Raw genomic sequence first — 69,227 nt, 5'->3', positions numbered from 1 at the left:
TGATTTGGAGAGAGCCAATAGATCATACCAGCAATTGTTACTTCTGCATGATGCCTCCAGTTGGGAAAGGTGTGTCAAAGAAGAAAAAGTGGACTGTGCATTATCCAAACATTCCATCAGCTATATGCCCAGTACCCCACGGAGAAGGCCTGCCGGTTCCTGATGCACCAGAATCATTCCCACTTGAGTCAGACGAGGAAGAGGATGAAACTTCTGGTCCTGAACCATCAATGTCACAGGACCCACATTTTCTCCCATCCTCCTCCTCTGAACCACACCTCATAACACAAGGTGAACTGAATGACCTTGTCAGGGATTTGGAACTACCCAAGAGTAAGGCAGAGCTGTTGGGCTCCAGACTACAGCAGTGGAATCTCCTGGCAGGCTATCAGGGCAAATGGAGCCCATCAATGCTTGCAGACTATTGCTGGACAGTGACAAGAGAGGCTCCATTTAATGAATACAAGAGACAAGCCAAGAAGCGCCGAGTAGACACTGAATAGGACTAAACTATGTACAGAATAGTTTTTTGCCTTTTGTTTCATAATAAATTTTATTTATATAACCCTTTTGCTGATTTTTAAAGTGTTACATAAACAGGACAGATGAAATATTATCATGTAAAGCAAACATAAACATGAAAAGACCTAAGTTTACAATTTATGATTAAAACTCTAGTATCTACACGATATACATAGACATAAAATGTAAAAACTTAAATATCTTCGAAACAGTAGCCAATCAGTTGTTTTAATTGTCATGTTTGAATTCAGCACATCAAAATACATAATAAATATCACATTTTATCTCTGAAGCAGACGACTTCTCAAAAATTGTAGACCAGTGTTATGAGTCATTTGGGAAACTCTGTCTCCACCCACAAAAACCTTTCCCTCCGTGGGTAGCCCTGAGAGACTCCTCCACCAATTCCCTGGTGAACACTGATCCAAACCCCTCGGATCTTAAAACAAGGAAGAATTACTCATTCCCCATCCCTTTCCCCCACCAATCCCTGGTGAGTCCAGATCCAATCCCCTTGGATCTAAAAACAAGGAAAAATCAATCAGGTTCTTTAAAAAAAGGCTTTTAATTAAAGAAAAGAAAAGAAAAACCTCTGGGAGCTAGCATACAAGCTGATCTCACAGACAACAGATCCCAAAACCACAAAGGATGTTCCCCTGGGCAAAACCTTAGTACACAAAAGAATCCCCAATTTGATTATCCCTCTAATGCAAAAAGACAAAGTCACAAAAGAAAATAAACATAACGCTATTTATTTCTTTTCTAATACTCTCTACTCCAATAGGAGGCTGGTTCCTTGATCTTTTCCACTCGGGCCAAAATTGAAACTGAACTAGACAAAGCGAACTTCTCTCCTTCCTTGTGAAACATCATGTTCCCCCATTGGTTTCTCTGGTGAGGTGTCAGCTGGGCAAGGTGAACTTCTTAACCCTTTACAGGTAAAAGAAGCATTAACCCGTAACCATCTGTTTATGACAGGTAGTAACTGAGAAAGCTTGGAAGTTCCTTGGTGACATATTTCTGGTCTTGGTTCTCACGATGGACTATAAATTGCCAGGTAAACATGAACATTCTTGTTCTTTTCTTTAAAGGATCCCGCGTGCCTTGTCTTTGAGCTCAATGTGCGTTATCCCTTTTGTTATTAAAGTTTCTTTGTCATTTTGGTTCATTATTTCTATGAATCCCGGAAGGTTTGGAAGAATTTACTCCATAGCTGAGGCAGTAGCTAGTCCAGGTGTTAACTAAAAAATCTGCTAAAGAACTTTGATCAGAAAGAGGGTAACCAAATACCCCCCAACACGGGCACCTTTTATGGAAATGCTGTTACTATAAGCTCTGAAGGAGGTACCCCTATACCTTGTGCCAATGTTATGTATGGGGATTGTAATAGAAAATTCCTTGAGTGTAAAAATCAGTGGTAAAAGGTGTTTAGGGCAAGTTACAGCTTCTAACCTCATTCTAGTTGAAGCAGATCTTGTCAGAGAGAAAGATTATTTACCAGATGATCGTGTGAACATTGTGATCCTCTATGAGTTTACTGTGAGCGTGCCTTTACCTAGAACCCACCTTGAATGGAATGGTGTGACCGAGTGGGGATTTTCCCTTGGTATGTATATGTGACTCTTACTGTTGAGCCTATGTGTGTTTTACTGTTTTGCATGAATACTGTGTGTGCCTCAGTTTCCCTGTGTGCTGCACCAATACCTCAGTGGTGGGAAGGGGTGTGTGTGAGACTGCCTGAGACCTCTGGGGCAGGTGAGGCTGCTCCAGCTGCCTACACATGCAGGTTGGTCGCATCTTAGGCGCATTTAACATGCACGATTTCAGCTTTACACAGTCGGCAAAAACAAGAAAAAAAACAACAAAAAAGAGAAAAATAGCAATTTAAACACCGTTTCTGTAGCGTGGGCGATTCCGCCTGCCGTTCCACTCAATGTAATTTTGACTACACGTGATTTTCGCTTTACGTGCTGACTGCGGAACGTAACCCCAGCGTAAGATGCGACAGACCTGTGTGGTATGGCCTGTGCCCTTCATAATCTGAGACCCGGGAGGGGGATGCAAGGAGGTGATGAATAGGCGACGCTTTGCCTGAGACAAAGCCAAGGAGGAGGAGCAATGGGGATGGGGAGTATCTGAGGTCGGGTCACTGGAAGCTGGGAGGAGGACTGAAAGAGGGGGAGTCCAGGGTTTCTGGCCCAGGACTCCCCAGGATGGACTTGGCTGAAAGTCACTGATTTCTGTTAACAAGTTCTGTTCTACGCTGTGTCCCTGTCAACTAATAAACCTTCTGTTTTACCGACTGGCTGAGAGTCACGTCTGACTGCAGAGTTGGGGTGCAGGACCCTCTGGCTTCCCCAGGAGCCTACACCCAGGGGGACATGCCGGGGGAAGCACAGGGTGGGGCAGGGGATGCTGAATGGATCCGAGGTCAGCCCCAGGAACGTGTGAGCTTCTTGCCCTGGAGACAGTCTGCTCCGAGAGAGGAGGCTCCCCCAGAGCCCTGCCTGGCTTCGTAGGGAGCAGTTCCAGAGCTCAGGGGTTCTCAAACTTTTGTGCTGGTGACTCCTTTCACACAGCAAGCCTCTGTGCGTGACCCCCACCCCATAAATTGAAAACACTTTTTGATATATTTAATGCCATTATAAATGCTGGCTGCAAAGCAGGGTTTGGGGTGGAGGCTGACAGCTCCTGACCCCCCATGTAATAACCTTGAGACCCGCTGAGGGGTCCCGACCCCCAGTTTGAGAACCCCTATTATAGCTGGTGTAAGAAAATTGTTGCCTACAGCTCTTCGTATTGGGAATGATATTAAAGCTTTGTTCGGTCAAGTTATGAATGGGCCCGTGCTGTGTCATCTGTAACTACCAGGGAGATTTGTGAGAGGGTTGGGGTGGGGGGGCGTACGGCCCTGAGTAGTTGTCTCTGTTTAACCAGGTTAAAGCCCTAACGGAGGAGGGAACCGGTGGATTTTTGGTGGGTGTGTGAAGTTTGTAAAGATGAGCCTATCAGCTTGACCAAAGTGGAAGGCCCCTGCTAGCCCAGCCCCGGGCTCCCCGTCCCCCAGTGCCCCTCTGTCCCACCCGCAGCCCCCCCCATCGCCGTTGAGGTCACTGCTATTTGCGTATCACTGAGCAACTGGAGGTTCCAGAACCTGGCTCGGAACCGCCACCCCAGGTCCTGGTCCCAGGTGTGGGCGGCTGAGCCATGGGCCAGGGGGAGCTCTGCCTGCTGCTGAGTGCGCACTGGTGGGGTCTATGGGGCGGGACCTATGGGCAGCGTCCCATGTGGTACCAAGTGGGGATGGAGCCAGCCCCAGGAGAGACCCCTGTGCAATCGCAGCCATCCCTGGGGATCGCAGCAGGGGCCCTGGGCTGGCCTGGGCTGGCCTATTGGTCCCTGGCCCTCACCCTGGTACTGGGTGCATTGACCATCACAATCCTGCTCCCCCGATGGGGCCACTCTCCAGAGAAAGTAAGTCAGGGACGGGGTTTAATTGGGTGAGCCCATGGGACTCCCCACCACTGGATTGTTAGTGGGGTGTACCCTGTGGAACTCCCTGCCACTGGATTATTAGTGGAGATGTTCTCTGTGGGACTCTGCACCACTGGATTGTTAGTGGGGTGTACCCTCTGGAACTCCCTGCCACTGGGTTAATAGTTTGAGATGTTCTCTCTGGGACTCCCTGCCACTGGATTATTAATAGGATTAGCCTACAAGACTCCCTGCCCGTGGTCTGATAGTACTAGGTTAAGCTGTGGGACTTCCTGTCACTGGCCTCCTGTAGGGGTTCTCCTGCTAGACTCCCTGCCACCTGGTGTTAGCATCCCGACAAGGGCAGCAGGCTCCAACTTGAGGCCGGGAGTAGCAGTGGAGTTGTAGGCAGGTTGCAAGCCAGGATCGATACCAAGCGTCAGAGTTCAAGTCAGGTTTTAGGGTCCGGGTCAGGAAATGTGGTCAAAGCCAGTTCAGGAGCCGGGACAGTGGTGGTGGCTACAACAGACCCACACTGTTCGCTTCACCCTTTCTGGGGTATTATAGGCCAGGGAGCCAATCAGGAACCACAAAGCTGCTGCCTCAGACCCCTTGAGGCAGGTGGGACTTCCCATGGTCTGTCTGTAATGGGTCATGGGGAGTTGAGCATGACCTGGTTACAGCTGCCATTGGGTGGCAGCATGGAGGTGCCTGGAGACCTGCCTTGGAGACCTGTTGGTGCCTTTGAGATCCCACCTCTTAAACTTGGTCATTAGTGGGGTTAACCTGTGGGACTCCCTGCCAATGGGTTATTGGGGGTTAACCTGTGGGACTCCCTGCCAATGGGCTATTAGGGGGTTAACCTGTGGGACTCCCTGCCATTAGAGAGTTTCTCCCACATGGCTGCCTACCACTTAGTAATTAGTGGGGTTAACCTGAGGGACTACCTGGCAGAGGGTTAGTGGGGTGGTTAACCTGCGAAACTCCCTGCCACTGGGCTATTAGTATGGCTAAATGGAAGTCCTGGCTGGGGGATATATTTGGGGACACCCTGCTAGTGGCTTATAAAAAGAATTAACACAGGGAATTCCTTGTTGCCAGCCTGGAGTACATGCCCGTGGGCTGTTGAGAAGTGGGGGAGTTTAGTGCCCAAGGGACGGGGAATGATGTGACGGGTGCCACACTGATAGTCCAAACTCCCTGCTGTTAGTTTATTATTGGGGTTAGCCTGTGGGACTACCCACCACATGATAGTACTGGGATCGGACAGGGCTCAGCCTCCTTGCTAGTGGGGTTAAGCTGTGCATCTGCCCTCCGCATAGAGGTTCAATCCCAGGGATCGGGAAGCTGCAGGGGCTGATCCACAGCCCCCTTCCTCCTGTTTTTGTCTCCTCCCCAGCCCCAGGTCACACCCAGGGCAGATGGACACGGCTCCACAGGCTCCGGCAATGCTGCGCTGGCTGATGTGTTGCACCTTCTGGACGCCGTGATGGAGAAGATGGGGAGGAGGCTACAGTGCCGGGAGAGGCGGCGATCTGCCCAGTGTTGACAAGGACCCCTGAGCCAGCCAGGACCCTGAGCTGGGAGCTGGCTGGCTGGGACCCCCCCTTTCTGGGCTGATTGCAATAAAGAGCTTTGGGAGGTGGAGTCCTGTCCCCGAGTCCTTGTAGCTGGGGATGGGGGATTCGCCCTCATGTTCCAGGACCCACCACAGAGGTCAGGAAGAAAATGTTCAATCCCCTCCAGCCCCAGCACTGAGGATTGTGACACTTCAGGGCAGCAGGGAGGGGAGGCTGCTAACTGGGCTAGATCCTCTGAGCCTCCTGAGCCAGCCAGGCCCCCACCGTTGGGCCAGAGGGGAGCCAATGCCCCTAGAGGGGAAAGGCTCCGTGTCCCGTTCCCTGCCTCCCTGAGCCAGCCAGTCTCCAGCCCTGGGGCCAGAGGGGAGCCGATGCCCCTAGAGGGGAAAGGCCCCGTGTCCCGTTCCCTGCCTCCCTGAGCCAGCTAGTCCCCCGCCCTGGGGCTGGCTCAGAACTGGATTTAAAGACATAGCACATTGTTTTCTAACCCACAAACCGCGTTTTCCATCCCTCTGGGACTCTCATTTATTAACATTAAAGAAACGGAACAGAAAAAGTTACAAATAACTCCACTGGTGACGACCCTGTTCCACAGCAAAGAGGCTCAAAATCGTCCCTTTGCATTGTCAAACCTGACTCTTCCCCATACGGCCAAATGACACACGGCGGGTGTGTTACTGGGGTCAACCTGTAGAACTACCTGCTGCAGGGTAACAGCAGCATGGGCCTGTTGAAAAAGCCCTTTGCCAGGCTGTCAGCTGGGTTTACCTGTGGAACTCCCTGCCACAGGTTTAACCCATGGTATGGTGAACCGGCAGGACTCCCTGCTTTAGGATGGTAGCAGAGTTGAACTGAGGTACCCAGGGATATTATGTCAGGGATTTAATTCCTGAAACAGGTAATCAAGGGGTAACCTGTGGGACTCCCTGCCAAAGGATGCGTGACTGGGATTAACCCACAGAAAACTCCCAAAGGCAGGCTGATGGTCTGAGAGACTTCCTGCCACGTGGTCTTGGGAAGTTCCTGCTACACGATATTTGACCGGGCTGTAAACCTTGGACAGACCATCGGGCAGGCAAATAGGCAGGATAACCTGCTGAATTCCCTGCCACAGGATATTAGGCTGCATTTTAGCCTGTGGAAAACTCGCTGAGAAGGCAACTGAAACTTAGCCAGTGGAACTCCCTGCTACATGATGCGGCTCGGGTTTAACTTCCGTAAAGAACCCTGAGGTAGGTGATTAGGGGAGGGCCGGCTTTCAGGACCCCCCACCGCGTTACGGGCAGCCCTGACCTTTGGAACTGCCCATCACTGGAGAAAGGGGGTGTGAGAATTAAACTGATGCTGCCCCTGAAGCCCCATGGGGGAAGAAGGTGCCTAGCATGACAGACCCAAGGCCATGGTGAAGTGCTGGGGGTTCAGTGCCCCCCAGGGGCTCCCCCAGTGTGTCTGGGGAGCTGTGCAGGCTGAGCAGGGCATTAACGGCCTCCTGGGTGACCACCCGGCTGTACTCCGGTTCCACAGCTGACAGGAGGAGCTGGGTCCTGGGCGAGCCCTCCCTGGGGCTGCAGGCCAGCTCCTCATATGGCAGCTCCAGCAGGGCACTGACTGCATTGTACTCTGCCTGCGAGAGCCATTTCATGCCACTGGGGGGCAGCGGGCAGGGAGGAGGAGAGGCCTCACGGACCGACATGATGGGGTCTGGGGTGTTGAGACGGAGACTCTGACAGACCTGGAGGGAACAGACAAGAGGGAGGTTGTTTACCTGGGTGAGGGGAAAAGTTACCTACAGAACTCCCTGCCACATGATACTGTGGGGAGGGTTAACTACCGACACCCCCGAGGCACTCTAGCAGAACCTAGTAGTAGGGTTAACCTGTGGAACTCCCTGCCACATTACTAATATGAAATTTAACCCATGGGAGCCAAGTGAACAGTCTACTATTGTGGTTGAGCTGCAGAAGTGCCTGCTGTGTGATACTAACCTGTGGGACTCATTGCAGCAGGGGAAGTCCCAGCCACCTGCTGTTATTAGATTTTAACCCTGTGTAATCCCTGGGGCAGGATAATATATAGGGTTAACCTGCGGAACTGCCTCCCACATGATATGATGGGGTCTTAAGACATCCAAGCCACCATTTTTGGCCAATGCTGGGGAGAGGGGACCCACCTGCTCTGCCCTGTGGGCACCGTACCTGCTGGGAGGGGTGGGAGAGGTAGTTGTAGACTCGGTGCCCTGGGGGCATCAGGGGATCCGTGTAGAAGAATTCACTGGAACTAATGGGAAGCAGGAGACCTGGAGCAGAGAGAGAGGGGGAAGGTGAGTTGTGGGCGGGGGGAAGGTGTCTCTCCCTCCCTCACAGACCCCTGCCCTTCCCCACAGGACCCAGGGCTGAACCAGCCACAGAGAGGGAGATTCCCTTCCCCTCGCATACTCCACTTGGCCTCCTACCTGATTCAATGGCTGGGCTCCCCTGCAGGCCAGAGCCCTGGGGCCGGTCCCCGTGGGGCACTGGATGGGTCCCTGGTGTGGGTCGAGACAAAGCCACGTAGTAGGGGTAGAAGGAGGGATGGGAGAGTGTCCGGGTGGAGAGCGAGTGACCCTGCAGAGGGGAGACCAGAGAGCTCAGACAAGCAGCACCCCCAACTCTGCCAGTGCCCCTCACTCCCGACCCACAGTCCCTGCTAGCCCAGGTCTGTCCCCCCCACTCCCACCCCCCAGCTCTGACAGTGCCCCTCACTCCCGACCCACAGTCCCTGCCAGCCCAGGCCTGTCCTTCCCACACCCAGCCCTGCTGGTGCCCCTCACTCCCGACCCACAGTCCCTGCTAGCCCAGGCCTGTCCTCCCCCCACCCAGCCCTGCTGGTGCCCCTCACTCCCAACCCACAGTCCCTGCTAGCCCAGGCCTGTCCGTCCCCCCCCGCTCCCCAGCTCTGCCAGTGCCCCTCACTCCTAACTCACAGCCCCCTGCCAGCTTTGACAGCGCCCCTCACTCCAACCCACAGCCCCCTCCTGTCCCAGTCCTGGGCTGCCCCCACCACTCTGCGGTGTCCCTCACTCCCGACCCGCAGGCCCCCGCTGGGCCCAGGAGGCTGCAGAGCCCTGTTTCTGACTCGCCCTTATTCACAGAGCCCCCGTTACCGTCCCAGGCTCCCAGGAGCTCCTGTAGGCAGCCGGGTTCGCAGATGCTGTCGGGTTTGGTGCCAGCCGTGACAGCGCAGCTGGGTGAGCCCCGAGATCGGTGCCTGTCAGCTCACGGTTCAGCCCAGCTCCCGAAAGGTGCCCTTGAAAGAGGGGAGATTCCCCATGAGCGCCGGTGGGTGCTCAGGAACCTGATAAATACCCGCCGGTGCAGATCACTTCCCTGGCCTGGCAGTTCTAGCCCCGCGCTGGGATGCGGCTGCCTCTGGGGTGGAGGCCGACAACCATTTATACAGGGGGTCTCTCTCACCTCGCCCCAGAGAACTGGAGTCAATGATGGGTCTGCAGGGAGAGCCCCCACCCCACTGCATAGCTTCCTCTAGTGCTGCACTGGGGTCAGCAATGACCGCGAGGGGAGAGCGCCCCCTACTGTACCCCCACTGCGCTCCCCGCAGCACCGTGACCCCTACTGTGCCCCCCACTCCACTCCCCACAGCACCATACCCCATACTGTGCCCCCCACCCTGCTCCCCGCAGCACCGTGACCCCTACTGTACCCCCCACTTCGCTCCCCGCAGCACCATACCCCATACTGTGCCCCCCACCCTGCTCCCCGCAGCACCGTGACCCCTACTGTACCCCCCACTCCACTCCCCACAGCACCATACCCCATACTGTGCCCCCCACCCTGCTCCCCGCAGCACCGTGACCCCTACTGTACCCCCCACTCCGCTCCCCGCAGCACCATACCCCATACTGTGCCCCCCACTCCACTCCCCACAGCACCATACCCCATACTGTGCCCCCCACCCTGCTCCCCGCAGCACCGTGACCCCTACTGTACCCCCCACTCCGCTCCCCGCAGCACCATACCGTGCCCCCCACCCTGCTCCCCGCAGCACCGTGACCCCTACTGTACCCCCCACTGTGCTCCCCGCAGCACCATACCCCATACTGTGGCCCCCACCCTGCTCCCCGCAGCACCGTGCCCCCTACTGTACCCCCCACTCCGCTCCCCGCAGCACCATGACCTCTACTGTGCCCCCCACCCTGCTCCCTGCAGCACCGTGACCCCTACCGAGCCCCCGACCCTGCTCCCCACAGCACCATACCCCATACTGTGCCCCCCACCCTGCTCCCCGCAGCACCGTGACCCCTACTGTACCCCCCACTCCACTCCCCACAGCACCATACCCCCTACTGTGCCCCCCACCCTGCTCCCCGCAGCACCGTGACCCCTACTGTGCCCCCCACTCCACTCCCCACAGCACCATACCCCATACTGTGCCCCCCACCCTGCTCCCCACAGCACCGTGACCCCTACTGTACCCCCCACTCCACTCCCCACAGCACCATACCCCATACTGTGCCCCCCACCGTGCTCCCCGCAGCACCGTGACCCCTACTGTGCCCCCCATCCTGCTCCCCGCAGCACCATGACCTCTACTGTGCCCCCCACCCCGCTTCCCCCAGCACAGACAGGGACTGGATGAGACGAGCCCCACATGCCTGGTATCTATGAACCCCGACGCCCCCGGCTGCCAGCCTACCTGCCCAGCGGGGGAGCGAGCCCTGGCCTGGGGCAGGGTCGTGGGGCCAGGGCCTGCACGGGGAGAAGAGCTGCCGGCGACATGGCCGAGGCCTCGTACACTTGTTACACGGATGGGGGAGGCCGTGACCCACCCTGGGCTCCTCCGGCAGCCTGTGGATGGGAGAAGAGACCTGCTCAGCTTGATGGACCATCTGTCCCACGCCTCGCAGCCCCCGCCCTATTGCCCCTAGCCGTCCTACTGCCCCCAGCCCCCCTGCAACCCGCATCCTACTGCCCCCCAGCCCCCATCCTACTGTCCCAGCCCCGCCCCCGCAGCCCCCAGCTTACTGCCCCAGCCCTCCCACAGCTCCCATCCTACTGCCCCCAGCCCCCCCGCAACCCCCATCCTACTGCCCCCCAGCCCCCATCCTACTGTCCCAGCCCTGCCCCCGCAGCCCCCATCCTACTGCCCCCAGCCCCCCCGCAACCCCCATCCTACTGCCCCCCAGCCCCCATCCTACTGTCTCAGCCCCGCCCCCGCAGCCCCCAGCTTACTGCCCCAGCCCCTCCACAGCTCCCATCCTACTGCCCCCAGCCCCCCAACCCTACTGCCCCCCAGCCCCCATCCTACTGTCCCAGCCCCGCCCCCGCAGCCCCCAGCTTACTGCCCCAGCCCCTCCACAGCTCCCATCCTACTGCCCCCAGCCCTCCCACAACCCCCATCCTACTGCCCCCCAGCCCCCATCCTACTGTCCCAGCCCCGCCCCCGCAGCCCCCAGCTTACTGCCCCAGCCCCTCCACAGCTCCCATCCTACTGCCCCCAGTCCCCCCGCAACACCCATCCTACTGCCTCCCAGCCCCCATCCTACTGTCCCAGCCCTGCCCCCGCAGCCCCCATCCTACTGCCCCCAGCCTCCCCGCAGCTCCCATCCTACTGCCCCCAGCCCCCCCAACACCCCCATCCTACTGCCCCCAGCCCCCCGCAACCCCCATCCTATTGCCCCTAGCCCCCATCCTACTGCCCCCAGCCCCCCCGCAACCTCCATCCTACTGCCCCCCAGCCCTCATCCTACTGTCCCAGCCCTGCCCCCGCGGCCCCCAGCTTACTGCCCCCAGCCCCCCCGCAGCTCCCATCCTACTGCCCCCAGGCCCCCTGCAACCCCCATCCTACTGTCCCAGCCCTGCAACCGCAGCCCCCATCCTACTGCCCCCAGCCCCCCCAACACCCCCATCCTACTGCCCGCCAGCCCCCATCCTACTGCCCCCAGCCCCCCCACAACTCCCATCCTATTGCCCCTAGCCCCCATCCTACTGCCCCAGTCCCCCCAGCAGCCCACATCCTACTGCCCCAGCCCCCCCACCCCCATCTCCTCCAGACCCAGCTCTCACCAGCCCCTGTCCTCTGCCCACTCCAACCCCAAGGCCTCTTCCTCCTCCGACTCGCTGCTTTCGCCGTCCTCATGCCACAGGCCATGCCGGGGGTCCAGCTCCTCAAACAGCATCCTGCCCCCGTGGGATGAGACCCCCACACTCCTGAGTCCTGGCAGCACCTCCAGAGGCCTCGCTCTGCCCAGCCCCCAGCCGGGCTCTGCAAGGGGGAAACTGCTGAACAAGCCCCTGTGGCGGGCGTGGCACGGGGCAAAGCCAGGGAACGCAGCCCTGGGCCTCCCCGCCTCACTCCTGACCCGCAGCCCCCTGCTTGTCCGGCCCTGGCCCCACCCCTCAGCTCTGCCAGTGCCCCTCACTCCCGACCCGCAGCCCCTGCTAGCCTAGCCCTGTCCCCCCCACCCCCACTCCCACCCCCCAGCTCTGCCAGTGCCCCTCACTCCCGACCCGCAGCCCCTGCTAGCCCAGCCCTGTCCCCCCACCCCCACCCCCCAGCTCTGCCAGTGCCCCTCACTCCTGACCCGCAGCCCCTGCTAGCCCAGCCCTGCCCCCCCACCCCCCAGCTCTGCCAGTGCCCCTCACTCCCGACCCGCAGCCCCTGCTAGCCCAGCCCAGCCCTGCCTCCCCCACCCCCACTCCCACCCCCCAGCTCTACCTGTGCCCCTCACTCCTGACCCGCAGCCCCTGCTAGCCCAGCCCTGCCTCCCCCACCCCCACCTCTCAGCTCTGCCAGTGCCCCTCACTCCCGACCCGCAGCCCCTGCTAGCCCAGCCCTGCCTCCCCCAGCCCCCAGCTCTGCCAGTGCCCCTCACTCCTGACCCGCAGCCCCTGCTAGCCCAGCCCTGCCTCCCCCACCCCCACCTCTCAGCTCTGCCAGTGCCCTTCACTCCCGACCCACAGGCCCTGCTAGCCCAGCCCTGTCCCCCCACCCCCACCCCCCAGCTCTGCCAGTGCCCCTCACTCCCGACCCGCAGGCCCTGCTAGCCCAGCCCTGCCCCCCTACCAAGTTCTGCCGGTTCTCCCCAATCCCGACCCACAGCCCCTGCAGCCCAGGCCAGGATTTGCCCAGTGTTTAAAGGCGCAGCTCAACTCTCAGCCGGCGGGGGCGGGGGGGCTGATCTCTTTCCCATCCAGCTCACACTCCCCAGCCCCCACTCTGGAGACCCCCGAGGCTCTGGGGCTGGATCTGCAGCAACCCTCAAACAGGCCAGGAAGCTTCCAGCCCCCACCCCCTTTGCAAAAAGCCAGCACCTGGCTGCAGCCCCTCACCTGTGGGTCCTGCTGGCCCCTGGGCTGGGACCTGGCCGAGCTGGGGCAGAGCCTGCGGCCCGCGGGAGCTGCTCTAGGGCTGGCTGCAGGCAGAGAGAGCCCAGGGCCCATGACTCTCTGGACAATGGCAGGCCCAGCCCCATGGGGTGTGGATCCCAGCCCAGTTAGCACCTGGTTAGCACCACTGGGCAGCTCCTTCCCCTGGGCTCAAAGGCCTTGGGTGGGGTCCTCAGCAGCAGGGCTGAAGGCCACTGGAAAGCTTCCCAGCCTGGGCCACCCCCGTCCGGCTCCCCCAGGCTAGAGACACCCCCAGCTCTGCCAGTGCCCCTCAGTCCCGACCCGCAGCCCCTGCTAGCCCAGCCCTGCCCTGTCCCCCCCATCCCCACCCCCCAGCTCTGCCAGTGCCCCTCACTCCTGACCCGCAGCCCCTGCTAGCCCAGCCCAGCCCTGTCCTCCCCACCCCTCAGCTCTGCCAGTGCCCCTCACTCCTGACCCGCAGCCCCTGCTAGCCCAGCCCAGCCCTGTCCCCCCCACCCCCACCCCCCAGCTCTGCCAGTGCCCCTCAATCCCGACCCGCAGCCCCTCTGCTCCACTCAGCAGCCCTGGCTTCTGGGCTTCTGAAATGGTGAGGCCCTCAGGATCGGGGCCACTTCATTCACCCGGCTGATCAATTCCCAACGTAGGCCACAAAGACTCAGCCCTGCCCATGTCCCCGGTGGGGCCAACACCCTACTCCCCACCCCTACCCCCGCAAACAGTCGTCCATGCCAACACACACCCAGCCAGGCCAACCCCCCCACAGATCCCCCCCCAGCCCATGTCAACCCCCGCAACAGACCCCGGCCCATGTCAACACCCTACCCCCCCACCTTCACAAACAGCCCCTCGTCCATGCCAAACCTCCCACACAGACCCCCCAGCCACGCCAGCCCCCTACCCACAGACCCCCCTGCCCATGTCAATCCCCCCAACAGACCCTGGCCCACACCAACACCCTACCCACCAACACACAGACCCCCCTGCCCATGTCAATCCCCCCCAACAGACCCCAGCCCACACCAACACCCTACCCACCAACACACAGATCCCATCATCCATATCAAACCCCCCCACAAACAGCCCCCTGTCCATGCCAACACCCTACTCCCCAACACACAGACCCCACCACCCATGTCAAACCCCCCACAAACAGCCCCCTGTCCATGCCAACCCCTCCCAGACCCCCAACCAGGCCAACCCCTCCCATATCCCCCCCTCGCCCATGTCAACACCCCCAACAGACCCCAGCCCACACCAAAACCTTACCCACCAATACACAGACCCCACCACTCATATCAAACCCCCCACTGCCCCAAACATCCCCCTGTCCATGCCAACCCCCCCCACAGACCCCCAGCCAGGCCAGCCCCTGACACACAGACCCCCTCCGCCCATGCTAACCCCCCCCCAGACCGCGGCCCATGCCAACACCCTACTCCCCCACACACAGACCCCACCACCCATGTCAAACCCCCCACAAACAGCCCCCTGTCCAGGCCAACCCCTCCCAGACCCCCAACCAGGCCAACCCCTCCCATATCCCCCCCTCGCCCATGCCAACCCCCCCCCACAGATCCCCAGCCAGGCCAACCCCTGACCCACAGAGCCCCCCACCCATGCTAATCCCCCCCCCCCAGACCGCGGCCCATGCCAACACCCTACCCCCAACACACAGACCCCACTGTGCATGTCAACCCCCCCCCCCCAAACCCCCAGCCAGGCCAACCCCCTACCCACAGACCGCCCCCACAGACCCCAGCCTATGCCAACACCTTACCCACCAACACACAGACCCCACCGCCCATGTCAACCCCTCCACCCCCCAACAAACAGCCCCCATCCATGTCACCCCCCCCACAGACCCCCAGCCAGGCCAACCCCCTACCCACAGACCTCTCCGCCCATGTCAACCCCCCCCAACCACACAGACCCCCAATCCATGCCAACCCCCCACACACAGACCCCCAGCCAGGCCAACACCTGACCCACAGACCCCCCCCCACCCATGTCAACCATCCCCAACCACACAGACCCTGGGCCATGCCAACACCTACCCACCAACACACAGACTTCCAGCTTGCGTCAACCCCCCCACTCCACAGTTGAGGGAGACGGGGGGGGGCAGGGGAGTTCTAGTCTCTGTCCCCTGGAGGGGGAGCACTGGGGAAGGGGAACCCCAGAGCCTCCTTGGGCCTGGAGGAGCAGCTGAGAGGATAGCAGGGAGGGGGGGACATGAAAGGGGTCACGGCCCAGACAGCGTCATTCACCTTCCCCCCCAGGAGTATCACTGTGGGGGAGGGGCCCAGCCCCCATGGGCTCTGCTCTGGGGTCTCCGTCAGCCAGGGGTCCAGGAAACGGCCAGTTTGGAGACCAGCCCTGGGCAGAGCTTCACCCACCGGGCCGGTCCGGGCCAGGCCCTGCAGAACATGGGGCCCCCACAGTGCTCCCCCCAAATCTCCTCCAGCCCCCCATTGCTCTGCCCCCCCACATCCCCTCCAGCCCCTCACTGCTCTGACCCCCGCACATCCCCTCCAGCCCCCCACTGCTCTGACCCCCCTCCAGCCCCTCACTGCTCTGACCCCCCACATCCCTTCCAGCCCCCCACTGCTCTGACCCCCAAATCCCCTCCAGCCCCCCACTGCTCTGCCCCCCCACATCCCCTCCAGCCCCTCACTGCTCTGCCCCCCCACATCCCCTCCAGCCCCCCATTGCTCTGACCCCCAAATCCCCTCCAGCCCCCCATTGCTCTGACCCCCCCACATCCCCTCCAGCCCCTCACTGCTCTGACCCCCCCACATCCCCTCCAGCCCCTCACTGCTCTGACCCCCCTCCTCTGACCCCACCCCTCCAGCCCCCCACTGCTCTCACGCCCCACGTCCCCTCCATGCCCCCACTCATCTGACCTCCCACACGTACCCACCTCTTGGCTGCTCCACCCCCAGGTGAGCTGGGAGGGTCCAGCGGTGGGGGCAGGGGGCTGGGCCTGGGGCAGGGCGTGTCCCCGCTGGAGGCAGGCAGGGAAAGGAGGCTGGAAGGGCGGAGGCCGGGCCCCAAATCGGGTCGGGGTCGGGGGAGGGGGAGACCCGCAGCACAAGGAATGGGCCAAGCTGAACGAGGAACCTCGGGGAGGAAACAGCCAGAAAAAAACTCCACTGAGGGTTTGGGCTGCCCCATAGATGTCAGGTGAGAGCTGAGCCCCGGCCGGCTCTGTCACAGCGCTGGTGTGTCTGTGCCATGACCTGAGTGTGTCCGGTCTCTGCGCGTGTGTCCGTGTCCTGCGCCGAGCGTGCCTGGTCTGTACACTGTGTGTCTGTGCCCTGCCCCGAGCGTGCCTGGTCTGTACACTGTGTGTCCGTGTCCTGCCCTGAGCGTGCCTGGTCTGTACACTGTGTGTCTGTGCCCTGCCCTGAGCGTGCCTGGTCTGTACACTGTGTGTCTGTGCCCTGCCCTGAGCGTGTCTGGTCTGTACACTGTGTGTCCGTGTCCTGCCCTGAGCGTGCCTGGTCTGTACACTGTGTGTCCGTGTCATGCCCTGAGCGTGTCTGGTCTCTGCACCGTGTGTCCGTGTCATGCCCTGAGCGTGTCCAGTCCCTGCACCATGTGTCTGTGCCCTGCCCCGAGCGTGCCTGGTCTGTACACTGTGTGTCTGTGCCCTGCCCCGAGCGCGTCTGGTCTCTGCGCCGTGTGTCTGTGCCCTGCCCCGAGCGTGCCTGGTCTCTGTGCCCTGCCCGAGCGCGTCTGGTCTCTGCGCCGCGTGTTCGTGCCTTGCCCCGAGCGTGTCTGGTCTCTGCACCGTGTGTCTGTGCCCTGCCCCGAGCGTGTCCAGTCCCTGCACCATGTGTCTGTGCCCTGCCCCGAGCGTGCCTGGTCTGTACACTGTGTGTCTGTGCCATGTCCTGAGCGTGTCTGGTCTGTACACTGTGTGTCTGTGCCCTGCCCTGAGCGTGCCTGGTCTGTACACTGTGTGTCTGTGCCCTGCCCCGAGCGTGCCTGGTCTGTACACTGTGTGTCTGTGCCATGTCCTGAGCGTGTCTTGTCTGTACACTGTGTGTCTGTGCCCTGCCCTGAGCGTGTCTGGTCTGTACACTGTGTGTCTGTGCCCTGCCCTGAGCGTGTCTGGTCTGTACACTGTGTGTCTGTGCCCTGCCCTGAGCGTGTCTGGTCTGTACACTGTGTGTCTGTGCCCTGCCCCGAGCGTGTCTGATCTGTACACTGTGTGTCTGTGCCCTGCCCTGAGCGTGTCTGGTCTGTACACTGTGTGTCTGTGCCCTGCCCTGAGCGTGTCTGGTCTGTACACTGTGTGTCTGTGCCCTGCCCTGAGCGTGTCTGGTCTGTACACTGTGTGTCTGTGCCTTGCCCCGAGCGTGTCTGGTCTCTGCACCGTGTGTCCGTGTCATGCCCTGAGCGTGTCCGGTCCCTGCACCATGTGTCTGTGCCCTGCCCCGAGCGTGTCCAGTCCCTGCACCATGTGTCCGTGTCATGCCCTGAGCGTGTCCAGTCCCTGCACCATGTGTCTGTGCCCTGCCCCGAGCGTGCCTGGTCTCCGTGCCGTGCCCCGAGCGTGTCCAGTCCCTGCACCATGTGTCCGTGTCATGCCCTGAGCGTGTCCAGTCCCTGCACCATGTGTCTGTGCCCTGCCCCGAGCGTGCCTGGTCTCTGTGCCGTGCCCCGAGCATGTCTGGTCTGTACACTGTGTGTCTGTGCCATGCCCTGAGCGTGTCTGGTCTGTACACTGTGTGTCTGTGCCCTGCCCTGAGCGTGTCTGGTCTGTACACTGTGTGTCTGTGCCATGTCCTGAGTGTGTCCGGTCTCTGCGCGTGTGTCCATGTCCTGCGCCGAGCGCGTCCGGTCCCTGCGCCGCGTGTTCGTGCCCTGCGCCGAGCGTGCCTGGTCTCTGCGCCGTGTGTCTGTGCCCTGCCCTGAGTGTGTCTGGTCTGTACACTGTGTGTCCGTGTCATGCCCTGAGCGTGTCCGGTCCCTGCACCATGTGTCTGTGTCCTGCCCCGAGCGTGCCTGGTCTCTGTGCCGTGCCCCGAGCGTGCCTGGTCTCTGCACCGTGTGTCTGTGCCCTGCCCCGAGCGTGCCTGGTCTCTGCGCCGTGTGTCTGTGCCCTGCCCCGAGCGTGCCTGGTCTCTGCGCCGTGTGTCTGTGCCCTGCCCTGAGTGTGTCTGGTCTGTACACTGTGTGTCCGTGTCATGCCCTGAGCGTGTGCAGTCCCTGCACCATGTGTCTGTGCCCTTCCCCGAGCGTGCCTGGTCTCTGCGCCGTGTGTCTGTGCCCTGCGCAAGCGTGCCTGGTCTCTGTGCCGTGCCCCGAGCGTGTCTGGTCTGTACACTGTGTGTGCCCTGCCCCGAGCGTGCCTGGTCCCTGCGCCGTGTGTCTGTGCCCTGCCCCGAGCGTGCCTGGTCTCTGCTCCATGTGTCTGTGCCCTGCCCCGAGCGTGCCTGGTCTGTACACTGTGTGTCTGTGCCCTGCCCCGAGCGTGCCTGGTGTGCCCTGCCCCGAGCGTGCCTGGTCTGTACACTGTGTGTCTGTGCCCTGCCCCGAGCGTGCCTGGTGTGCCCTGCCCCGAGCGTGTCTGGTCTGTACACTGTGTGTCTGTGCCCTGCCCCGAGCGTGCCTGGTCCCTGCGCCGTGTGTCTGTGCCCTGCCCCGAGCGTGCCTGGTCTCTGCTCCATGTGTCTGTGCCCTGCCCCGAGCGTGCCTGGTCTGTACACTGTGTGTCTGTGCCCTGCCCCGAGCGTGCCTGGTGTGCCCTGCCCCGAGCGTGCCTGGTCTGTACACTGTGTGTCTGTGCCCTGCCCCGAGCGTGCCTGGTCTCTGCGCCGTGTGTCTGTGCCCTGCCCCGAGCGTGCCTGGTCTCTGCGCCGTGTGTCTGTGCCCTGCCCCAAGTGTGTCTGGTCTGTACACTGTGTGTCTGTGCCCTGCCCCGAGTGTGTCTGGTCTGTACACTGTGTGTCTGTGCCCTGCCCCGAGCGTGCCTGGTCTGTACATTGTGTGTCTGTGCCCTGCCCGAGCGTGCCTGGTCTCTGCGCCGTGTGTCTGTGCCCTGCCCCGAGCGTGTCTGGTCTGTACACTGTGTGTCTGTGCCATTTACCAGCGTGTCTGGTCTCTGCACCGTGTGGCCATCCCGAGCATGTCAGGTCTGTGCATTGTGTGTCTGTGACATGCACCGAGTGCATCTGGTCTCTGCGCCATGTGTCCATGCCGTGCACTGAACGTGTCTGATCTCTGCGCCATGTGTCTGTGCCCTGCCCCGAGCGTGTCTGCTTTCTGCACTGTGTGTCTGCCCAGCTGTTCTCAGAAATCAAACCCAGGCTGGGGGGGGGGGGGGAGGAATTGGGAAGGGTTCCAGCTGGTGGATTTCTGTTTTTAAATCTACTTTTTTGGCTCTGTGCTGGCACAGAAACACAGTGCAGAGACCAGACACGCTCAGGGCATGGCACAGAGAACAAAATGTGTCTAGTCCACCTCGGGCAGCTCCCGGTCAGTGGCACAGAGGGGCTGAGGCAGCTCCCTCCCTGCCCTGGCTCCTTGTGACCCCCGGAAGCAGGCAGCATGTCCCTGTGGCCCCTGGGGGCCGGGGGGGGCCAGGTGTCTCCACACACTGCCCCTGTCCACAGGCGCCACTCCTGCAGCTCCCATTGGTGGCGGTTCCTAGCCAGTGGAAGCTGCGGAATCAGCAATGGAGTGGGGGCAGCGCGCAGAGACCCCCTGCTCCTCCGCGGGGCTGTGCCCGCTGCTTCCGGGAGCGGACTGGGGCCAGGGCAGACAGGGAACCTGCCTTAGCCCAGCTGTGCTGCCATACTTCTAGCAGTTTAAAATCTCCCAGTTTGGCTTCAGTAGCCTCCAGGGGATTAAGCCCGATTCCGGGAGACTCCTGGAGAAACTGGGAGGGTTGGCGACCCTGCTCAGGGGCCAGTCGGTTTTGTTTTCGGAGCTGAGGGTGAGATCCACAAAGGGGCCAGAGGCTCAGCATTGCAAGGCCTTGTTTTGGGTGCATCTGCCCTGCACTCTCCAACCTGGGTCTGTGGATCACGCCTTGTGCCCTGAGTATTTCCAAGTCCATGCTTGAGCGTCCGCACTGCATTGGAAACCTGGACTTACAATCGCTGGGCCCGGCTCTCACCACTGTGTTAACATGTCCACACTGAGTGGCACAGACCTTCTGTCTCGGGGCGGCAAAACAACGGGGCTTGGGCTCTGACCCACCCCTAGCCGGGCCCGGGCCCTGAGTGCTGGCTGGTCTGAGTCAAAGCAATTGGTGTGTGGGCGGAAGGGGGGCTGGGCCCAAACTGAGTCAGATCCCGGACTCTGCGGGTGGGGCAGACACGCCCTTTCGGGCACCCTGGTGCCCAGCGTATTCCACAGCCCTGCGCCTAGTTCCCAGGCTCCCCCCCCCCCGGCAATGCCTGGGCAGAGCCAGGTGCCTGGAAAGGGGCCAGCAGGCTGAGCAGGAGCCGTCTAAGCTGGCCAGTGGAAATGCTGAGGAGAAGGGAAGTCCTAAGCCCTGCCTCTCTAGGGGAGCTGGGGGCCGATCTCCAGGGGGGATTCCCAGCCATGACCCCTCCCCAGGAGGTCAGCAGCTAAACCTGAGCTGCGCAACAGGGGCCTTTCAAACTGAGCCCCCCCCCCCATTACCGCATGCACCGGGGCCTGGGAGACCCCATTTCACTTCCCCTCCTCCCCCGATGCAGCACCAGGCCCTGAGTAAACCCCTCTTGGGACACACACACACACACACACCCCGGGCTAGGGGGTCGCAGGCGAAGGGAGCTCTCCTGTGGCAGCTGTTCCACTTTGGCTAAGTTATTTCCCATTGTCAGATGCAGGGCAGGCCAGGTAAGGGGGTGACTGAAAACGTTTGGCCAGGGCCGGTGCAACCATTTAGGCGACCGCTAGGACTTGGGAGGGGGGGGCGGCATTTTCTTCGGCAGCGACTGTGGCGGACGGATCTTCGGCCGCCCCAGTCGCGCCGGCATTTAGGCGGAGGGAGCTGGGGCAGGGGGGGCCGGGGAGGGCCGCCTGCAGCAAGTACGTGGGGGGCGGCACGCAGGGGAACTCCCAGTCCCCGCCCCAGCACACCCCTGCCCCACCTCCTCCCCGAGCACGCCGTGGCTGCTTCACTTCTCCCACCTCCCAGGCTTGCGGTGCCTAAGCTGATTGGTGCCACAAGCCTGGGAGGTGGGAGAAGTGAAGCAGCGAAGGCGTGCTCGGGGTGCTCGTGGTTGTGCGCGGAGCAGGGGTGAGCTGGGGTGGAGCTGCTGCAAGGGGGAGCGCCTCAGGACGGAGGGGGGAGCTATCACCGGGGGGCCAACGGGGGGGAGGGCGCAAGTTGGAAGTTTCGTGTAGGACGGGAAACATCCTTGCACCAGCCCTGCATTTGGTGACCCCTGACCTAGGGTGACCATACATCTCATTTTGGCCCCAGAGCAAACAGGACAAATGCTCAGTTTTGCCAAAAAGGAGCTGGGTGGGAGGGTTGCAAACTGAGGTTTAATTGAAAACAGCCTGGTTCTGCACGGTCGTGTCCTTTGTGATGAAAGTGTCTGTATTTTTTAAAAACAATTTCTAAACTAAATATTTGCGGGGTGGGGATCTATTTTTTGTTTTGTATTTTCAAAATTGTTCACAATTTCAAAATGGGGAAATGCCACTTTCTGCCTGTTTTCTCTCCCTTTTTTCCCACTGGTAAAGGCTGCATGTGTGAAGGTGAAGTAGAGATATGTTTAAAAATTAGCAAAATTGACACTTTCTCTTTTCAGTGTTAGTGTCAGGTGTGGAGGGGGGGAAGTTTTGAAAATGTTACTTTCTGAAAATGACACTCTGACGTCTTAACGTTCTCTTGACGTGCAAGGAACTAGTGCCCCCTTCTGGCCTATGTATGAATCTATTTAGCTTAAGAAAAGGATGGTGAAGGGTAAGTACCTGCCTGGAGAGAAATATTTGATGATGGGCTCTGCAGTTGAGCAGTGAAAGGCTGGAAATTGAAGCTCGACACATTCAGACTGGAAATAAGATGGAAATTTTTAGCAGAGTGAGTAATGAACCATGGGGACAATTTACCCAGGGTCGTGGTGGATTCCCCATCACTGGCAATTCTTAAATCCAGCCTGGATGTTTTTCTACAAGATCTGCTCTAGTTCAAACAGGAGGAATTAACTCTGGGCAGGTCTCTGAGGTCATGCAGGGGGTCAGACTAGAGGATCACAGTTGTCCCTTCTGGCCTTGGAATCTAGGAAAGAAAAAACAAACGTGGACATTGTCCCAGGGAAAGAAAGAAAGAAAAAAAGAAGGAAAAGTGTGTGTGAGAATGCAGGCGCTGAGTTTTGGGGCCTAATGGGTTTGACAGGAGTTTGGGGATTTGCCGTGGAGCCTAACGCTGGGATTTAGGCACTTAAACCTTTGTGAGTCCAGCCCTTAGCCGCTATCATGTGGCCATAACATGTAGTGCAGGCACCTGGCTTCTTCAGCCAATGTCGGCATCGTCCTCCGAACCCTTCTCGGCGCTGTCAGCAAAGCCGCCGTCCCTCCCCGCAGCCAGGCACCTGCTCTTGCACTGATCAGCTGCAGGTGCCACAGAGCCGGTGTCAGGGCTGGGCTGACAGCTCGGTTCAGCAGGACTCAATTTTTATTTTTATTGATTTGTTGCTGTGTAACTGTTGTTCCAGGTGCTGGAACTGAAGGGGGCCGGGGGCAGCCTGGGGGCCAGGGCTGCACTGAGGGCACAGCTGCCGGGGGGCCCTGCATGGCTGCAAAGCCCAGGACACTGGGGCACAAGGTGCGGGGGAGGCTGTGATGCTGGCAGGGCGGCACAGAGACCCCCCAGGCAGGGCGGCGAGGAGCAGGAGGAAAATGAGTCCCCCGTTGCAGGGAGACCACCCCAAGCAGGAGCCATCAGTACCGGGCTGGCCTCCTGCCCACAGTGGGGCTGCAGACGGCCCTGCTCTGTGGTGATGCCCCGTCCCTGCTGGTGCGATGGAGGGAGACCCCACTCTGGTGACGGAAATTTTTTCAGTCAATTTCATTGTCAGCTGCAATTGACATTTACTGACATCTACTGATTTATACCCAATCCTGCTAACCCTACTGATAACACGACCCTTGAGTTCTGATTGGCTCTGCCCTCCGGTGAGATGACAGGGTGCGACCCGCCAGAGGGCCGCCTCCAATGAAAACACCCCACCCAGCTGCGGAAATCGATCCGGAGCAGATCGAGGAACAGCTGCGCCCTGTCTCTGGGCCAGGCGAGCAGCCTGCGCTCCGTGTCCACGCCGAGACACAACATCGCAGCGTGTTAAGCGAGCTGAAAATGAGTTTGTTGCAGCCCGTCAGGCGGGGTCCTCACACCCGTGTGGATATCTCACGCCTGGCCCCGTTACTTGCACCATCGTCATGTCAGGCTGGTGCAGGAGACACTGCTGTGTTCGGAAGTTCGCTTTCCCTAGGCGCCCATAGTAAGAGAGAAGGTTTATGTCATGGTTAGTGAAGAGGTAGCAGCTGAGCTCAGAGAGGAATCTTCACAGTTAAAAAGCCCAAAATTTGGCTCAATTGATTAATTCTAATAGGACAAGCATCCCACCAGATTATATACATGGCTTACAGAAGGGATCCCTGTTCAACTACACCAATCCCCTAGTGCACAGCAGGATCTCCCGTGCCACTCAGGCCTCCATTCTCCAGCTCAGGAAAGATGTCCTGACCCGCCCGGGGCAGAGAGAAGGAGCAAGAGCACCTTACATTTGTAACTGTAACCGTTTATTGAGAGGTTGTCAGGCCAAAATTGATACCCGTGAGCTATTGCCCAGGCTTTTCTACAGAGGGCAGTTCCGAGGAGGGCCCTGCTGCTTCGCTCCTTCTCTTTGGACTTCAAACGTCACATGTGGGTCACACCTGGACTGCGCGAAACCCTACAGATGTTCCAGGCAGGTCGAAGGCCTGAGGACTAACAGCGTTTTGGGGAGGGACGCCTGTGGCTTTTGATGCCAGAACGAAGGGCATTGTACTTCTGAATGAGCACGTCCACACAGGGGCTTTGGGGGCTGTGATGACTTTCCCCAGCTCCTCCCCTCCCTTTGTCCAGTTTCTGGGGAAAGGTGTCACCTGGCACCACCCCCCTCCTGGCTCAGGTTACAAGCTCAGGTAACTCTCAATTAAAATCACCCCCTGCTATCCCATCCTCCATGCAGACAGTCCCAGTAAAACTAGATGACATTCCCAGGTCAATCCGCCCCGCTCCCTACTGGGTCACAGGGGCACAGCAGTCCCACAGTCCCACACTGCATTCTGCCACTTGGTTATCAGTAGGGTTAACCAGTGGGACTCTCTGCCACTTGGTTATCAGTGGGGTTAACCAGTGGGACTCCCTGCCACTTGGCTATCAGTGGGGCTAACCAGTGGGACGCCCCTCTAAATCCATGACTCAGACACACCATTTATGGTTCTTTAGTCTGGCTTTTCCCCACATGCCGAGGGCTGCACAGACCCAGCCTTGGCCCTGAGGATCCATGAGAGGCCGAGGGGAGGATCTGGTAACCATGGTGAGACCCTGAGATGGGGGCCCAGCCCTTCCGCTGTGATGCTCAGCCCAGCGCAGAGCAAGTCCCAGGAGGAGCTGCATTCCTTGTGCCCATCACGAGCGGGTCCTGCTTTCCCTGCAAAGCTTCTGCCTTGGGCTGACAGGGCAGCGGTGGGATCCGTATTCGCTGTGCTGCAGACAATGTGCCACGGCCGCCTTCAGCCAGCAGTAGCAGAATGTCATGCTGTACTCCAGGTGTGCCACCGGGGGCAGCCTAGCCTGGTGTGGCACTCGGGACAGGCTGGCAGCGGGGGGCAGCCATGGACAGACAATCCCGGGGCCTGGATCTTGGGGGTGTCATACAGCACAGGGGCCTGTAGGGGGCACTGGAGGTCGGAGCAGGATTTGCTCTGGGGTGGGGTGGCGTCTAGTCAGTCTGGCAGCCCCAGCAGCAGTACAGCCCCCAGGCCCATTGGGAACAGGGCAGGCAGGAGGCGCGCAGGGGCCTGGAGTCCAGGACCTGGACAAGGTACTGGCAGCACAGGCACTGGGGGCGGGGGAGATGTGGGAGGCACCGACCACTGGGTACGATAACCTATTGCCCCGAGCTCTCAGCTCTCAGTATCTCATTGCTGTGGCTCCCAGCCCAGCCAGTCAGAGACACCCCAAAAACTATAATCAGGGACTTAACAATTGCAGCCAGTGTCAGACAGGTATTGGCTGGGAATGTTCTTAGGTTCTGGTTTAATTTAGTATCTGTCCATCCTAATACACAATCATCTATCCCTCCATCCATCCCCATGCACATCCATCCTTCCATCCCCCCATCCCCATGCACACCCATCCATCCTTCCATCCCCCCATCCCCATGCCCACCCATCCATCCTTCAATCCCCCCATCCCCATGCACACCCATCCATCCTTCCATCCCCCCATCCCCATGCACACCCATCCATCCATCCTTCCATCCCCATGCATACCCAGCCATCCATCCTTCCATCCCCCTATGCACACCAGCCATCCATCCTTCGATCCCCATGCACACCCATCCATCCTTCCATCCCTCCATCCCCATGCACACCCATCCCTCCATCCTTCCATCCCCATGCATACCCAGCCATCCATCCTTCCATCCCCCCATCCCTATGCACACCAGCCATCCATCCTTCGATCCCCATGCACACCCATCCATCCTTCCATCCCTCCATCCCCAGGCACACCCATCCCTCCATCCCCATGCACACCCATCCATCCTTCCATCCTCCCATCCCCATGCACATTCATCCATCCATCCTTCCATCCCTCCATCCCCATGCACACCCATCCATCCTTCCATCCCTCCATCCCCATGCACACCCATCCTTCCATCCCCATGCACACTCATCCATCCTTCCATCCTCCCATCCCCATGCACATTCATCCATCCATCCTTCATCCCTCCATCCCCATGCACACCCATCCATCCTTCCATCCCCCTATCCCCATGCACACCCATCCATCCATCCCTCCCCATACACACCCAGCCATCCATAGATCCCTGTACACACACATCCGTCCATCCATCCATCCCCATACACACCCAGCCATTCATCCCAATACATACCCATCCACCTCTATGCACACCCATCCATTCCTCCATACTCAGGCACACCCATCCATCCATCCCCCTATCCCCATACTCACCCATCCATCCATCCCCCCATCCCTATACATACCCATCCATCTATCTCCCCCATCCCCATGCATACCCATCCATCCATCCCCCTATCCCCATACTCACCCATCCATCCATTCTTCCATCCCCCCATTCCCATACATACCCATCCATCTATCCCCCCCATCCCCATGCACACCCATCCATCCATCCCTCCCCATACACACCCAGCCATCCATACATCCCCATACACACACATCCATTAGTCCATCCATCCCTCCCCATACACACCCAGCCATCCATACATCCCCGTACACACCTGTCCACCCGTCCATCCATCCCTCCCCATACAGACCCAGCCATCCATACATCCCCGTACACACACATCCATCCATCCATCCCAATATACACCCATCCATCAGTCCATCCATCCCTCCCCATACACACCCATCCATCCATCCATCCCCGTACACACACATCCATCCAACCATCCCAATATACACTCGTCCATCAGTCCATCCATCCCTCCCCATACACACTCATCCATCCATCCATCCCCGTACACACACATCCATCCATCCATCCCAATATACACCCGTCCATCAGTCCATCCATCCCTCCCCATACACACCCAGCCATCCATCCATCCCCGTACACAGACATCCGTCCATCCATCCATCCCAATACACACCTGTCCATCCATCCCCCTATCCCCATGCACACCCATCCATCCATCCATCCCCATACACACCCATCCTCATATACCCATATCTCTCTCTGTGTCATACATTTCAATGACTGCTACTTTAACTATTATATGATCACACCAAAGATTTTATCTTTAGAAATTCCTTCCTTTAATAGTAATATTAGAAAAGATTTAAGGCCCCTCGTTCTCCCCCGCACCCATTCACTGCTGATTTGAGTCACTCATTCAGACACACAATTACGTTACACAATTCCATTACATTGTTGTGGCACCTAAATGCCCCAGCCATGCAGGGACCTCACTGTGCCAGGTGCTGCACTGACAAAGGGAAAGGAAGCCCCCGACCCCGATGCCTGGAGTCCTGACAACCCTGGGAGGGGAGTCAAAGAAGCCCCCCCTTGTCTCAGATCCCCCCTCTCCAAAGCACCAAGATCCAACCCATGACACTGGGCACTACAGGGCTGCCCCTGGACATTGGGGTTACCGCATCCCCACCGCCGCAGACCAGCTGCGGGTCAGCGATGGGGCAGGAAGGCCTGTGTCCCCCGGACAGACCCAGGCAGCGGTAGCAGAACCAAGACCTGCATTCAGGGCAGGCCACCATGGGGCAGCCTTGCGTGGTGTGGCTCAGGAGGGCGTGGCAACGGGGACAGGCCCGCAGCGAGGGGCAGCCGTGGATGGCCGATCTCGGGGCCTGGATCTTGGGGGCGTCATGCAGCGCGGCCTGTAGGGAGCATCGCGAGTCAGCATGGGACGCAGGGTCCCTCCATTCTTTGAGGCAGCCCCAGCAGAAGCAGTACAGCCCCCCAGCCCGCTGGGAGCAGGGCAGGCAGGGGGTGCGCAGGGCGCCGGGGTCCAGGCGCTGGACGAGGTGCTGGCAGCGCGGGCACTGCAGGGCAGAATGAAGGCGTGTTAGCTACTGAGACCCCCTGCCCAGATCCCAGCCTGAGCCAGATCCTGCAAGGGGGATCGGGTCCCCCTCACCTCCCCAGGACTCACCGGGCGGTAGCTGCCCCTGGCCCCTTCCTGCGCCAGGATTTGGGCCTCCAGCGTTGCCCGGTCCTCAACCGAGAAGAGCCCGAGTTTGCACAGCTCCTGCCAGAGCCAAGGGGTGTCCGAGCAGCAGGGGCAGTGGAATGAGGTGACACCCTGGATGGGAATGGGGGGACCCAGATCAGCCACCAGCTCTCCCCTGAAGCCCCTGGCCACCCACCTCCCCCACCCCCATCCCTCCCCAACTGCCCTCCCCCTTCAGCGCCCTGAACTCCCCTCCCCTTCCCCTGTCACTCTGCATCCAACCCACCTTAAATCCCCTGAAACCCTCCCCTTGCCCAGCACCCCAACTGACCCTTGCCCCTAAACCCCTCCCCTTCCCCAGCACCCCAACTCACCCCTCCCCCAACCTCCCACCCCTTCCCGTCACTCCTCATCCAATCTCCCAGCACCCTCAACCCCTCCTCTTCCCATCACCCCAACTGACCCCTCCCCAACCCCCACCCCTTCTCCTATCACTCCTCATCCAATCCCCCAGCACCACAACCCCTCCCCTTCCCATCACCCCAACTGACCCCTCCCCAACCCCCATCCCTTCTCCTATCACTCCTCATCCAATCCCCCAGCACCACAACCCCTCCCCTTCCCATCACCCCAACTGACCCCTCCCCAACCCCCCACCCCTTCTCCTATCACTCCTCATCCAATCCCCCAGCACCACAACCCCTCCCCTTCCCATCACCCCAACTGACCCCTCCCCCAACCCCTCACCCCTTCCCCTGTCACTCCTCATCCAATCCCCCAGCACCACAACCCCTCCCCTTCCCATCACCCCAACTGACCCCTCCCCAACCCCCACCCCTTCTCCTATCACTCCTCATCCAGTCCCCCAGCACCCCAACCCCTCCCCTTCCCCATCCCCCCAACTGACCCCTCCCCAACCCCCACCCCTTCTCCTATCACTCCTCATCCAGTCCCCCAGCACCCCAACCCCTCCCCTTCCCATCACCCCAACTGACCCCTCCCCAACCCCCACCCCTTCTCCTATCACTCCTCATCCAGTCCCCCAGCACCCCAACCCCTCCCCATCACCCCAACTGACCCCTCCCCAACCCCCACCCCTTCTCCTATCACTCTTCATCCAATCCCCCAGCACCCCAACCCCTCCCCTTCCCATCACCCCAACTGACCCCTCCCTCAACCCTCCACCCCTTCTCCTGTCACTCTTCGTCCAATCCCCCAGCACCCCAACCCCTCCGCTATCAACCCAACTGACCCCTCCCCCAACCCCCACCCCTTCTCCTGTCACTCCCCATCCAATCCCCCAGCACCCTCAATCCCTCCCCTTCCCCATCCCCCCAACTGACCCCTCCCCCAACCCCCACCCCTTCTCCTGTCACTCCTCATCCAATCCCCCAGCACCCCAACCCCTCCCCTTCCCCATCCCCCCAACTGACCCCTCCCCCAACCCCCACCCCTTCTCCTGTCACTCCTCATCCAATCCCCCAGCACCCTCAATCCCTCCCCTTCCCCATCCCCCCAACTGACCCCTCCCCCAACCCCCACCCCTTCTCCTGTCACTCCTCATCCAGTCCCCCAGCACCCCAACCCCTCCCCTTCCCATCACCCCAACTGACCCCTCCCCAACCCCCCACCCCTTCCCATCACTCCCCATCCAATCCCCCAGCACCCTCAATCCCTCCCCTTCCCCATCCCCCCAACTGACCCCTCCCCCAACCCCCACCCCTTCCCCTGTCACTCCTCATCCAGTCCCCCAGCACCCCAACCCCTCCCCTTCCCATCACCCCAACTGACCCCTCCCCCAACCCCCACTCCTTCTCCTATCACTCCTCATCCAATCCCCCAGCACCCCAACCCCTCCCCTTCCCCATCCCCCCAACTGACCCCTCCCCAACCCCCCACCCCTTCTCCTGTCACTCCTCATCCAATCCCCCAGCACCCCCAACCCCTCCCCTTCCCATCACCCTAACTGACCCCTTCCCAACCCCCCACCCCTTCTCCTGTCACTCCCCATCCAATCCCCCAGCACCCCAACCCCTCCCCTTCCCATCACCCCAACTGACCCCTCCCCAACCCCCCACTCCTTCTCCTGTCATTCCTCATCCAATCCCCCAGCACCCCAACCCCTCCCCTTCCCCATCCCCCCAACTGACCCCTCCCTCAACCCCCACCCCTTCTCCTGTCACTCCCCATCCAATCCCCCAGCACCCCAACCCCTCCCCTTCCCCATCCCCCCAACTGACCCCTCCCCCAACCCCCACCCCTTCTCCTATCACTCCTCATCCAATCCCCCAGCCCCCCAACCCCTCCCCTTCCCCATCCCCCAACTGACCCCTCCCCCAACCCCCACGCCTTCTCCTATCACTCCTCATCCAATCCCCAGCACTCCCAACCCCTCCCCTTCCCCATCCCCCCAATTGACCCCTCCCCCCTAAACCCTCTCCCCTTCCCCTGGCACCCCCCAGCAACCCGCCTTCCCATCACTCCCTCAACTGGCCCCCAAATCTGCTCTGAAGCTCCATCCCCCCCGCCCCCAATCCCCTCGACGGCCCCGCCCGGCGCCCACCTGCCCATGGCCGCGGGGGGGGGGGTTACCTGGTCCAGCAGCGCCCGCACCCATCGCCGCAGCCCGGCCGCGCTCACCCAGTGCCCACAGGACACCTGGGCTCGCAGCGCCCCGGGGCGCCCCGCACCTGCAGGGAGAGGGGGAGGGTGAGACAGGCCCCCACCCCCCGGGAGCTCGGCTGCTCCCGCCCTGCCCCAGGGGAGACCCCAAAGGGCCCCCCGGGGGGACGGGAAGGGGAGGGGCTGGGGTCTCACCTGGGGGCCCCCCGGGGGGGCAGATCACCTGGAACTGCTCGGCGAGCGCCCGCCACTGCGCCGAGGCCATCGCAGGCTGCGGGGATCGCGGGCTGGGAAACCCCCCCGGCCGCTTTCCCTTTCGCTTTCACCCTCCCTGCGGTGCCCGGCCCGGGGCTCCCCGCCCCCCAGCTCTGCCGGTGCCCCTCACTCCCGATCCGCAGCCCCCCATCAGCCCCCACCCCCACCCCCCAGCTCAGCCGGTGCCCCTCACTCCCGATCCGCAGCCCCCCATCAGCCCAGCCCTGGGCTCCCCCCACCCCCCAGCTCTGCCGGTGCCCCTCACTCCCGATCCGCAGCCCCCCATCAGCCCCCACCCCCACCCCCCAGCTCTGCCGGTGCCCCTCACTCCCGATCCGCAGCCCCCCATCAGCCCAGCCCTGGGCTCCCCCCACCCCCCAGCTCTGCCGGTGCCCCACACTCCCAACCCGCAGCCCCTGCCAGCCCAGCCCTGGGCTCCCCACTCCCCAACTCTGCCGGTGCCCCTCACTCCCGATCCGCAGCCCCCTGCCAGCCCAGCCCTGGGCTCCCCACCCCCCAACTCTGCCGGTGCCCCTCACTTCTGACCCACAGCCCCCCATCAGCCCCACCCCACCCCCCAGCTCTGCTGGTGCCCCTCACTCCCGACCCGCAGCCCCTGCTAGCCCAGCTCCGCCCCGCAGGTGCATTACGTTCCTGGCCCAGAGGCTGAGGAAGGGCAATAGGAGCCGGTTGTGCAGGGCAGCTGCAGCTCGCACCCGCTGTCAGGAACTGCTGCCAGCAGCACAGTGTGAGGGCAGCAGTTTGTACCGTTCGCCCAGCAGAGCTCGGGGATGTGGGGAGCCCAGGGCTGGGTTGATGGGGGGTTGCGGGTTGGGAGTGAGGGGCACTGGCAGAATTGGGGGGTTGGGAGCCCAGGGCTGGGCTGGCAGGGGTTGTGGGTCGGGAGTGAGGGGCACTGGCAGAGCTGGAGGTGGGGGAAGCCCAGGGATGGGCTGGCAGGGGCTGTGGGTCGGGAATGAGGGCAATCAACTATCTGAAAGGGGGTTCCAAAGAGGATGGATCTAGACTGTTCTCAGAGGTGGCAGATGACAGAACAAGGAGCAATGGTCTCAAGTTGCAGTGGGGGAGGTTCAGGTTGGATATTAGGAAACACTATTTCCCTAGGAGGGTGGTGAAGCACTGCAATGGGTTACCTAGGGAGGTGGTGGAATCTCCTTCCTTAGAGGTTTTTAAGATCACGCTTGACAAAGCCCTGGCTGGGATGATTTAGTTGGGGGTTGGTCCTGCTTTGAGCTGGGGGTTGGACTAGAACCTCCTGAGGTCCCTTCCAACCCTGATATTCTATGATTCTGTGAGTGAGGGGCACCAGTGGAGCTGGGGTGCAGGGAGCCCATCGCTGGGCCAGCAGGAACTGCGGATCGGGAGTGAGGGGCACCGGCAGAGCTGGAAGGGGCAGAGCAGGGCCGGCCTTAGACAAAACGGCATCCTGGGCGAACATGTATTTTGATACCTCTGGCTCTCATGGGTGCAGCATCCCCCCATTGCCCCTGGCCCCCATGGGCTCCCCACCCCTCCTTTTCCCCTATCCCCTGCCCCCGTGTGAGGAAACTGACCAGGCTGCATGGAGGAGCTGGCATTGCTGATCCCCCTCCCCGACCCCCCCGAATGCTGCTCCTCTGTGCAACCCTGGGGTCTGTCTGGGGAGCGAGCAGCGACAGCAGGGCTCCCCATAGGAGGAGGGGGCAGAAGTCAGGAGCCTGGAGCAAGGGCAGCGGGCACCTGAACCAGGAGCTGCTTGGAGCAGGTAAACGCCCAGCATGGGGCTGTAACCATGAAACGGGCCCAACAGGGCGAGCTGCCAGCGCACGGCCAGGGTGGGGGGCAGAGAGTCACTAGGAGTCCAGCCAAGCGGGGGTGGGGAGGCTGCACACTATGGGGGGGGTCTGTGTACCCCCCTGCAGGGCCTGTGCCGGGCTTGGCCTGGGTTAGGTCCGTGCAGTGCTATGGTTACAGGGCGCTGGAGCCAGGGCTTCACGCTGCCCCCAGAGGAGGGAGGGCTAGGTTTGTGACGAGATGGGGGGCTGGGACGTAGGACTCCATCCCCTGCCCCAGGACCCCCCACCTGACACGGGGAGCTGGGGTCTTTGGGGAGCACGTTTCGGGGGGCGGTTCAATGGGGCCATTGGCAGGTCGGGGACCAGGGAGCGAGTGTGAGAACAGGACACTTGTTTGGGGGGAGGGGGAGGTTTAGTTGTGTAACACCAAGCTGCGGCGAGTGGGCGCTGTCATGGCTCTGCCCACACAGCTCAATGGGCGACGCCGGCAGGATTCTGGCCCGGCCCCTCTCCCGTTCCGGCTGCGGATCTTTGATCAGGGCCATGTAGACCTGAGCCGCGGCAGCCGTCGGCTGGAAAGACTTGCAGGCCGATGCCAGTGCCTGGAGCACCACCTCCAGGTGCCCAGCGGCCACTGCCAGGGTGTTCCTAGCATGATGCCCCGTGAGGACATCAGGCAGTTAGCCCCCCAGACTGCACCGTGCTGGTCCCAGAGAAGGGGCCATTCTTGGGGGGCCCTGCAGCTGTTTCCCCTGCTGGGCACAGGCATCAAGAGTGGACTCGGCCCTGGCGATCTCCTCGCTGCTCCTGAGCAGGGCTTCCATTGGCAGGCGCAGCACCGGGGAGGCCTCCGCCTCCCGCAGAGCCGCCTCCAGCCTCTCGGGGAGGCCGGCGTTCTGCAGTAGCACGGCCACCACGGGGCCACCCACGCTGCCGAAGATCCCCATGGTGGCCTGGTGGAAGTCCCGGATGATGGCCCCCTTCTCCTGCAGTGGGGTGTGGGGGGAGGCCATGCGGGCGTACAGGTCCCGGCTGGCGTTCTTCCGCACGTGTCTGTCCGTCTGCTCTGCCGCAGCATGCATCTCCCGTGCTGCCCACAGCAGGCGCTCCAGATTCTCCCCCACGCCGATGCTGCCCCCCACCGGTTCCAGGGACACGCTGGTGTCAAGGTGCTGGTTGAGGATGCCGAGCAGCACGTGGGTAGCCGAGATGTAAGTCGAGCAGGGACTGGCAGGCTCGCAAGAGCCTCTCCCGTTCGCTCTCTGTGCCGGAGAACAGGGACAACATCACGGGGCTGGGAAACAAAGTGGAGAACGCAGGTGAGGGGGTGAAAGCGGTTCCCCACCTGGCTCCCCAGCGCAACGACAAGAGGATGTGTGATGGAACTGAGAGGCAGCCCCTTTGAAATGGAGTAGAGGGAATGTTGTTTCATATAATCCCAGAATTTGTCTGTGGAACTCGCTGCCGCATGATCTCACTGAGGCAAGAGCCCAGCAAGACCCAGAAAAGGGATGTGACATTTATAGGGCTAATGAGGAGAGCCAGAATGACATTAGAGAAGAATTGTTTTTTAAGTTTGAAAAGATTGAACACTCTCATGCTTCAGGTCGTGAACCTGCCTCTAACTACTGGCTGTCAGGCAGGAACTGTCCCTAAGTCAGAATCTCTCTAACCTGCTACTGTGGGGTTCTCTGAACCATCTGGTACCGTCACTATCAGAGACAGGACACAGCGCAAAGGATCTCTGGGCTGAGCCTGTCTGGCCAGAGTCCTGAGCCAAATTATGATGATCATGGTCAAGGTCGGTGCCTCCATGATCGGCGCCATGGCTGGCATGTTATTGGGTGTGGGTGTCGACTGGATTCTCAGCGCGATCCTGGGCGCCAGAAAGAGACCGACTGGAGACAGCGATTCAGGAGCTCGAGACGCTGGTGAGGGAGTTCAAGTCAGCCTCCAAGGAGTGTAACAAAAACATCCAGGTGATCAGATTCACACTACCAAAGCCAGAGGAGAATCAGCCACTCAGACGACTCCAGACCAAGCTGCAAGTTACTGTTACTTGTGAAAATAAGACCGGGGGGACCAGCTCCCATCTATCAAGACTTAGTCCAGCACCATTAAAGCCAGCACAGTAAATGATATCTAGCTCTTACACAGCGCTTTTCATCAGCAGAGCTCAAAGGGCTTCAGGCTTCATTAATGTCTTTATCCTCCAACCATGTCTGGGGATAGGGCAGGGCTATTACCCTCATGCTACAGATAGGGAAACTGAGGCCCAGACATTCAAAAGTATTTAAGCACTTAACTTCCATTGATTTCAGAGCAATTGGCTCAGGCTCTCTGCAGACTCAGGCAACATCATTGATTTCAAGGGAAGCTAGGTGCCTAAAGTGACTTGCCCTGCATTTTTCCTCACTGGCAGGGAGTTCCCCATCTCCCTGGGACTACGGGCGCCAGGGACAGAAGCCAGAACTGTCACAATAAAGAACTCAACCTGCACAGCTGGTTAGTTAAGCTTAAAGGGATTTCAGTTCCTCCTTTCTGGCAATTCCAAAGTTGGGAGCCAAAATACCTCTGAAGGTCGGGACCCTTCTTCCCAGGGCGAAGACGCCACCAGGTACTTTGGGAATCACCCCCAGCGCTTTCGAGCACCGGGAAAGAATTCTCCGTGGCAAGTTTCTGGTGCTTTGTTCTTTCCTCTGTCTATGCTGAAACTTGCTCAAAACATGCCTGAGCTGGAGATCCAAAAGCCTCCAGCATTCTTATGAGGCCTGGGGCCTTCCTGGGTTTGCCTGGGCACTTTCAGTGCATTGAAATGTACATAACTAGGACCATTGGACTGGCTAGGTTGGTTCAGCCCAAAGGCCCTTTGCCCTGTCTCTATAGTGACAGCACCAGATGGTTCAGAGAACCCCACAGTAGCAGGTTAGAGAGATTCTGACTCAGCGACAGTTCCTGCCTGACCATTAGAGGTGGGTTCATGCCCTGGAGCACGAGAATGTTTAATCTTTTCAAATTAAAAAAAAATATTTTTCTCTAATGTCATTCCGGCTCTCTTCATTAGCCCTATAAATATCAGATCCCTTGTCTGGGTCTTGCTGGGCTCTTGCCTCAGCGAGATCATGTGGCAGTGAGTTCCACAGATAAATTCTGGGATTATATGCAGCAACATTCCCTCTACTCCATTTCAAAGGGGCTGCCTCTCAGTTCAATCGCACATCCCCTTGGCCTTGTGCTGGGGATTCAGGTGGGGAACCGCTTTCACCCCCTCACCCGCACTCTCCGCTTTGTTTCCCAGCCACGTGATGCTGTCCCTGTTCTCCGGCACAGAGAGTGAAAGGCAGAGGCCAGTCCCTGCACGACTCCCTGCATGATTTACATCTCAGCCAGCCGCGTGCTGCTCCTCATCTTCGACCAGCACCTTGACACCAGCGTGCCTCTTGATCTGGTTGGAGGCAGTGTCAGCGTGGGGGAGAATCTGGAGTGCCAGCTGTGGGCAGCACGGGAGATGCACGCTGTGGCAGAGCAGACAGACAGATATGTGAGGAAGAACGCCAGCACGGACCTGTACGCCCGCATGGCCTCGCCCCACAACTTGCTGGAGAAGGGGGCCATCGTCCGAGACTTCCACCAGGCCACTATGGGGATCTTCGGCAGCTTGGGTGGCCCCGTGGTGGCCGTGCTACTGCGGAACGCCGGCCTCCCCGAGCGTCTGGAGATGGCTTTGCGGGAGGCGGAGGCCTCCGCAGGGCTGCGCCTGCCGATGGACACCATGCGCTGGAGCAACAAGGAGATCACCAGGGCCATGTCCACTCGTGCCACCTGCGGCGGCCTAGCTGGCAAAATGGTTGCAGGCCCCCCGAGAATGGCCACTTCTCTGGGACCGGCACCGCGTGGTGCAGAGGCTGAGGGGCTACCTGCCCGATGTCCTCACAGGGCGTCGTGCTAGGAACGCCCTGGCAGCAGCCGCTGAGCACCTGGTGAAGGCGCTTCGGGCGCATGCATCGGCCTGCAAGTCTTTCCAGCCGACGGCTGCCATGGCTGAGGTCTACATGGCCCTGATCTCGGAGCAGCAGCCGGGAACGGGAGAGGGGCCGGACCAGAATCCTGCCGGCGTCGCCCATTGAGCTGCGAAGGCAGAGCCATGACAGCGCCCCCTCGCCGCGGCACATACATGGGCAGGCTTTGCCCCGGGCTCTGCTCCGGTTAATGAGCCTGGCAGAGCCCAGCATGTGGGGCTGGTAGCCAGGAACCACAGCAAATAAAGGGAACTGAGCAAAACTGCGGGCCTGAGTCTTACTGGTTTGTCCTGGCTGGCGTGCTGGCCCAGCGGCCTTAGAACCAGACTCCCCTCCCGGCCCCTGGTGTGACTCGGGGAGGGGGGCAATTCCCCCTCACTCTGGTGTAAATGAGAAGTGAGTCCATGGGTGTCATTGGGGCTGATTCCCCCTCACTAACTCTGGTGTAAATCAGGAGTAACATGAAAACTGCTGTTTTCCAAAACGGTTTTGGGGTTCAAATAAAACAAAAACATGCAAGTTTTTGGTTAAAAAATGGAGGGGGGGGGAAGCAGCAAATATTCTCCCACCATGTTTAAAAAACTGCAGCCTCCTAGTTTTTAACTGAAAAACAAAAACCTGAGTTACAAATGTTCTGGTTACAAAGATTTTTCCTGCAACTTTTTTTTTGTGCAGAGGAGGCAGAGAGGCGGGGGAGGGTGGGGGAGGCATTTGATGAAAAAACAAAAGAACAAAAAAGTTCATTGTCAAAACCCCTTTTTGGTAAAAAAAAACAACCCAGGAGGCGGTTTGGGTTGAAAGTTTGTGGTTTGGGTTTTTTAAAAACTTCCTTTTTTAAAAAAACACAAAAGAATTGAAAATCGTAACCTGATTTTTCTTTTTTTTACTTCAAAACTGATATGTTGGTCCCGGCTTTGGTTCCAGGCAGACACGCCAGGGGCGGAGTTATTGAGGGGATCGGCGAGAGGCAGACCCCGGGGTTCTCGGGCTACGTCATTACCCCTACCCCGGCAGGCGGCTAACACCCCCGAGAACTTCAGCGGGGCTCGGGTGTGCTCAGCACACTCCGGGCTGTGCAGAGGTTTGAAGGCTATGAAGTGAAGGTGGCCGGGTGCTTCCAACAGCGTTTTCCCACCAGCAGTAAATTTCGATGAAATGGCATTTGGGGCTGGGCTGGGGTGGGGAAAAACAAGTAGTCTTTTGCCAAGAGGTAGGACATCCCAATGGTTAGTGCAACAGCCTGGGACTTAGCAAGCCTGGATTCAATTCCCTGCTCTGTCACACACTCCCTGGATGACCTTAGGCCCAACACCATGCCTCAGTTTCCTCATCTGTACCGTGGGGACAAGATCCCTGTCCTTCCTCATGGGGGTGTTGTTAAAGAGAGTGAGGGGCTCAGCTGCTATGGGAATGGGGGGCCAGAAAAGCCCCTATGCTACACCAACTGACCCTTGGCTCTGGCGCTGGCTGAAAGTTGCTGCCCCATGGAGTTCCTTCCCAGGAGAGGGGCGGCTGGATGTGTGGCTAGGAGGAGGTGGAGGGAGGAGCGAGTTCCCACCTGTTTGGACAGATATAGCCTGATGGGGGGTGGGGGTTGAGAAAAGGAGGTGGAGCTCTTCTAAGCTCCACCCACTAAATAAGGTCATCCCACCCAAGACATAATAGTGTCCAAGTGTTCAAATTACCATGGTGCAGCTCTGGAGTCGGGGGTTGGCCTGGAGAACTTGCCCCTCTCCCAGCGATGGGCTCAGGCTCTCTGCAAACTCAGGCAGCATCGCCCGGTTGGTCACACTCAGGGCAGCTCCCCCCTTAGGCCTGCGTAGCGGCTTTGTCTCCCTTCTACCCCCCCCCCCGTGCAGGGGGAGCTGAGCCCAGCTGCCCTGCCCTGCCCTGCCCGCTCGGATGCAGGGGGAATTTTCTGTGCTACTGTTCCTGGCCTGGGGGTTGCTCCCCAGAGGGGCGGCCGGATGAAATCTGCGTGGCGGGGGCTGCGCAGTGGGCGGCCGGTGGCCGTGCTGCAGAGCTGTGAGGGGTGGAACAGGGGTGTGAAGGGACTGGCTGAACCCCCCCCCCCGAGAACCCCCCCGGCCTTGGCTATAGCACCTAGCGGGGTGGGGGGGATCGGGGCAGGCAGGCTGGGGGGGGGCAGACACGGGTCCTCCTGGAGCCCGGGCGGGGGGGTCAGAGCTCCTGGGGGGGCAAGCAGGACCCTGCGATGGGGGGGGCTGCCCCACTGCAGTGGGACCCTCCCAGGGCGCCGCACCCAGCAGCCGGGGCTCCGGCCCCGCAAGGGGGGTATGCAAATGAGCTCATTAGATCAGCTCCGGGCCGGGGAGGTGGGCGGGGTTTGGTGAGGTCAGCGCGCGCGTCTATCCGGGGAATGGAGCGCGTGAGCCAGGTAGGCGCTGCGGCCCCCCCGCGCCCCCGCCCTTTGTGAGCTCCCCGCCCCTCCCCCCCGGAACCCCTCTGCCCCCCCCATTGCAAACTCCCCTCCTCCCCCCGGGGATCCCCCCCAGCAACCCGCCTCCCCCTCCCTTCGCAACCTCTCCCCCCCCGCCCCCACCCATTGCAAACTCCCCTCCTCGCCCCGGGGAACCCCCCCAGCAACCCGCCTGCCCCCTCCTTTTGCAACCTCTCCCCCCCGCCCCCACCCATTGCAAACTCCCCTCCTCCCCCCGGGGAACCCCCCCGGAACCCGCCTGCCCCCTCCTTTTGCAACCTCTCCCCCCGCCCCCACCCATTGCAAACTCCCCTCCTCGCCCCAGGGAACCCCCCCGGAACCCGCCTGCCCCCTCCTTTTGCAACCTCTCCCCCCGCCCCCACCCACTGCAAACTCCCCTCCTCCCCCCGGGGATCCCCCCCAGCAACCCGCCTGCCCCCTCCCTTCGCAACCTCTCCCCCGCCCCCACCCATTGCAAACTCCGCTCCTCGCCCCGGGGAACCCCCCCAGGAACCCGCCTGTCCCCTCCCTTCGCAACCTCCCCCCCCCACCCCCACCCATTGCAAACTCCCCTCCTCCCCCCGGGGAACCCCCCCAGGAACCCGCCTGCCCCCTCCCTTCGCAACCTCTCCCCCCCCACCCGCACCCATTGCAAACTCCCCTCCTCGCCCCAGGGAACCCCCCCGGAACCCGCCTGCCCCCTCCCTTCGCAACCTCTCCCCCCTGCCCCCCCCATTGCAAACTTTGGCCAGGGAACCCCGCCCCTCCAAGAACCCGCCTGCCCCCTCCTTTTGCAACCTTCCCCCCCTGCCCCCACCCATTGCAAACTCTGGCCAGGGAACCCTGCCCCCCCCAAGGAACCCGTCTGCCCCCCTCTTTTTGCAGCCTCTCCCCCCCCCCCGTCCCCACCCATTGCAAACTCCGGCCAGGGAACCCTGCCCCTCAGGAACCCGCCTGCCGCCAATTACAACCTCACCCCTCCCGAACCCCTCCAATTGCAAACTTCCGCCCTCCCCCCCCCCCACTCCTGACGCCTCTGACCTCTCCCCAGAAAATGACCGGCCTCCGGCTCGACCTGGGCCCCCTGAAGGAGCCGCTGGGGTTCATCAAGGTCCTGGAGTGGGTGAGTGTGGGCGGGGGGTGCAGGGAGGGGGGACAATGGGCTGGGTGCTGGGAGGGGCAGGGTGTGTGGGGGTGAATGGGGAGGGGTGGGGGTGCCAGTGGTTGGGGGGAGGGCTAGAGGTGAGCGGGGTTGGAGCTGGGGGCCAAGTGTGTGTGAGGGGGCTGGGTAGAGCAGTTGGGATACACGGGTGGGGTACAAAGCAGGATGGGACAAGGGAGTGGGGCTGGAGGGGATCCGGGGGTGGTAGGGAGAAGTGGGAGAAACTGCTGCTGCTCTGGACTGGTCCCACCCCCAAACCCCCTGCCCAGTACCCCGGCGCCCCCTGACTCCAAGGGGGTCTGGCCTGTTGATGCCAATGGGGATCGAGCCCCAGGGCTAATGGCTTGGGAGGGCGTTTCCTGACCTGGCCAGTGAGAGATCTTGCTATGAACCGATTTCTGGTGCATCCTAGATTTGAGGTATAAACCCCCGCGTAGCCCATGGCACATCGCTGTGAGATGAGATCAGGGCCCTCTTGCTCCAGGCGCTACCCAGTTGCAGCCAGAGACAGTCCCGGCCCCAAAGAGTTTCCAGTATGAATAGACAGAGAGTGGGAGGGGAAACTGAGGCACAGTGAGAAAAAAGGAGTGGCAGAGCGAGAGAGAGAACCCAGGAGTTCTATGTCTGAGCCCCTTTCCCCCGCTCTAACCATTAGACCCCACTCCCCTCCCAGAGCTGGGGAAAGAACCCGAGAGCCCAGGCTCCCAGCCCTGCTCATCCCCACCCACTAGCCCATGTTTTGACCCAGAGGTGATCTCTCTGAGCACCCCCAGGTAGCTCAGCTGATTTCCCCGTGCACTAGCACTGATGTGGCATTTACACAAGCGCTGGCTGTGCGCAGACCTGATGTCGGATGGACTTTCTTCCCTGATCTGGACAGAGAACCCAGGCATCCTGCCACCCACTCCAACTCCTTGTCTGCTGGGCCATGCCACCCGATCCTGGTGCACTTTCACCAGTGCCGCCCTGGGAGGGGACTGCAGAGAGGAGGCCCTGACGTTGTAGGGGAAGTCGCGTCCGTTTGTGGCTTTCCAGTGGTTTGGTAATATTGGTTGTTAATGAAACAGAGCTCTCCGAGGGGATGGCCATGGGCTTGGTGGGGAGGGCAGCTCCGGGGTTGGTGGCAGGTAGTGGCTGGGCCCTTCCACCACTGCAGTCATTCGCCTGGCAGCCTGGATAAGGAGGTCTAGCTCGACCCCCAGGTAAGGGCTGGGAGCCAGGACTCCTGGGTTCTACCCTTGGCTCTGGGAGGGGAGTGTGGTCTAATGGTTGGAACAGGGGTGGCTGGGAGCCAGGACTCCTGCGTTCTATTCCCAGCTCTTGTGTGTGTGTGGAGAGGGCCATTATTCAATCTTCCCTCCTCAGTTTGGCTAATTGAGTGTTTTTAGAAAAACAACCCAAAATGTCTTGGGAGGTTGCGCGATTGTGACCAAATCTGGTTGATTTACCTGTTGGCCTCCGAGCCCTTTCCTGGGCCCCCAGATGTTCTTCCCCATCCCGCGAGGGCGAGAATTGAAACCCATTCTCCTGGCAACCCACGATGGCTCCCGGCACTGGGGATTGAGTGAGAACTGCAGACAATGGGTGACTGGCTGCGATCGTGCCAGCCTCAGGGCTGCCATGATCAGCTAACTGTAACATTGCGCCCTGGGCCCGACCTGCTAGATTTGGACCCAGACAGAAGCTTGCAAATCCCAGACCAAGCTGGTAGGTTCCCCAGGCTGAGATCAAATCCCGGTTGCGCTAGGTGCTGTACAGACCTGAAACGGAAAGACACTTGTCCCCCCAGAGCCCATATCTAGCCTGAGCCTGCATGTCTACGCTGCAGTTTTATAGCCCCAATCTCGAATCACCTGATGCCAGCCACTCCTGGGTGTTTAATATATATTCCCACATCTGCCAGCTCAGATTTAAAGTGTAGCCTCTGTAGTAGTTTTCGTCGCTGTTTCTCCAGGGTTATTTTCTGCTCTCGTGCTGTCAGAGGGAAAGTTGGCTTTAGTTTCACTTTCTTTTTCCTGCAGTGTTGAGAAAACTGCTGTCGCTGAACAGCCAGGAGGAATGGGAAAACATTTTTCCCTGTATGGTATTGAAAAGTTGAACCAAAGGCAGGCTCCTGTCGTCTCTTGGCGGCATCCTTTAAAAGGACCTGAGGAAAGGGAAAAAAGCCAGGGCTCGCTGAGCAGCGCCGGCTGTGTCCAATCCACAGTCAGCCCCGGCAAAATCTCAAGGTTGGGGTAAAAAATCATGAGATTTAAAAACAAACACCAGTGCTTGTGTTTTGTAGTTGGGGAGGCTGAGTCTTTGCCACCCGTTTCTGACCTGGAGCGGCCACGTTCTCCAGATTAGCTCCCCAAACCCAAAACTGGAAGTCTGAGTTTCAAGGCAAAAGCTGGGGTTGTGTCCTGACTCCGGGAGCTGGAGATTTACAACAAGCCCCCTGGGAGCGAGAGGTTTGCGAGAATATTGCTGGCGATGGCAGAGCTGTCATTTTGCTGATTGAAAAACATAAGCAGCCCCCTCTCCCCAATCTCTGCAGCGCCCGGCCTGATGGATGCCCTGACCTCGGTCGAGAGGGGGATGGGGGTCTGTGTAGAGCCTGGCCTGACGGGGGCCCTGATCCTGGTCGGTGGGGTGAGGGTCTGTGTAGTGCCTGTCCTGAAAGGGGGTCCTGATCTCAGTCATAGGGATTCGTGCAGTCCCTGGAGGCACGCTTCAATAAAGGGCAGGGCCATGGTGCCACCTGGCTGAGTGAAGCTGCTAAATGGAAAGCAGCAACCGCGCTGGCAGAAGGCAACGCCCCACGTTGCTAGCTCCAGCCCGCATGGTGCCCTTGGTGCCTCTGGCTCCTCCTGGCTTCCCTTCCCGCTCTGCCCAGCTGGCTGGAAACAAGAGCTGGCAACACCCAGTAACCACTGTGCCCTTTATGCTTTGCACCCGCACCACCTGCGTACATATCATTGGGCCTGTGGCCGCTCCCTCTGCCTGGGCCCAGCCAGTTGTGGCAGAGCAGCGCAGTGGGATGTGCAGAGACCGTGGGTCAAATCCTGGCTTGGTCCCCCCGATCTGGGGCAAATAGTTTCAGCTGTTCCATGCCTCAGTTTCCCCAGCTGCAAAGTCAGGTTATGAGCTGTTCTGCAGTTATGGTGCTAGGTGCTGTACAAACACACAGAAGGGGGACCCGTCCCTGTCCTGGGGTGATGTTGACAATTAGACAAAAGCCAGGTCAGTACCTAGATTGATACCTCACCCGGCTAATTGGTGCTAGGTGCTGGCATCTCTGGGCACAGTGCAAAACTATGCCCAGCAGGAAGTCTATGCCATGTCCCCCCCTCTTCCCACCCCGCTTCATCTCTGAGCCGTTCCACTGGCCAGAAACTGCAATTTAGGTATTTATAGCCTCTAACGTGATCCAGAAGGAAAAGACATTCAATCTTTTCCCGTGGCGGAATCTGGTCAAAAAACTCCCTCCGCCCATGGAAAATTTAGGGGTTACAGGAAAGGGCATTCTTTGCATGCAGGCTGTTTGCAATCCTCAAACATTTAATATCCCACCCCCCACTCCCAAGTTTTACTATTTTCATCCCAATTTGTATTAATCAGAATATCTGCAAATTTTACTGTTTGGGCCCAGTTTTTATTCTTTGGAAAATCTGCTCTTTTGACTGTTTTCATCCCCTTCTTTTACCCAATGGAAGATTTGCAAATTCGGCCATCCCATCCCAATCCTCGGAGCAGGGCATTGGCCATGAGCACATCTCCGTTAGCCTGCGGCCGGGGCGGCTGCGACGTTGCGTTTCCTCTCTTCTCCGCATGGGGCAGAACCCGTGGCCTGGTGGGGATGTGATCTGGGTTTGCGGCACCGATGCAGGCAGCCGGCTTCTTGTGGCTGCTTCCGCGACGCTGTTTGGGGCGTGGCAGGGCTGGTCTGTTTGGGAGGAGTGGGGGGAGAGATTGTGGGTCCGCTGGGCTCCACCCTCAACCTCTCCAGCCCTAACGAGATGAGAATCCACTAGCCTTGTGCATCACCTCATTTTGAGCCCCCCTGTGATGCCTGCCTGCCATGCCCAGCACAGCCTCTCTTCCTTCCAGCCTGGACCATCCCTCCTAAAGCAGAGTGCAAAGAGGTCCCTGATCTCGGTCATACGGCGGGGAGATATGCAGCGCCTGGCACGACGGGGCCCTGATCTTGGTCAGGGGTGGGGTGGAGCCGGGGAATCTGTGTGGCACCTGGTATGGCAGGGTGTCCGATCTCAGTCAGGGATGGTGTGTGCAGCACCTGGCATGACGGGGTCCCTGATCTTGGATGGAGGGCGGGAAATCTGTGTGGCACCCAGCGTGACATTATCCCTGATCTCAATCGAGAGGGTGTGTGCCTGTGTGGCACCCAGCGGGAAGAGGGCCCCCCATCCCAGTCTGGGTTGCTATGGCACTGAGTGCACTGGGGGATGACCTAGCTGCTGGCATCGAAATAACTCTCGCTTAAAGCCTCCAGCCCGGCCTCAGATCGCTGAGCCTTGCAGTGAATTCCACAGAACGGGCACGTCTCTCTGTAGTCACTGCATTCGGCTTCCCTGGCTCCCAGCCAGGCCCGGCGTCGGTGGGGTCCTGGCTGGCTTAGTCTACCCCCCTCCCTGGGCACCATCGGCGCATGATGTCAACAGATTCAATTCTGCAAGGTTTCTTAAGGAGGAATCACTCCGAGCGGGACAATGTCCGAAACTCCCCTGTGCTCACTCAGCCCAGACTTGCAATCTGCCACTTCTCTAGTTGCTAAACCTGGCTGTGACCTTCGAGGCCCGAAGCCAGACCCTCTGGCTTTTTGTCCCTGCTGCAAAGCAGAAACCCTAAGCTGACAATTCGTTCACATGTATTGCGTTACTCTGTTACTACGGGGTGTCTGCCAGCTGTACAGGCAAGGGGTAGAATGGTCAAAAATGGTTTTCCTGGGGAAAGTTTGCAAATTTTTCCTAGGTATTTTCTTTTTTCCTTCAAAATTTCATGGGAGAACCTGGCTGTTTTTTCAGTCCCTCCCCCATGGTTCTGTTGTGGAGCATGGCTTGTCGTAAAACATCCAAATTTTGTTAAAAATCCAACTAAATAAACATGGAGGGGGGTTAGTTTTCAAAAAACGGTGTTATTGAAAATGTTCCTAAGATCAATTTTTTGAAGACTCCGACCTCAGTTCAACTCAAACTGGAATTAATAAACAACTCTCATTTCCCCAATCCTCAAACATTTTGTTAACTGAAAAAATGAAAAGTTAAACCTCAGACAGCAAATTTTCAGCTAAGTCAATAATTTTGTAGAAAAAAAATGTTTTCCTGGGAGCAGTTTTTGGCAAAAAACTGATTTTGAAAAGTAAAACTCAATTTTTAAAAACACAACCAGAACATTTTTAGGGCAAACTGAAGCCTTCACCCCAAACTGCAAATTTTAACATAAAACGGGTTTTTTTAAACTGTTTACTGAGAATGGATTTCAGTTCAGAGGTCTGATTGTAGAAAACTTGAACTCGACTTTTAAACCAAACTCTAATGTTTTTACTCAATTTTTTTGTGGCCTGCAACTGACCATTTTTGTGACACACTTATGGGGGAAGTTATCAACATTTTTCTGATCTGTGATCAAAATAACTTTACTCTCACTGCTGTGGAAAAGGGAATTACCCACTGGAGCACATCGCCAGGAGTCGTGATGGAGTTCCCATCACTGACAATTTTTAAATCAAGATTGGAGGTTTTTCTAAAAGCTCTGCTCTAGGACTTACCGTGGGGCAGCTCTCTGACTTGTGTTATGCAGGACGTCAGACAAGATGATCACAATGGTCCCTTGCAATCTGTGAATCATTAAAATTTCATTCTTAGTAGAAATGTCCATGGGGAGGGAAAATGTGTTGATGAAAATATTCCAATCTGCATAAGTCCCTTGGGAAACGAGAGAGACAGAAGTGGAACTCAAGCTGTGTGTAACTTCATACACTTGTTTGTGTTTAGCTTGTGAATGGGCACAGGGATTGAGCAATATCTCGGGACGTTAGCAGCAGTTAAAGAGGAGCCCAGCTGTGGTCTGCTGAGTGACCTGCAAGTCACGGTGACATTGTGCCTCAGTTTCCCCATTGGTGATAACATTGCGCACGTTCCTTGCCACAACCATTTGAGATCTGTGCATGAAGAGCACATGAAGGGGAGGGATTATTCCCAGACTCTGACAAGGTCTGCGGAAGCCGGGAGGGGTGTTGAAAGAGGTGTTTTGTCTCCAGTTAGCTGTGCCAACAGAAAGTGGTGTGATCTTTGGCCCAGAGAGTCAATAGGGCCAGATCCCCGTTGGAGTCCGTTTACCCTAGCTCATGATCTGGCCTCCTCTGCTTTCAGTTTTCATTAGAGCCGTTTTTAATGGGCCAGGTGGCTGCAGAAAATTGACCCTGTTACAATCAGAATCGTGCTGAGAGTGAGTGGCGCATGCCAACCCAATTGCTGTTCTTCTGGGCGAATGCCAGCGGAGTGTGCTGGGATCAGCTGATGCGAACCATGTGCACTGCTGGCGTTCCTTAATGGGATCCTTCTGACACTGGCTGGAGTGCATGTGCTGAGCTTGAAATGGAGTCGGGGCATCGAAAAGATCGGGGCTAGCTCAACCACCAGATAGGGGCTGGACGCTGACATCCCTGGGGGCGGTTCTCCGGCCTGGGCTCTGCAGGAAGGCAGGTTGGACGGGCATGAATCCTGGCCTTGAAATCTATGACTCTAATGCTGTGTCTCTCCGTATCTCTAGATTTTTTCCATCTTTGCTTTCGCCACCTGTGGAGGGTACAGTGGCCAGACCTCCATTAAAGTCAGCTGTCAGGACACTAAAAATGAGACCCTTGAGGCTGCTTTTGGCTATCCGTTCCGGTGAGTGTAGCCCCGGGCGGACAATCTGCTGAATCTGTGCTTGTGGTGGAATGCGGTGGCCACCGGGGCTAACGCGATCCCGAGACGCGGAGCAGAGAGGAGGTTGTATCTGCAACCGCTGCTGCAATCCCATGTCCGGTCCTGGTGGCTGCAGTTCCGGGAGGGCAGTGTTCACAGGAATGAATTCAGGGACATTCTCTTGCTAGTGTGATGCAGGAACGCAGGCTGAATGATCACAGTGGGCCCTTCTGACATTAGAATCAGTGACTCATTCCCACATGACCCTTACTTCCTTCCCCTCTCCTATGCATTCTCTCAGCCCCTGGGAACGAAACACCCTGGGTCTGGCTTAAACATCACAGGTTGTTTTGAAACAAGCAACCAGCGTCAGGCAGGGTCTGTTCCCCTCTGTTTTTTTAGCTTCTAGGGTGCTCATTTCCCATTCCCCCCGGCCCCAACTCTGAAGATGACTTTTCTCATCTTAATAGAGATTCTCCCAGAAATGCTGTGACTCCGGGAGCTGGAGCTGGAAGGGAAACCCCCAGCCATCACGAGATGCACAGTGATCTAAAGGGTGGTGGGGGTGAAGTCTCGGTACGGCATTGGGGAGACAATGATTTGAGACTGTGCTGTCAAACAGGACATCGGGAAATCAGGGAGGGGTCAGAGAAGAGCGATGGGAACAGTCTGAGGACTAGAAAACCTGCCTGAGAGCAAGACATTAAAGGAGCTCAATCTAGTGAATTTCTCCCAGAGAAGATTCAGAGGGGACTTGAACCCGGTCGGTCAGTGCCTCCCTGGGGAGGAGACTTCGGGGAGCAGAGGGCTCTTTAATCTAACTGACAAAGGCAGAGCAGGAGCCAATGGCTGGGGGATGAAGCCAGACTGGAAATAAGGAGGCAAATTCTTAATGAGGAGAATTGACCTTTGGAACGACTGCCCCAGGGATGGGGCTGATTCTAAATCCCTTGGAGTCTTTCCATCAAGGTCTGACATCTCTTTAAAAGCTCCCCTATTAGATATGGACTTAAAAATCTATGAAAGGGCAGAATTAAGGGGATGTATGCAAGGGGGTGGAGTTAAGGGCACTCAACTCCCAGATCTGGACTAGAAGCAGGGAGCCTTGGAGGAGTTTCTACCTCCTGGGCTATGCAGGAGGGCAGAGCAGATGGGTAAATATGACTCTTTCGCCCCAGAGGCCCAGCACTTCGTCTCGCTGGTGTAAAAGTGAAATGCTTCAAGGTGCTTTTGTCTCACCTGGCAGGCTGAACACTGTGGTGTTCAAAGAACTGGATTCAAAGAAATGTAACAACACATGGACCCCAACCCACCTCGTGGGCGACTTCTCATCCTCGGCCCAGTTCTTCGTCACCTTCGCTGTCTTTGTCTTCCTCTACTGCATGGCGGCGCTGGTGCTGTACGTGGGATATCTGCACCTTTACCGTGGCACTGGCAAGCTACCCATGATTGTAAGTGACTTGTAACATTTTGCTCTTAATGGGGGCTGGGAGGAAAATTGGGGGCAGTGAGGCAGAGGGGGAATTTCCTGTGGAGAATTTAGACAAAAATTCAAATCTTAATTCATTTTTGTGGTGGGAAAAATTGACGTTCCACTGAAATATTTTGACCGAAACCTTGAATATTTGAATTCAAAATGACATTGCAGTGCCTCGTGGGAGCTGTAGTCTTGAGTGCCTTGGTTTCCCATTCTCCCCTATGGGCTGGGCACTTTGGGTGGCCTACATCTCCTATGATGCACCACTTCCACCTCTCACTGAGTCACTGTGATGCCTTATGGGAGTTGTAGTCCTGGGTGTCTCATGTTCAGTTCTCTGTAGGCCAGGGTGCACTACTTCTGTCATGGTCAGGAGTGGGGTTGTGTCATGGGTGTCCGTGGCTGCAATGCCTCATGAGAGTAGTTGTCCTGGGTGCCCCATGCTCTCATTCTTCTCTATGGTCCAGGCTCTCTGGCTGACCTACGACTCCCATGATGTACCATGTCCAGAGATTCCTATGACACAACTCGCCCAAAGGGGGAAGAGTGGCACATTGTAGGAGATGTAGTCCAGGCAAGAGAGGGGAATAAAAATGAGGCACCTGAACTACAACTTCCATCATGCACCATAATAGATCAGCAGGAAGCAAGGAAGTGGTGCATCATGGGGAATGTGGTCTAACCAGAAAGCCCAGCCCATAGAGAAAAATTGGCTCACAAGGTGTTCAGAAATACAGTTGCCATGATGTACCACTCTGTCGTTTTGAATCGAAACATTTCAGTTTTCAGACAAACAATTTTCACTGAAAAGTGGAAGTTCTCCGTGGGAAGCAGAAACGTGTCACAAATATTTTGGTTGAAATAACAATTTTCTGTCAAAAAGCAGCTGTGGCAAAGAATTTTCAATGAGCTCTACTCTTAAGCCAGGAGTGTCCTGTAACCTAGATCTCCAAGCACTCTGCAGACAGAGTCCTGCTCAGAATCTTGGCATTGCCAGGTGTTTTGGGACCACAAAAAGATTAACACACACTTTTTATTGGCTAGCGTGGAAACTTTCATGGGAAAATCTTTGATCAAATTTTTTTTTGCTGTTCAGCTACATTTTTTGCATTTTTTTTTTGGGCGGGGGGGGGGAACCTCCCCTTAAAGAAGAAACCAGACAGGCTAGTTGCAATGAAAACGGTTTTGTGCAATACACATCTCAGCTTTCTGAGGTCGAGTTACAAAACAGGAACTTTTTTTGCTTCGTTGGAGCAAAATCTGCCTTTGGTTTTTCCCTTTTGCCCTGGCCTTTTAAAACATTCTGCTCGACAGGTTTCGTTTTCTGATGACATTTTTCTGCCACTTTTGTTTTCCCAAAACACCAAGCTTCCGTCAAGGGGCCATAGCTCCACTGGAGTCAGTGGGGCCAGATCCCAGCTGGGGTCAATCGTCCGTAGCTCCATTTAGTCCAGTGGATCTGTGGCGATTCACATCGGCAAAGGCTCTGCCCAGCTGTTCTTGCGATGATCTGTGTAATTTCCGGCTCACCCGCTGGCTGGATCCCAGCTCTAATTAAGAGGCTGTGAGACCCAATCTTTGGCGCAGTGCCCTGGCTCCATGCTGGCATGCGAACCAAAGCCCCTGGCTCTGGAAGGTAGAGGGGTCACGAGCGGGAGAGGATTATTGTAATTTGATAAACAGTTGCCCCTTTTCTCTTCTCTCCCTGCTGCGCCTGCTCCTCGGAGGGCTGGGAAATGCGGTAAGTGCCCAGGCGTCTCCTGCCGGTCTCACATTGGTGCTGACCTGCCCATCGGATACGTTATTCAGGAGTAATTGGCAAACCCCAACTTCCAAGCATGGGGGGAGGGAGTTGTGCGGGGAGGAGGGCGGAGGGAAAATCCAAATTGCATCAGAGCTCTGGGGATTTGTATCCAGAATGTGTGGGTGTGTGGGTGAGATCTATGGGACACTGCCCCCCACCACCACCCCACATTCTCTAATGCAGCTGAAGTTGCAGCAAAATTAGGGTTTGCCAGGAACAGATTCCCTTAGCGAGGAGGGGTGAGCTAGCAGTTAGAGAGATCCAGCTGCAAGGCAGGAGACCTGGATTCAAGAGCCTTGGACAGGGCTTGGTTGAGTCTGTGCCTCAGGTTCCTCATCTGTAACATGGGGATAGTGATCATTCCATTGTCTGTTTATGTTGTAAGATCTTTGGGGCAGAGACTCTCTCTATGCCTGTGCAGCACCTGGCACAACAGGGCCCTGATCTCAGCTGGGTCCGTTGAGTGCTGCCAGAATAACACTAATGGGTTGTGCTCACCACTGTGGTGCTTTCTGGTGGTTGCTCCAGGTTTAGATCTGTCCATCAGCAGAGTGCCCTCCCCTTGTGGGGTCTCACTTAGTGTCACAGCTTCTCCACCGTCTCCACGGACCCACGTCGCTCCCGGATCACGGCATCCTCTTCAGGGCACGGCCCTCTGGCTTCCCCAACTCCGTTGTCCCTCCGCTTCCGGGGTAACCGACAGGCCTTGGCCCAGCCTGTCACTGCAGTGGCCAACTGCAGCCCCTCGCTCAGGGGCAAACTGCCGTCCTTTGGATGTCCACTTCCTTCAGCAGCCTATGGGGCAAAGGGGAGGGGGGCAGGCCTGCCTGCTACTCTGGGCCCTGACCCAGGGACCTTATAGCTGATAGCTGCTCACTGCCTCTCCTTCCCCTCTGCCACTACCTGCTTTCCCTGGGCCACCTTCCCAGCACCTATTCTGCCCCTGTATCATGGCCACAGTCTGGGAACGAGCCAGGCTGGAGCTCTGCTTGTTCCCCGACCCTGCCCAGCACTGTTCTGTCCCAGGTCCTTCTCCCTCCAGCTCCAGGGAGAGACTGACTCCTCTCTGTCCTGCAGCCCTTTTTATAGGGCCCAGCCGAGCCCTGATTGGCTGCTTCTAAGTCTTCCTCTGATTGGCTGGGTTCTGTGCAGCTGCTCCAAGGGCTGCTATTAACCCTTTGCCAGCCGGTGAGGGGCAGCTGCCCCATCACAAACCCCTGAAGAATAGTACTGCAGAGAAGAGAAGTGATTAAATTAATCCTCAACTTTTGTGAGTGGATGAAGCGGTCGCAATAAATGGCATTTTTGGCCAGGCCTAGAACGTTGTTTAGTGGCTTGATTGCCAGGGGAATTCAGTGCCTAGTGCCATCCTTTGGGAATCCAAGCCTAAAGCCAAAGTCTAGACCTGGGGCTGCGTGCTGTAGCTCAGGGGTCCACCTCCCGTGTAACAGAGGAAGATCCAGCTTCTCTACCAGGCTGCTTTTGGGAATGCCATGGTCTCCGCCCTGCACTGTCAAAAGAGCCGGCTGGATTGTTTTGGGTGCCCGACTCGTGACACGGTGAAAGGAGACGGGATATCAGAGAACGCCAAGTACCCATCAGAACCAGGCTCACCACATGGCATCTCCCGTTGGGCACCCGCAATCGAGTCTCTCTTGAAAGCACCTATGAGGCATGTGCCAGGCATGTCGCAGCCGCCCCCCCCCCCGTGACTGAGACTGGGGGTGCCCGGCTGCTCAGTGCCCACATCTCAGCTGACAGCCCCAAGCCCTGAGGTGGAATCGACACTTATGTGAGTTGAGTGGCGCATGGGGCTGTGTGAGGGTGTGGCCTCGTGTGTCCATCACCTGGTGTAATAACACTCCAGTCATTAAAGCCAGTGGGACTAGACCCAAAGCTGGGGTCAATGACTCCAGTGGAGCTACGGCTAACTGGGGCCAGATCCCAGGTGGGGTCAATGGGCCGTAGCTCCATTGGAGGGTTGGCCTCAGCGTGTCCATTGTAGGTGCCTGGGAATCAGTCCCCTCCATTGTGTATTTCTCTCCTGGTGGCCTTGGGCTAGTAACTTCCCGTCTCCCCCTCCTGCAGGACTTTGTGATCACTATGGTGGTCACACTTCTCTGGCTGATCAGCACTTCGGCTTGGGCCAAAGCCCTGACTGACATCAAAATATCCACTGGGTCTGAGATTATGTCGGACATACTCTTCTGCCATATGCCCCCAAATTCCTGCCTATTCGGTGCAGTGAGCAGCATGGGCTCCCTCAACGTGTCTGTGGTACGTATGGCCGGTGCCCTCCCCTCCCCTGTGCCACTGAGGCACTGGGCGGGTCTCCCTTGAAACTCAGGGGCATGTGCTTGGCTCCGAGCCCGTGGTCGGAGATCTTGTCTACATGGGGATGCGAAGGGAAGTGAATCCAAATTAAGAGTTTAAATTAGGGCTGTCAAAAAATTTAAAAAATTAATTGCAGTTTTAATCGCATTGTTAAATGATAAAAAAATACCTTTAAATATTTTTGGATGTTTTCCACATTTTCAAATATATTGATTTCAATTACAGCACAATACAAAGTGTACAGTGTTCACTCTGTTAGTTTTGATTACAAATATTTGCACTATAAAAAGATAAACCAGAGAAATAGTATTTTTCAGTTCACCTTTATCATGAAAGTGCAACTTACCAATGTAGAATTTTTTTTTACATAACTTTTATTTTTGAGTGCAATGTAACTTTAGTGCCTACAGGTCCACTCAGTTCTACTTCTTGTTCAGCCAATTGCAACGACAAAAAGGTTTCTTTAAATTTATGGGAGATAATGTTGCTCACTTCTTATTTACAGCGTCACCTGAAAGTGAGAACAGGCATTCGCATGGTACCGTTGTAGCTGGTGTTTCAAGGTATTTACGTACAAGATGTACTCAAGGTTCATATGCCCCTTCATGCTTCGACCACCATTCCAGAGGACGTGCGTCCATGCTGATGACAGGTTCTGCTCAATAACAGTCCAAAGCAGTGCAGACCGACACGTGTTCATTTTCATTATCTGAGTCAGATGCTACCAGTAGAAGGTTGATTTTCATTTTTGGTGATTCAGGTTCTGTAGTTTCCACATCACCGCGTTGCTCTCTTAAGACTTCTGTCGCCATGTTCTGTACCTCATCCCTCTCAGATTTTGGAAGGCTCTTCAGATTCTTAAACCTTGGGTCGAGTGCTGTAGCTATCTTTAGAAATCTCACATTGGTACCTTCTTTGCATTTTCTCAAATCCTGCAATAAAAGTGTTCTTAAATCGAACAATATGTGCTGGGTCGTCATCTGAGACTGCTAAGGCATGAAATATATGGCAGAAAGCAGTTAAAACCACAGAACAGGAGACATACAATTTTCCCCCCAAGGAGTTCAGTCACAAATTAAATTAACACATTTTTTTTTAACAAGTGTTATCAGCATGGAAACATGTCCTCTGGAAGCACGAAGGGGCATATGAATGTTTAGCACATAAATACCTTGCAACGTTGCCGACAACAGTGCCATGCGAAAGCCTGTTCTCACTTTTAGGTGACATTGTGAATAAGAAGCGAGCAGCGTTATCACCTGTAAACATAAACAAACTTGTTTGTCTTAGGGATTGGCTGAACAAGAAGTAAGACTGAGTGGACATGTAGGCTTTAAAGTTTTAGATAGTTTTGGTTTTGAGTGCAGTTATGAGGCAAAAAAAAAAAATCTCCATTTATAAGTTGCACTTTTACTTTAAAGCGATTTCACTACAGTACTTGTATGAGGTGAATTGAAAAATACTATTTTTTATCTTTTTTACAGTGCAAATATTTGTAATGAAAAATAGTGACCAGTGTACACTTTGTATTCTGTGGTGTGTTTGAAATCAGTGCATTTGAAAATGTAGAAAAACATCCAAAATATTTATAATAAATTTCAATTGTTATTGTTTGACAGTGCAATTAAAACTGCGATTAATTTTTTTAGTCAAGTTAATTTACTTTGAGGTAATCGCTGAAGTTAAGTGCGATTTAATTGACAGCTCTAGTTTGAAATGGATTGGTTCCCGTAGGGTGTTCGTCGGTTGGAGAGGGTTCGGAGCTGGAGAAGAAAAGTTATTGTATCACTGGGTTTGGCACTGGTGCAACCGTTGTTGGAATCCTGTGTCTGGATCTGGTGCTCATCATTCGAGAAGGACGTTGATCAGTTGCAGAGGGGTCAGGGAAGAGCCACAAGAACGATTAAAGGATTGGAAAACCTCCCTTGTAGTGATAGACTCAAGGAGCTTAATCTATTTCTCTTAACAAAGAGAAGGTTTCAGAGGTGACTTGATCCCCATCTTTTAAGTCCCTACATGGGAACAAATACTTGATCATGGGCTCTTCGATCTGGCAGAGGAAGGTCTAACTATGTCCAATGGCTGGAAGTTGAAGCCGGACACAGACTAAAAATAAGGTGTAAATTTTTAAGTCACAGTAATTCACCCTTGGACCAATTTACCAGGGAGTGTGGTGGATTCTCCCTCACTGGAACTTTTTAATATGAAGGTTGGATGGGTTCCTAACTGATCTGCTCTCTTTCAAACGGAAATTTAATTCAGGAATGTTCTCTGGCCTCTGTTAGACAGGAGGCCAGACTAGCTGATCACAGGGGTTTGTTCTGGCCTTAGAATCTATGAATCTAGGAGAGTGGGTCTGAGACCAGATTGTGGATTTGATAAAACTTCGGAATTGGTTAAAATATGGATGTTCTCATTCTGAATTAAAGTCACCGTCATTCTTAAGTCACAGTGATTTAAACTAATCTCAGTCAGGGCCACTTTAATTCAGAATGAGAGCATCCGCCATGCGGTTTAACTAATCCACTTTAAATTCACACCAGTGAGGGCTTGTCTACACTTGAAATTTAATTTGGATTAAGGCTGGATGTGAATTTAAAGCCCTAATTATTCCTGATTAACTCCATGTGTGGATACTGTTATTCCGGAGTATGAATGGCTTGTCCTGATTTGGCAAAATCCATCGGGGAAACTATTCAGGAGTAGCAATGGGTGAAATTTTCCAGATGAACCTTCTTTCAGCAGAAAAAGCAGATTCTGTTTCCAAACATCTGTTTGTTTCATTTAAAGAACCTCAATAAAAAAGTTTCTAAAGGGTCAGACAAAGGGAGTTTGGCCGACACCGTTTTTTTCGACTTTTCGTTTCACCAGCAGTTTTGAAAAATGTTTGTAGTTTTTTCTCCTTTTTTGAATTACTGGTGAACTGAAAAAAATCTCATCAGGAGCTGCTATTCTGGAGTAACTCTGTGTGTGGACAAGCCCTCAGTTAATTCAGATTAACTTTCCTGAGTGTCCCTATGTAAGCAGGCACACAGACTGGCAGCGTCTGGGGCAGAGGCTGTTTTGTGTTGTTTGAACAGCACCTGGTGCAAGGGGTCTTAGCCACTCCTGAGGGTCCCATATGCTACTGTAGTACCCCTAATAAATGATCTAATAAACAGTGGTTAAATGAAGGAGCTTGATCTATTTAGTTTCTCCCAGAGAGTGTTCAGAGGGGATTTTGGGGAGCAGAGGGCTCTAATCCAGCCAACACAGGTAGAGTGAGAGCCAACAGCTGGGGAATGAAGCCAGACAGATCCAGGCTGGAAAGAAGTGAATTCTAGTCATGGAATTGACCCACCAGATCTGGGTTTGAAATCTAGAAAGGGGGCGGAGTAAAGGGCACGCACGCAAGGGGGTGGAGTTAAGGTGCTCTAGCTCGACCATCCGATCTGGGCTGCAGGCAAGAATCCCTGGGGAAGGTTCTCCAGCCTGGGGCTATGCAGCCGGGCAGGCTGGGTGGGCAGAAATGGTCCATGTAGAGCTGGAGAGGGCATCTCCCAGCCGAACTGGAAGCTAAATACTGCAGCTAACCCCCTCATCCTTTGGACCCCTTAGGTTATCGGCTTCCTGAACCTCATTCTGTGGGCAGGCAATGCTTGGTTCGTGTATAAGGAAACCCACTTGCACAGTCCCCCAGACGCTCTGGCCCCAGGCGGCACTCCGGCTCCTGCGGGAATGTAAATGACCCCGCTGGGACACACCAGCGCCACGCACGACCCCTCGGCCTCAACCTGGCATCGGCGCGGCTCATCTGTCCTAATTGTAGTCACCATTTCAACCGGCAGGGGACGGGTGGGAATTGCAGATACAGCTCAGCTTTCAATCGCGAGCAGGTGCCTTTATGTTTTGAAGGCAGCGGTGCTTTGGCAGGGCGTGGCGGTGGTGGGTTGGTTTTGTTTTTGTGTTTGGGTTTTTTTTGCTTTATTCTACTGAAATATTACCCTGGGTGTTGGCAAGGGAGAGGGGCAGCTTCTTTGCGAGAACTGCGGCCCGGCAAACTATCTGTAGTGTTGAGGGCAGTGGTTCTCCAACTTTTATATTGGTGACCCCTTTCACCGGTGAGTGCGACCCCCCTCCCTCGCCCCCAATAAATTCAAAACACTTTTGTATATAGTTAACACCAGTATAAATGCTGGAGGCAAAGCGGGGTTTGGGGTGGAGGCTCACAGCTTGCAACCCCCCACGTAATAACCCCGTGACCCCCAGAGGAGCCGTGACCCCCAGTTTGAGAACCCCTGGTCCGGGGTCCCAGCCCTCGCCTGGCATGACCCAGCAGTGCTCTGCTGAACCGAATAGCGCCATTGGCAGCAGATTGGCATGGAGCTATTGATGGCAGATAGGGCTGGTGTGTGCGGGCTGGTGCAGCACGTGACTGACAGCAGAGAGAGCCGACGGGCACAGAAAGCAATCTGGCCAGCTGTAATTAGTAGATCTGTGTTAATTGGTACAGATCTGGAGCGCGTGCGTGTCAGTATCCCCATGTTCATTGCAGCAGATTGCTGCTGATTTCTCTCAGCTGAGTGGCTGGCCCTGCATTTCAATAAGTGCCTTTTGTCTTTCACGTCCCTCTGATGGGGAAGGGTTTGTATCTGGGGCACATGGCGGGTGGGGGCGGGGGGGGAGCTGCATTTGAAATGCACTATTCTCACTTTGTACATGACACACACAACTTGTCTTGGTTTGAAAACCCGCGTTAGCACCAGACTTCCTCTGTCATCGACCTGAACCGATTCTTCGTTGCAAAGACGAGCTTCGGCATCTCAGCGTTCGCTCCCCCAGGGCAGAGCCAGTCGGGAGTTTTTTCGACAAACCGTTTTTTCCCTCACTGCAAAATGCAGACTAATTGAAACGGAAACTTTTTGGAGTTAGGAGATTTGTCCAAACCAAGCCAGAGATGCTGCACTCTGGGTTTGGAGGAATCTCCTGAGGTGGAAAATGTATCGGAGGGCAGAAAGTTTAGAAAGTGTCCACACCTTCAGCATGAAAAGGTTGGAGGGGTGGGGTTGAGTCTACATTTTTGTTTGAAATTTTAGTAGGAGTGGGCTTCAAAAGAACTGACCTCAAAACACCACTTTTTAAAATCATGGAAATGAAATGTTTTGACCCCAACTGAAATTTTTTCTGGATTTTTTTCAACTTGCCAAAATTGTCGAGATCTGGGTTTTTCATTCCAAATCAGGACAGGAAAATACCTTAATCTCAAAAATTCCCTCCTCTATGAATCTAAACAGAGCTTTGGAGAGCACTACTGTTCAGTCACTCTTGTATATTTCCCCTCCCACTATTAGCTTCTAGGTGTCCCATCCAGTGCTGGCTTTTAGCAGATGCTTTCCCTGGAGTTTGAACGTCACACCTGGCTGATTTGAAAGGGCCAAGCATGTGTCTGCTTGCATTTATCTCCTTTGCATTTCTCTCTGGTTTATGCTGCGTGGCTGCTTCCAAGATGTACACCCTGTAGAGCACAAGCTTCTCTGCATTTTTCTCAGCAGGAGACAAGAAATCCACCTCTGAAGTTATTTGCGTTTGAGTCTGATTGGTAGACAATGAAAAACTACAGAAGGAAGCTAAATTTGGCAGATCCTCAAGGGGTGTAGATTAAAATAACTCCACAGTGAGTGCCAGTTTAGACCTGTGGGAATCTCACTTTGCTACCCTTTGCCATTAGCGTGGTGTCACATGTTTGCAGAAATTTGTGGGCAGAGTTAAGGGGGCTCTAGTTCGACCCCCATATCTGGGCTGGCCATTCTCCAGCCTCCGCTGTGCAGGAGGTCAGGCTGGATGACCAGCTGAATTAAGAGGCGATTGGAAAATTTTCTGCTAAATGGTTTTCAGTTGGAAAATGTGGTTTGCCTGAAACAGATTTTTTTTTTTTTTTTTTTTTTTTTTTAAATTGAAGCGATTTGGGGCACAATGTTTAGATTAAAAAAACCACTGAGGGCAGTTTTGCAAACGTCAAAATCTCCTGTTTGGTCGCGTTTTTCATTATTCGTTTTGAAAATTTTTCACTATTTGTTTTGAAGCAACACATTCTTTTGAAATACGTGTGTGAGATTGGAAAAAACCCCCCGGGTCAGAATCGTTTGGAGTGAGCTCAGATGAGTTTTGCGTCCAGAAATTCATTGCATGGAGAATTTGGAAATCTGGGCTTTTGGATGGGAGGGAGGGAACTGAATGTTTGAAAATTTTCGCAGGAGGGAAAAATCTCCACCAACCAGCTCTTATGTCTGTGAAATACTGGATCACAGACATAAGAAATACTGTATTTCACTTTGCCTGCGGCAAAACAGCCAAGCCGTGGGATGGCTTGGTTGTGATGCAGATGCGTGTGGGACTCTCTTGCCCTGTTCTCGTCGCTGGTTTCGAAGCTCGGCTTTAAGGTCATGACAGTTGGACCTGGCTTTTAATTTTGTTATTTACCCTTTTTCTTATGAATCGTTCAAGAAATATGTCTCTCCTGTATGCCACCGACTTGATAATTAAAACCAGTTATCTCAATGGAGTTTTCTCAGCTGCCACCCTCACCCCTGGGGCCAGAAGTGGGGGGAGTGGTTTGAGCATTGGCCTGCTTAACCCCAGGGTTGTGAGTTCAATTCTTGAGGGGGCCACTTACAGATCTGGGGATTTAGTTGGGGATTGGTCCTGCTTTGAGCAGGGGTTTGGGCTAGATGACCTCCTGAGGTCCCTTCCAACCCTAATTATGATGCACTAAAGAGGTAATGGGAGCCAGGTAAGAAAAGTCTTGGTTGAAAAAAAGCTTTGGAGGGATAGTTTTCCCACTAGCTGTAGTTCCTGCAAACCTGGAAGGGGTGTTTACACCTATTATAGCTGACATAGCAGGGGCTGTGGGTCAGGAGTGAGGGGCACTGGCAGAGCTGGCGGGGAGCCCAGGGCTGGCCTGGCCTGGCCTGGCCTGGCGGGGGGCTGCGAGTCGGGAGTGAAGGGCACCAGCAGAGCTGGTGGGAATCTTGGGGCTAGGATGGCAGGGGGCTGTAGGTCGGGAGTGAGGGGCACTGGCATAGCTAGGGGGGAGCCCAGGACTGGGATAGCAGGAGCTGTGGGTCAGGAGTGAGGGTCGCTGGCAGCGCTGGGGGGGGATCTCAAGGCTGGGCTGGCAAGGGGCTGCAGGTTGGGAGTGAGGGACACTGGCAGAGCTGGTGGAGATCTCAAGGCTAGGATAGCAGGAGGCTGTGGGTCGGGAGTGAGGGGCACTGGCAGCGCTGGGGGGAGATCTCAGGCCTGGGACGGCAGGGGGCTGTGGCTGGGAGTGAGGGGCACTGGCAGCGCTGGTGGGGATCTCAGGGCTAGGATGGCAGGAGGCTGTGGGTCGGGAGTGAGGGGCACTGGCAGCGCTGGTGGGGATCTCAGGGCTAGGATGGCAGGAGGCTGTGGGTCGGGAGTGAGGGGCACTGGCAGCGCTGGGGGGGATCCCACGGCTGGGATAGCAGGAGCTGTGGGTCAGGAGTGAGGGGCACTGGCAGCGCTGGGCTGGATCCTGGGACTGGGACAGCAGGGGGTTGCGGGTCGGGAGTGAGGGGCACCGGCTGCTTGCAGATTCAAGGGGGAGAGACTTCCCTGCTGTGTCAGTGTTTTCGGCACTGGTTGGGTTCCAAAGTGCCTGGTTCGGGGGGGGGGGGGATAAACGAGCCGTTGGGCAGGTTCTGCTTGGTGGAAGCTGGGTCCAGCCACTCCCAGGGGCCCAGGAGGTGACACACCAGGATACAGGTCCTGCTGCTCAGGCTTTATTGTGGATTCTGCCCCCAGGCACCGTCCTCAATTCATCTGGATGGCTCTGCGGATCCACGCTACGTAGTTGCAGACCTTGGTGTAGACGCCAGGCCTGTTGGACTGGGCGCAGGTTTGCAGCCCCCAGGACACGATGCCCTGGAGCTGCCCAGCGCAGAGCAGAGGCCCACCCGAGTCACCCTGTGGAGAGACAACACCTACGTCATAACGACTCCCCTTGACTGGACTGGGGGAGCCCAGGGCTGGGCTTCCAGGGGGCGGCGGGTCGGGAGTGAGGGGCACCGGCAGGGCTGGGGAGGAGCTCAGGGCTGGGCTAGCAGGGGGCTGCGGGTTGGGAGTGAGGGGCACCAGCAGAGCTGGGGGAGTTAAGGGGAGCCCAGGGCTGGACTAGTGGGGGCTGCGGGTTGGGAGTAAGGGGCACCGGTAGACCCAGTCCATGATCCCCTGCCCTGAAGGGAGCTGACATGGTCTGTGGGGCTCCAATCCCCTCTGCAAACCCAGCCCCCTCCCAGCTCCTCCCCTTCGGGTCCCCACCCCCATCCTGCCTTTTGCCATGACAAGTGGCAAACCATGGCTCTGAATCTGGGCCGCCTCTGCCCCCACAGTGTGGGGCAGGGCACCCCTCCCCCAGTCTGTGCCCCCTGCCCCTTCCCCCTCCATTGGGTAGAGCCAGACCTTCCCCAACAGGTGCTGCCCATCTGCCCTCCTTCCGCCGCCCCTCATGGGGGGGGGGAGAGTTCACACTCCCTTCCACCCAACTATCCTCCATCCCCTTCCAGATCCCCACTCCCGCCCCGAGCCCCCCACCCCTGCTGTTCCCTGGCCCCGCCCCCTCACCTGGCAGGAGTCGATGCCCCCACCCATGACGCCCGCGCACACCATGTTGGTGGTGACCCGGCCGGGATAGGAAGCCCGACAGCTCTGGGCTGAGATGATCTGGACGTTTCCGCACTGCAGGAGGTTGGGGAATGTGGCTGGGGAAAACACCGGGAAAGTGGGGTCACTCCCGAGTGACACCGGATTGAATCAGCCCCAGAGACCGGATTGAATCACCCTGGTGGGTCAGCCCCAGAGACGCACAGGGAGTCATCCCCGGCCCTACCTTGGGGGGTGGTGACGGTGCCCCAGCCCGAGATGAGGCAGGCGGTCCCGGTGGGCGCGCAGGCCGTGGGCAGCGTGACGGGGCGGGCGGTCGTGCCGATGGTGATCGGTTGCGCCAGTTTGAGCAGCATGAGGTCGTTGTCCAGGGTGAAGCGGTTGTAGCCGGGGTGCAGGATGGCGCCGGACACGACTCGGTCCTGCTCCGGGCCCTCCCGCACCGCCAGGTTGTGCTCCCCGAGCCGCACCCGCAGGCCGCTAGCCGCAGGGATGAGAGGGACCCAGGTCAGAGTCCTGCCTCCACAGGCCCCCCAACCCCTCTGCTGCCACCCGCCTGGGAATGGGGGAGAGACTGGACAGAGCGGGGCCCATCCCCTCCAGCAGGGGGCGGCAGGGACACACACACACACACACACACACACACACACACACACACACACAGAGCAGGGCCCATCTCCTCCAGCAGGGGTTGGCAGGGACCCACACACACTCACACACACACATACACAGCAGGGCCCAGCCCCTCCAGCAGGGGGCGGCAGGGACACAGGGACACACACACAGAGCAGAGCCCATTCCCTCCAGCAGGGGGCGGCAGGGACACACACCCACACACACAGAGCAGGGCCCATCCCCTCCAGCAGGGGGCGGCAGGGACACACACACACACACACACACACACACACACACACACACACACAGAGCAGGGCCCATCCCCTCCAGCAGGGGGTGGCAGGGGGAGACACACATACACACCACACAGTGCAGGGCTGAGTCCCTCCAGCAGGGGGTGGCAGGGACACACACACACACACACACACACACACAGAGCAGGGCCCATCCCCTCCAGCAGGGGTTGGCAGGGACACACACACTCACACACACACACACCGAGCAGGGCCCATCCCCTCCAGCAGGGGGTGGCAGGGACACACACACTCACTCACACACACACACAGCAGGGCCCATCCCCTCCAGCAGGGGGTGGCAGGGACACACACACACACACACACACACACACCACACACATACACACAGCAGGGCCCAGCCCATCCAGCAGGGGGCGGCAGGGACCCAGTGGTCACACACACACAGAGCAGGGGCCCATCCCCGTCCAGCAGGGGGTGGCAGGGACACACACACACACACACACACACAGAGCAGGGCCCAGCCCCTCCAGCAGGGGGTAGCAGGGGGAGACACACATACACACCACACAGTGCAGGGCTGAGTCCCTCCAGCAGGGGGCGGCAGGGACACACACACACACACACTCTTACGGTCTGTAGCAATGGGCGGCAGATAGCACCCAGCTCCTGTCGACCAGGATGCCCCCACACTGCAGCGGGCCGTAGATGAAGGCCTGCCAGGGCTGGGAGTAGCGGGGACACGTGTACCCGCCGATGATCCGGCCCCCGTCGTCCTGGGCGGACACTGCAGCACCTGTCAGCAAACTCCACGTCAGCACGAGGGGCCCGGACTGGGTGGGAGATCAGAGCAGGGCCACCAGGGGGGCGCTGGTGTCACAGGCAGAGCTGCTGCAATGGGCTGTGGGGCTGGTTCCAGCAATTGTAGGGCAAGGGACACCGTGTTTTGTCTGGGTCTTAAATCCCCAGCTGCTGAGGTCATGGGAGAGGATCCATTGATGGATCGATCTATCAATCAATCCCCAAATAGCCCACTATCTATCCAGCCCCACAATCCCCTCCCCACTATCTATCCATCCCCCCACACCCTCTCTATCTATCCTCTCACACCCCCTCTATCTATCTATTTATCTATCCCCTCACACCCCCTCACACCCCTCTTTCTATCTATCCCCCCACACCCCCACTATCTGTCCCCTCACACCCCCTCTTTCTATCTATCCCCCCACACCCCCACTATCCCCCCACATCCCCTCTATCCATCTATTCCCGACACCCCCTCTATTTATCCATCTATCCCCCCACACCCCCTCTAGCTAGCTAAAGTGGCTCATGCATTAAGATGCGTCAGTCCCGTTCAGTCCCCACGACCAACGTGTGCCCACCCTACTGCTAGCGAGGGTCAGGGCCAGCCACCCTCAGAAATTGCAGCTGTGCACAGCCCTCCCCTACCACCCCCTCCCTGCCCCCACACCTTCCCATCCCCCACAACCCTCTCCCTGCCCCCACCCCATCCCCCCACCCCTACTCATCCTCCTACAATCCCCATCCCTTCCCCCGACACCTCCCCTTCCCCCTCCACATACACAATCCCCCCCAGCACCCATTTCCCCCACATGGGCCCCCTGTCCCTGTCTGCGCACACAGCCCCCCATGTGTACACAACTCCTCCTTGCACACCCTCTTCCCCTCCCACAGCCCCCCACTCTTATGTGCCCCCCTCACCTGCAGTCACTACTAGCAGCACGATAGCCATCAGCTCCATGGGGCTCAGCTGTGGTGATGCACAGGGCTAGTGGCTGCTGGCTCGGAGGGGTGGGGGGGAGAAGGAAAAGGGAAAATTAACAGATAACTTAGCCCGCCCCCTCAACACAGACTCTGCCCACCAACAGCCACCACTTGCTCTGCGTTTGATGCCGCTTCATCCCCAAACACGTCCATCAATCCATCCCTCCATCCCCAAACACATCCATCCATCCACTCACCCCTCCATCCCCAAACACGTCCATCCATCCCTCCATCCCCAAACACATCCATCCATCCACTCACGCCTCCATCCCCATACACATCCATCCACCTGCTCCTTCAAAACCAAACACATCCATCCACCCACTCACCCCTCCATCCCCAAACACATCCATCCACTCACCCACTCCTCCATCCCCAAACATGTCCATCCACCCATCCCTCCATCCCCAAACACGTCCATCCACTTACTCACCTCTTCAATCTCAAACACATCCACCCATCCACTCACCCCTCCATCCCCATACACATCCATCCACCTGCTCCTTCAACCCCAAACACATCCATCCATCCACTCACCCCTCCATCCCCAAACACATCCATCCACTCACCCACTCCTCCATCCCCAAACATGTCCATCCACCAATCCCTCCATCCCCAAACACATCCATCCACTCACCCACCCCTCCATCCCCAAACACGTCCATCCACCCATCTCTCCATCCCCAAACACGTCCATCCACCCATCCCTCCATCTCCATGCACGTCCACCATCTATCCACCCCTCCACCCACCCACCCTTCCATCCCCAAACACTATCCATATACGTGTCCACTCCCCTCCATCCCCATACATACACATTATCTATCTATCTATCTATCTATCTATCTATCTATCTATCTATCTATCTATCTAATCTGTCTCAGTGTTCAGAGCTGTCATGGGGAGTTAGGTACACATCTTGGAGAATTAGAAAGCCCTAACAGGATGGACCCATCTAACCTCCTGAGGAAGCTCTGAAAGTCTCCGCCAAAGATTTCACCCCATGTCCAACCCCCAGGACTGAAGCAGAAAAGGGAGCAGCGTATCGCTCTTCCACGCCCTCCCGGTTGGATGGTTCCTGGAAAGCTAAGCCAGAGGAATGGCTGTTGCATCTGGTTCTGGGTGGCATGGCCTGCCATGACTAGCTCCTGCCCAAATGAAGGTCAGGTCTGGCCAAGGGTGCGGGGATCTCCTGAGCCCGTGACTCAGACGGGTAGTGTAGAAACAGAAGGACCTGCCTCGCTGCCTGACATCTGCCAGACCGACCCATCGGATCTCCAGAAATCCCCAGATGGGGCTCCCAAAGCACGGGAGCTGTGGGGGTTTTTAACTGATGGGCCGTGTCACTGGGTGTCGGGCTCCTGTGCCTTTGGGAGCTTGCCTGCCCCAGCGTAGCACCCAAGGGAGAGAGAAACCATGTCTCTCCAGCAGAGAACCCCGGCCAGCGCGGCAGCCCCGTCTGGGCAGAAAACTGACCCATGTTGCTGGAGGGTGTGTGCACTTTGGTGCTTGTGTCCCCCGAGCTCTCGCTGCGTTCACCAGGGGCATCTCACAGCCCTCCATGCACCTGGGGCCACCTCCCATCTCCCGCTACAAACTCTCCATACTCTCCTCCACTGTGTGCCCAGTGCCTCTCCCGCAATGCTAGGGGCTCTGTGTGCCCCATTCCCCTCCCCCAATGCCAGGGGCTCTGTGTGTCCAGTGCCCCTTCCCCTATGCCAGGGGCTCTGTGTGCCCCCATTTCCCTCCTCCACACCAGTCGCCCTGTGTGCCCCATTCCCCCTCCCCCCATGCCAGGGGCTCTGTGTGCCCCCATTTCCCCCCATGACTGAGGCTCTGTGTGCCCCCATTCCCCCTCCCCCCATGCCAGGGGCTCTGTGTGCCCAGTGCCCCTTCCCCCATCCCAGAGGCTCTGTGTGCCCCCATTCCCACTCCCCCCATGCCTGGGGCTCTGTGTGTCCCGTTCCCCTCCCCATGCCTGGGGCTTTGTGTGCCCCCATTCCCACTCTACAAACACAGGCCCAATGAAGGCTCGCTGCCCTCACAGTAAAATCTAGAAGTTCTCCCTTCATTCCACACCTCCAGGAGCTGGAGATTTAGGAAATCTCTAAGTATTACAAGACTTGCGATAAAAGAGCAACAGTTGGATACTGAGATAGATTCTTCCCAACCCTCCACTTGCCACTGGTTGGATGTGGGAAAGTGGTGAAAAGCTACTTACGAAAGACTTTGAAGCAAACGTAGAAGCAGCTTTAGCTGTTAGCCAATAGGGGTTCCCTGTTCAACAGACCGTTGACAATTAGTCTGACCACTGGAGATAGTTTAAAAAAAATAAAAAATCAGAAATTTTGGGGGAAATGTCAAAAATTTTGAAAAAAAAGTCAAGTTTAGAGGGGGAAAAGTTCAAGAATTTGGGAGAAAATAGCAAGATGCTTGAGCAAAAAATTCAGGAACTTTGGGGGGAAATTTCAAGAACTTGGAAGAAATTTTCAAAAATGTTGAGTGGAAATTCTAGAATTTGTGGGAAGTGTTGAAGAATTCGCAGGAAATGTCAAGAAATGTGCAGGAAACATTTCAAAACGTAGTGGGAAATTTTCAAAAACTATTGGAGAACATTTCAAGAATTTGTAGGAATATATCAAACATGGGGAATATTTCAAGATCTTTTAGAGAACATTTTAAGACTTAGAAGGAAAATTTCAAATATTAGGAAAAATTCAAATATTTTGGGGAAAATTTCAAGGATTTTGGAGAAAATTTCAAGAAACTACACAAAACATTTAAAAAGGAAAAAATCAGGAATTTTGGGGAAATTGCAAAACGTTTGGTGAAAATTCCAAGAATTTAGGTGACATTTTCAAAAAATTTTGAGAAAATGTCAAGAATTGGGGAAATTTTGCAAAATTTGGGGGGAATTTACAAGAATTTCTGGAACATTTTAAATATTTCACGGGGGATGCAAGATGTTGGGTAAGTTTTGAAAACTCGTAAACAGTTTTCATATCTTTTTTTGTTCAAACTGGAACAGTTTTGCCTCATTTGAAACATTCCATGACAACTTTTAACTGCTATTTAGTACCATTTTTTTTCATTTTAAAACTTTTCTTAACTTCTATTTCCAAGATAAGCAATTGTCAGAACTGATTTTTTGGGGGTGTCTATTAATTAAGCAGCAATTTCAAACCTTGTTTAAAAAATAACAATTTCAGAAATTTTCAAAATGAGCAAGTGTCAAAACCAAACCATTTTCAATGCTAAAAGGCTTTTTGCCTGTTATTTAAACAGTTGATTTGTTTTCTCTCAAAGCAGAGGGATTTTTTTCGCCCTCCTATTTTGTACAACAGGGTTTCATTTGCCTGGATTATTATTGGCGTTAAATCTCATGATTTTTCATGCCAATCTTGCAATTTTCCCAGCTTCACTGATTATAAAGCCAGGTAGGAACCTCTGTGATCATCTGAGCTAATCCCTCCTATTGTTAACCGAGCACCAAACAAATCCACAGTCACTCCCTTGCCCTTCATCAAAGGGCTGTTGGCGGCGTCTGCGTCAGCAGCAAGTTTGCAATCACGATGGGCCATTTTCGCCAGATGCTCTGGTTTCACCGGTATTTAAGCGAGGGAAGTGCTCTGGCCTGGGCCATACATGGGGTCCGGCTAGATGATCACAGTGGTCCCTTCTGGCCTCAGAGTCTACGAATCCAATAACAGAGCAGGGTCTGCGGAGACAGTGCCCCAAGCACCTGGCCCCGCGTTCCGTCAAGCAGAGGCCACAGGAATCATCCTTCGTGTGGTTCCCCTCCTGAATGAACTGAGATGAAGCAGCGGCAGCATTACCCTTCACCAATCTGTACCGGCCACCGAGCTGTCCTGGCATCCCCCTCCACTGCAGGCTCCTCAAACTGGCTCAGCCCAGAGATCAGCCCTCACCGGAGCTGGGTAATCCGTGCACTGGGTGGAGGAACTTCCCCTGGCACCTCGGCTTCCCCAGCAAGCGACGACGCGTTGGCTTGTGCCCAGAGACTCCTCTCTGCTGGATCCTCCGTGTGCTTGGCTTATAACCTGCCTTCGACCCTGGAACCAGCTGCCCCCGAGGCAGCGTGCAGGGCAGGGCAGGGCTGATCCATGCCTCTCAGCCTGTCATTAGCCCTCCGAGGCCTCTCTCACCCTGCCTTGGCATCAACTAAAGCCTGGGTGTCACCGGCAAAGGGGATAAGGGGTGGTGCCACCTTGTGGGGCCCACGCAAGCTGGGGATTAGGGGCGGCTCACATGGCCCAGATGCAGGGGAGGGAAGCCAGAGTTGTCCTGTTTTTGGAGTTGCACCAGGTGAAGCAGGAATGATTTGTGTGGGTCTCACTGAAATTAGAAGGCACGTCAGACTGGTGCTAATGGAGTTGCTGGCTACTTGTGTCACAGCAGAAAGTTAGAGAATCAAGCAGGGCGCATGCTGTCAGGCGAGTGTGATTGTGTGTTTGTGTGTGGGAGAAGGGACTGTCCCTCGCCGTATGTCTGGGCAGTGCCTGGAGCAACAGGGCCTCAATCTCAGTTGGAGCAGGGACTGTCTCTTGTTGCGTGTCTGGGCAGCACCTGGCACACTAGGGTGCTGATCTCAGCTGGGGCAGAGTCTGTCTGTCTGTCTGTCTGTCTGGGTATCGCCTGGCACACCGTGGCCCTGATCTCAGCTGTGGCAAGGCCTGTCTGTCTGTCTGGGCAGCACCTAGCACCCCGTGGCCCTGATCTCAGCCGGGGCAGGGCCTGTCTGTCTGTCTGGGCAGCACCTGGCACACTGTGGCCCTGATCTCAGCCGGGGCAGGGACTGTCGCTGTGTCTGGGCAGTGCCTGGCACACTGTGGCCCTGACCTCAGCTGGGGCGGCTACCGTAATGCACATAAGAGACCCTGCTCATGCTGGGGCAGGCCAGCTTGATGCTGTCGCCGATTCCTCGGCTCAATCCTGAGGCTCAGTGGCATTTTGCTCCCCAGCCCGTATGCACTGCACGGCGCGAGACTCGGGCCCCGATTCCACCCCCCACCTCACTCATGTTTCCCTTCTCCTTCCCATATGCCCTGTAGGCTATTCCCCCCTTACAGAGAGGGGGAAACTGAGGCACGGTGAGGCTAAGTGACTTCCTCGAGGTGGCACAGGGAGACCAGCAGAGCAGGTCCTTGACTGTGACTGGTCGGCTACTGCTCTAACCACTGCCCTGCCCTCCCTCTTCGCAGGCCCAGGAGTGCCACCTTCTGGATGGGGC

General features: G+C 57.0%; 3 protein-coding genes across 5 annotated transcripts; 1 reads left to right on the top strand and 2 right to left on the bottom strand.

Annotated features, from left to right (window-relative positions):
- Positions 1-27,061: 27,061 nt before the first annotated feature.
- Positions 27,062-30,761, bottom strand: LOC115640442 (probable E3 ubiquitin-protein ligase RNF217). The gene is made up of 4 exons (XM_030543178.1): positions 30,659-30,761; positions 30,434-30,531; positions 27,824-27,973; positions 27,062-27,713 (listed from the first exon to the last, which is right to left on the bottom strand). The coding sequence occupies exons 1-4, from the start codon at positions 30,726-30,728 to the stop codon at positions 27,228-27,230; spliced, it is 804 nt and encodes a 267-aa protein (XP_030399038.1). The 5' UTR covers positions 30,729-30,761; the 3' UTR covers positions 27,062-27,227.
- An 8,106-nt stretch (positions 30,762-38,867) lies between these two features.
- LOC115640443 (synaptophysin-like protein 1) lies at positions 38,868-59,195 on the top strand. 3 transcript variants are annotated; one of them, XM_030543180.1, is made up of 6 exons: positions 38,868-38,931; positions 40,025-40,096; positions 46,907-47,025; positions 48,290-48,494; positions 52,413-52,601; positions 56,256-59,195. In XM_030543180.1, exons 1-6 carry the CDS (start codon positions 38,914-38,916, stop codon positions 56,379-56,381), a joined length of 729 nt encoding a protein of 242 aa, XP_030399040.1. In that variant the 5' UTR covers positions 38,868-38,913; the 3' UTR covers positions 56,382-59,195. The 3 variants fall into 3 exon arrangements, with proteins under 3 accessions (XP_030399040.1, XP_030399042.1, XP_030399039.1); XM_030543182.1 differs by lacking the exons at positions 38,868-38,931; positions 40,025-40,096 and adding an exon at positions 42,425-42,610; XM_030543179.1 differs by lacking the exons at positions 38,868-38,931; positions 40,025-40,096 and adding an exon at positions 43,861-43,967.
- A 1,275-nt stretch (positions 59,196-60,470) lies between these two features.
- On the bottom strand, positions 60,471-63,990 carry LOC115640564 (trypsin-like). Its single transcript, XM_030543424.1, has 5 exons — positions 63,914-63,990; positions 62,822-62,984; positions 61,546-61,799; positions 61,281-61,417; positions 60,471-60,623 (listed from the first exon to the last, which is right to left on the bottom strand). Exons 1-5 carry the CDS (start codon positions 63,951-63,953, stop codon positions 60,471-60,473), a joined length of 747 nt encoding a protein of 248 aa, XP_030399284.1. The 5' UTR covers positions 63,954-63,990.
- Positions 63,991-69,227: the final 5,237 nt, after the last annotated feature.

Source organism: Gopherus evgoodei, unplaced genomic scaffold (assembly GCF_007399415.2).
Source record: "Gopherus evgoodei ecotype Sinaloan lineage unplaced genomic scaffold, rGopEvg1_v1.p scaffold_31_arrow_ctg1, whole genome shotgun sequence".
Classification (NCBI taxonomy): domain Eukaryota; kingdom Metazoa; phylum Chordata; order Testudines; family Testudinidae; genus Gopherus; species Gopherus evgoodei.
Note: the sequence above shows the minus strand (reverse complement) of the source record. Positions and strands in the feature narration are given on the sequence as shown.

Coding starts and splice junctions, on each gene's coding strand:
- LOC115640442 (XM_030543178.1), bottom strand. CDS start 30,728: ATGGCCTCGGCGCAGTGGCGGGCGCTCGCCGAGCAGTTCCAGGTGATC. Junction 30,532..30,658: donor CCCCCCCGGGGGGCCCCCAG/GTGAGACCCCAG, acceptor CTCTCCCTGCAG/GTGCGGGGCGCCCCGGGGCG. Junction 27,714..27,823: donor CCAGGGGCAGCTACCGCCCG/GTGAGTCCTGGG, acceptor TCTGCCCTGCAG/TGCCCGCGCTGCCAGCACCT.
- LOC115640443 (XM_030543180.1), top strand. Junction 47,026..48,289: donor GCTTTTGGCTATCCGTTCCG/GTGAGTGTAGCC, acceptor CTCACCTGGCAG/GCTGAACACTGTGGTGTTCA. Junction 52,602..56,255: donor GCTCCCTCAACGTGTCTGTG/GTACGTATGGCC, acceptor TGGACCCCTTAG/GTTATCGGCTTCCTGAACCT.
- LOC115640564 (XM_030543424.1), bottom strand. CDS start 63,953: ATGGAGCTGATGGCTATCGTGCTGCTAGTAGTGACTGCAG. Junction 61,800..62,821: donor GCCGCCCATTGCTACAGACC/GTAAGAGTGTGT, acceptor CCCTGCGGCTAG/CGGCCTGCGGGTGCGGCTCG. Junction 61,418..61,545: donor CACCGTCACCACCCCCCAAG/GTAGGGCCGGGG, acceptor TGTTTTCCCCAG/CCACATTCCCCAACCTCCTG.